The sequence below is a fragment of the Cynocephalus volans genome, chromosome 8, assembly GCF_027409185.1.
Source record: "Cynocephalus volans isolate mCynVol1 chromosome 8, mCynVol1.pri, whole genome shotgun sequence".
Taxonomy (NCBI): Eukaryota; Metazoa; Chordata; class Mammalia; order Dermoptera; family Cynocephalidae; genus Cynocephalus; species Cynocephalus volans.
This window is the reverse complement of record NC_084467.1, coordinates 143,670,034-143,742,122: the sequence shown is the minus strand read 5'-3', so window position 1 is coordinate 143,742,122 and position 72,089 is coordinate 143,670,034. Positions and strand designations below refer to the sequence as shown.

General features: G+C 40.4%; 2 protein-coding genes across 2 annotated transcripts; one reads left to right on the top strand and one right to left on the bottom strand.

Moving 5' to 3' along the window:
* Positions 1-21,362: 21,362 nt before the first annotated feature.
* LOC134383963 (tRNA-splicing endonuclease subunit Sen15) lies at positions 21,363-49,918 on the bottom strand. The gene is made up of 5 exons (XM_063105512.1): positions 49,774-49,918; positions 47,242-47,323; positions 46,802-46,937; positions 23,338-23,479; positions 21,363-22,793 (listed from the first exon to the last, which is right to left on the bottom strand). Exons 1-5 carry the CDS (start codon positions 49,897-49,899, stop codon positions 22,773-22,775), a joined length of 507 nt encoding a protein of 168 aa, XP_062961582.1. The 5' UTR covers positions 49,900-49,918; the 3' UTR covers positions 21,363-22,772.
* Positions 49,919-61,266: 11,348 nt separating this feature from the next.
* On the top strand, positions 61,267-64,669 carry LOC134383566 (liprin-alpha-1-like). Its single transcript, XM_063104745.1, is given in 3 exon segments — positions 61,267-62,187; positions 62,458-64,452; positions 64,454-64,669. Coding segments are annotated over 3 exon segments (3,132 nt in total).
* Positions 64,670-72,089: the final 7,420 nt, after the last annotated feature.

Sequence of the window (72,089 nt, the reverse complement as noted above, 5' to 3'; positions counted from 1 at the left end):
TTAACAGTATCCTATAACAAACAGCTAATCTTATCACCATCTAAATGATGGCATGCATTACTGTATTATTCATATTGATAACTTGTATATGTATATGTAAGTCAGTAAAGTAAGTGAAGAAATGAGTATTATTTCTTTGGTACTTACCAGGTTATCTTATTTATTATCCAAGTAATAAAATACATTATCAGTTTCAGTCCTGCAGTATCACTTCATGCAGCTCAATGACAATTTCTAGGTGGTAACAGCAGCTGTCAGTTCAAGCATTCTCTAACTCCAAGTACTTGCTCTTTCCAAGAGCAAGCCTAGACCCAGGCCACTTCAAGTAGCAGCATGTGCCCCATCTCAGTTTGTGCTCCCTGAAATCAGAATGTGAGAAAAGAATTTCAGTGCAAGTAGTTTATTTAGAAAGTGATTCCAGAAAGGACATCAAGAGAGTGGGAAAACAAAACAAGAAAGGGAGTAAAACCAATAAATTGTGAGTTAAAATAGGTTACCATTGTGGGTCATTGGGACTCAATACTTCTGGGGATATTCTAAGAAAACACACTTCAGACTCCCATTTACAGTAGCTAGCAAAGAAATAAAATATCTAGGAATAAAGTCAACCAAAGAGGTAAAACATCTCTACAGTAAAAACTACAAAATACTGAACCAACCTTGCATCCCTGGGATGAATCCCACTTGATCATGGTGAATAATTTGACGTATGTGTTGCTGTATTCTGTTTGCTAGTATTCTAGTGAGGATTTTTGTATCTATATTCATCAAGGATATCGGCCTGTAGTTTTCTTTTTTGGTTATATCTTTACCTGGTTTTGGTAACAGGATGATGTTTGCTTCATAGAAAGAGTTCGGAAGACTTGTGTCTGTTTCAATCTTTTGGAATAGTTTGTAAAGAATTGGTGTCAATTCCTCGTTGAATGTTTAGTAAAATTCTGCTGTGAATCCATCTGGTCCTGGGCTTTCCTTTGTTGGGAGCTTTCTGATAACAGCTTCAATCTCCTTTATTGTTATTGGTCTGTTCAGATTTTCTATATCTTCATGGCTCAGTTTTGGGAACTTGTGTGTCCAGAAATTTATCCATTTCCTCCAGATTTTCAAACTTGTTGGCGTATAGTTGTTTATAGCAGTCTCGAATGATTCCTTGTATTTCAGATGAATCAGTTGTAATATCAACTTTTTCATTTCTAATATTTGTTATTTGAATCTTCTCTCTTCTTCTTTTTTGTTAGCAATGCTAATGGTTTGTCAATTTTATTTATGTTTTCAAAAACCAACTTTTTGATTCATTGATCTTTTGTATTGTTTTTTGGGTTTCAATTTCATTTCATACACAAATCAATAAATGTGATACACCATATTAATAAAATCAAACACAAGGACCATATGATCATCTCTATAGATGCTGAAAAAGCATTTGATATAATTCAACACTCATTCATGACAAAGACCCTCTATAAGTTAGGTATAGAGGGAAAGTATCTCAACATAATTAAAGCCATATATGATAAACCCACCGCCAATATCATCCTGAATGGGGAAAAGCTGAAAGCTTTTCCTTTAAGAACAGGAACTAGACAAGGATGCCCACTCTCACCACTCCTATTCAACATAGTGTTGGAAATACTAGCCAGAGCAATCAGAGAAGAGAAGGAAATAAAGGGCATCCAGATTGGAAAAGATGAAGTCAAACTGTCCCTGTTTGCAGATGACATGATCCTATATATCGAACAGCCTAAAATCTCTACAAAAAAACTCTTGGAATTGATAAATGATTTCAGCACAGTAGCAGGATACAAAATCAACACACAAAAATCAGTAGCATTTCTTTTCTCCAACAGTGAACATGCAGAATGAGAAATCAAGAAAGCCTGCCCATTTACAATCACCACCAAAAAAATAAAATGCTTAGGAATTGAGTTAACCAAGGAGGTGAAAAATCTCTATAATGAGAACTACAAACCACTGCTGAGAGAAATTAGAGAGGATACAAGAAGATGGAAAGATATCCCATGCTCTTCGATTGGAAGAATCAACATAGTGCAAATGTCCATACTACCCAAAGTGATATACAAATTCAATGCAATCCTCATCAAAATTCCAAAGACATTTTTCTCAGAAATGGAAAAAACTATCCAGACATTTATATGGAACAATAAAAGACCACGCATAGTCAAAGCAATGCTGAGCAAAAAAAATAAAGCTGGAGGCATAACACTACCTGACTTTAAGCTATACTACAAAGCTATAATAACCAAAACAGTATGGTACTGGCATAAAAACAGACACACTGACCAATGGAATAGAATAGAGAATCCAGAAATCAACCCACACACTTACTGCCATCTGATCTTTGACAAAGGCACCAAGCCTATTCACTGGGGAAGGGACTGCCTCTTCAGCAAATGGTTCTGGGATAACTGGACATCCATATGCAGGAGAATGAAACTAGATCCATACCTCTCACCATATACTAAAATCAACACAAAATGGATTAAAGATTTAAATATATACCCTGAAACAATAAAACTTCTTAAAGAAAACATAGGAGAAACACTTCAGGAAATAGGACTGGACACAGACTTCATGAATACGACCCCAAAAGCACGGGCAACCAAAGGAAAAATAAACAAATGGGATTATATCAAACTAAAAAGCTTCTGCACAGCAAAAGAAACAATTAACAGAGTCAAAAGACAACCAACAGAGTGGGAGAAATTATTTGCAAAATATACATCTGACAAAGGATTAATATCCAGAATATATAAGGAACTCAAACAACTTTACAAGAAGAAAACAAGCAACCCAATTAAAAAATGGGCAAAAGAGCTAAGTAGGCATTTCTCTAAGGAAGATATACAAATGGCCAACAGACATATGAAAAAATGCTCAACATCACTCAGCATCCGGGAAATGCAAATCAAAACCACACTGAGATACCATCTAACCCCAGTTAGGATGGCTAAAATCCAAAAGACCCTGAACGATAAATGCTGGCGAGGTTGCAGAGAAAAAGGAACTCTCATACATTGTTGGTGGGACTGCAAAATGGTGCAGCCTCTATGGAAAATGGTATGGAGGTTCCTCAAACAATTGCAGATAGATCTGCCATATGACCCAGCTATCCCACTGCTGGGAATATACCCAGAGGAATGGAAATCATCAAGTCGAAGGTACACCTGTTCCCCAATGTTCATCGCAGCACTCTTTACAATAGCCAAGAGTTGGAACCAGCCCAAATGTCCATCATCGGATGAGTGGATACGCAAAATATGGTACATCTACACAATGGAATACTACTCAGCTATAAAAACGAATGAAATACTGCCATGAGGAGGGAGGTTTGGGTAATGGGCCACAATAATCAACCACATTGTATATCGACAAAATAAAATTAAGAAATAAATAAATAAATAAATAAAAATTTTTTAAAAAATAGTGATGAAAAAAATTAAAGAGGACACTAAATATTTGAAACATATTTCATGTTCATTGATTGGAAGAATTAATATTGTCAAAATGACCATACTACAGAAAGCATTCTACAGATTCAATGCTATTCTTATCAAAATACCAATGACATACTTCACAGAAATAGAAAACACAATACTAAAATTCATATGGAATCACAAAAGACCCTGAATAGCCAAAGTAATCCTGAGCAAAAAGAACAAAACTGGAGGCATTACACTCCCTGACTTCAAAATGTACTACACAGCTATTGTATCTATTGTAATCAAAACAGCATGCTACTGGCATAAAAACAGACACATATACCAGTGGAACAGAATAGAGAACTCAGAAGTAAACCCACACATCTACAGCCAACCAATCTTTGCAAAGGCACTAAGAATATACATTGGTGAAAGGACAGCCTTTTCAATAAACGGTGCTAGGAAAACTGGATGTCCATGAGTAGAAGAAAGAAATTAGACCTCTATCTCCCACCATTTTCCAAAATCAAATCAAAATGGATCAGAGACTTAAAAGTAGGATCGAACTATAAGACTTCTAGAAGGAAAAACTTGGGGAATGCTTCAGTACATAGGACTGGGCAAAGATTTTACCTCCAAAGCGCAGGCAACAAAAGAAAAAATAAACAAATGGGATTATGTCAAACTAAAAAGCTTCTGCATAGCAAAAGACAGAATCAACAGAATGACAACCAGCAGAATGGAGAAAACATCTGCAAACTATCCATCTGACAAGGGATTAATATCCAGAATATACAAGGAACACAAACAACTCAATAGTAAAAAAACCACATAATTCAATTAAGAAATGGGCAAATGAGCCAAATAGACATTTCTCAATAGAAGACACACAGATGGTCAACAAGTATATAAAAAAATGCTTAACATCACTAATCATCAGGGAAATGCAAATCAAAGCTGCAATGAGATACCATCTCACCCTAGTTAGAATGGCTATTATCAAAAATACAAAAAATAACAAAGGTAATGAAGGTGTGGAGAAAGGGGAATTCATACACTGTTGGTCAGAATATAAATTAGTACAGTTGTTATGGAAAACTGTATGAAGTTTCCTTGAAAAACTAAAAATATAACTACTATGTATGTGACCCAGAAATCCCACTACTCGTTATTTATCCAAAGGAAAAGAAATTAGCATCCCCAAGAGATCCCTGCATCTCCATGTCTACTGCAGCACATTCACAACAGTCAAGATATGGAATCAACCTAAAACAGTCCATAGTTATTTCATATCCTCTATAAAGGCTACTATGTTATCTACTAAACTGAGATTTTTAAGTGGGCCTATGTAACTCAAAGGCTTTTTTAGTCATCTCTTCTACAAGTTGAGGTCCATGAGTAGTTTACTTTTCCAATCCTATGAAGCATCATATTTGGGGACCCTATTGAGTCCCTTTCATTTCTGCACTCATACAAACCAATTTTTAAGAAATTTTTTATTTACTTTTTATTTTTTATTTTATTATACATACATGTGGGGTACAATGTTGATTTTCAATAATTGTGTAGAATGTGTGGTGGTTAGATCAGTACAGTTAGTTTATTCATCATTACAACACGCAATCATTCTTTGTGTCCTTGACCAATTCCTCATTAGCCCCGCTCCTTCCCCCTCCCCTTTTCCAACCTCTAGTTTTCTAAAAGTTCAATGTATTACTGTGATTGTTGTTTCTTTCTTTCTTTCTCTCTGTCTTTCTTTATTGTTCATTTGTTTATTTATGGATTCAGCTCTCAGTTATGAGTGAGAACATGCAATATTTCTCTTTCTGTTCCTGGGTTGTTCACTTAGGATAATTTTCTCCAGGCTCATCCATGTTGTTGCAAATGGTAGAATTTCATTCTTTTTTATGGCTGAGTAGTATTCCATTGTGCATATAAACCACAATTTCCTTATCTAGTCATCCATCGATGGACAGTTATGTTGGTTCCATTTCCTGGCTGTTGTAAATAGAGCTGCAGTAAACCTGGGAGTGCAGGTATCCCTTCGACCTGATGTTTTCCAGTCCTCTGGATATATCCCCAGGAGTGGGATTGCTGGGTCATATGGAAGTTCTATCTGTCGTTTACAAACCAATTCTTGCTTGAGCACATCTCTGCCTTGTAATAGCTCACTAAAAAAATAAGTAATAACCATCCTCTTCCCTGGAGATGAAGGCTTGCCAGGCACTTGGCCTGCCTTTTAAATGATCACCAGCAACACATTACCACATGCCTTTCCATCTCATCTACAGGTCTTCATCTCCCCAGCCTTCAATATCAGCGTCTGTGCCGCCCACCATCCAACTGCTAAGCCAATGTAACATATTTTAGGTTTTTCTTACATTAACCTCACTTCAAAATGCCAATTTCTAAATTTACCAGGGAAATTAACACAAGCTGCTATAATAAATAAACTCCAGAATTTCAGGGACCTAACCCAAAATAGGTTTGTTTCTTCCTTATGAAATAGTCAATGTGGGTGTTCCTGGGTGACAGCTGTCTTCCACGTGGTGATTCAAGGACTCCAGCCTCCGTACATCTCGTGGTCCCAGCATCTCCTGAGGCCTCTTTGTCTTCTGCTTCCAGCCAACAGAAAGAGAAAGAAAGAAACGGGGGAGAAGGCCATCCTCTTCTAAATCCTCAGCTCAGGAGTGACGCACAGCAACTGCATCCACGGCCTTATGTTCCGTGTCCACACCTAGATGCGAGGAAAGGCTGGTCGCTGTCCTGCCACTTGAGCCTAATAATAATCACAGCTGGAGCACGTGATGCATCTGCACTTCACAAACTGTGTAGGTTAACTATCTCATGTAATATATACAACAATCCTGAAAAGTAGGAATTAGAAATGAAAAAAATACATAAATATGTATATCAGTCTCTGAGCCTCAGTGACTATAAGCAGTATAATATACTATATATAAATACATATTCTGGGGCTCAGAAAGGATAAAAAAGTTGCTCAAAGTCACATACCCAGGAAGCAGCAGATGTGAGTCAGACATGCCTCATACTTAAGCCCCTTCCCTTCATTTGTCCCATGGAGCAATAGTTATTTTGATGCACTTTGAGGCTGGTTGATGGGAAGGATTAAGGATAATGACTCAAGCTGGATTTTGAAAAGTAAGCATCTGCCTGTCCAAAGAGCTATTGAGACTGGAGAATGACATTTCTGGTTGAAGAAATATGTGCAAAGGCACTGAGGCCTGAGTGAGTATGGTATGTCTATGGAAAACTTACCTTAGAAAGAATTATATTTAGACGATAGTAACCCAAGAGTCTTAGGAATACACATATCATGTCCTAAACTTCAGCCACCCCTTTCTAACATGTTCCTGAGAGAACTATATACCTATAGAACTATGGTAAAGGAAAGAAAGTCATGTGCCCCATTCTCAGATGAAGGTGGGCCCCTGCACCTAGTGCAGAGCCCTTGTAAGCTGGGCTGGAGCACTTGAGCAAGCTTGGAGGCTCAAAGAAGGAAAACCAGCTCTTCCACAAGCCCAAACCCAACTCCAAGACTTTAGTACACCTCATCTGCTATAAGTGAAGGTAGAAAACCAAACAGGGGAAATGCTTGATGACGCAAGATAAGATCATGTCCTGAGTGGCAAGCTCTTGGCTTTCTCTCTATTCAGTGCACATGGAAGCAGAAAGGAGAAGAAAGGAGAGCTGAGGCTACTGACTGCTCTGCTGCACAGGAGAAGGAGGCACAGGAGAGAATACATCTTAGTACATGACCTTTTTGTTGAAATCAACTCTACTGAGGTATAATTTACATAAAATAATATGCACCCATTTTAAGTGTAAGTTTGATGAGTTTTGAAACTACGACCACACATGTAACCACCACCACAATCAAGATACAGATCATTTCCATCATTGCCCTGCCAAACTCCTTCATGCCCTTTTGTATTCCATGTCCCCCACCCCAAGCCCCAAGCAGCCATTGATCTGTTTTGTCACTATAGTATAGTTTGCCTTTTCTAGAGTCTCTTATACATTCATATAGCATGAAGGCTTTGGACTCTGACTTCTCCAGTTCAGCAGAACGTTTAGTGATTCACCCATGTTGTGGTGTAGGTCAGCAGCTGCTTGTCTTTATTGCCGAGCAGTACTCCACTGGATGGATATGCTACTGTTTGTTTATCCATTCACCTGCTGAGAGACATTCAGGTGGCTTCCAGTTGCTGGTTATTATGAATAGAGTTGCTGTGAACTTCATATACAGGTCTTTGTGTGGACGTTGTGTGTGGTCTTTTAATGGGCAGTGACTCACCTACTGGAAAACATGGTCCAGTGTCCTAGAAGGCCACCAATCTCTAGGAACTGCCCCACAGGCTAGGAAAGAAGCAGGAGGAATAGGAGTATGAGGGGGAAGCTCTGCGTCTCTCCTACACATCTAAGACACAGAGCTCCATAGGATGCACAGAGGTACACACTGTGTCTCTTTCATTCCATGCGCCTCTCTCCTTTTCCCTCCCTAATATTCTTGTATTTTCTCTCTCACTTAGTTAATGTTTAATTTTGAGCACTGCAAAGAGTGACTATTTTTTCATCATGAGACCTAATACCCTCATGAATGGCTTTGATAGTTCATTCTGCCATTAAAAATGGGATCAGATCTACTTTAAAAAACCTGGCAGTTTATTAGTGGAGTCACCACCAAAACATGGACAATGGCATCACGGCCACTCCTCTCCAACCTCAACTGTGGCCTGGATCTGCCAGGGAAAATGCCATTTTCCATATGGTCTGGGGTTTTAGGTACCTAAAAGAGTAAAGGGTCTCAATGCCTCACATAGCTCTTCCCACCTTCCAGAAATGGGATTAGCTAACAAATAGGGCCTCACCCATGATATTTTCTCTTAGTGAATAAAAACAAACAAGAAAGCCAACAAACAGAAAACAACTCATATGCACACTGGAGGTTACAGGGGGAAACATAAGTAGAAAAACACAATTAAACATGACATATATACTGCCATAAATAAAGCATTCAGCCTGATGTCAAAAATGGTAGACTGTGGGCTGATGAGAGCCCACAGACATGTTTTGTTTGGTTTGCTGTGTTTAAGGGAAATTGATTTTTTTGTGAAGTTTTATTCTGACATACAGGTCAGAATATCTGGCAAGTCTGGCACAAGACCCTACTGCCCTAGCCTTGCTCCTGTGTTTTCTCTTCCTGGACCTGGTGAGCATTTTAGTTTGCAACCCCCACATTGAGGAGCCACCTCCAGTAATGAAAAGGGAGGGGTCAGACACACTTCACTGACAGGGACATGTACTATCTGAGATGGTAGAGAGCCATATTCCAGGACAGGAACTCTTAACTTTTTTTTTTTTTTTTTTAGCAGCAAAGAATTCAGCTTTTTGTTGAACATGTTACAAACGAGGTTTAGTCAAAAAGACCAAAGCCCATGTCACTGTCAGACTCCTCAGACTCTGACACCTTATCCAGATACTTCTTCTTTCTCCTGTTCCCCTTCAGTGGGGCAGCACAATGTTCTCTGGCCTTCCCAGCCAGTCCAAGGAGCCCCTGTCTCTCTCGAAGATGACCCCTCAGTGTGATTCCAACAGCATCTCCCCCCTCCTAAGTCACCAGGTCATTCTGGGCCGGGACAGCCAGCCTCCTGGACTCGTGTGCAGTGCTCAGAGGCCCGCACCTGAGGTGGCTCCGTCTTTCTTCCTCAGCTAATTCTGCCCTACAACAACCAACTGAGAAGACTGGAACTTTCCACGGCACCCGTTTCATAGCAATAAAAGAAAAGAGCTTTGTGGTAGTTCTACCAGGAGCTCAGGACTCTCCCCTGAGCCCCAGACTTGCCCACCCAACTGTCCAGTAGATATCTTCACCTTGATCCCCCACAGGGATCTAAACCAAAACTTTTCCAAATCCACAGTTGTACCCTTACCTTGTCATCCTCTCCAAGCAAAATATGCTTCATCTCCTGGATTTCCTTTCTGTGTCTTCTCAGAACCCAAGCAAGATGCCTCGGAATTGTTCTAAGTTTCTCTAGCTCTGACCATCTCCTTTCCCACATCCAAGCAGCCACTGGGCCGAGTACAAACCACCTCCTTACTGTCTCTCTTACGTCCCCTCCTCTCCATATGTAGTGTAACCAACACCGTTCACGCTCTTACATGAAATATTCCAACAGCTTCTTGATTATGTGTATACATCTAGTCTCACCCATTTCATCTCTCCACATCCTAAACACAGTACAGAATAAATTCTCAAACAGTCTGATGACGTTACTCTTCAGCTTAAACCCTTTACTGGGCCCACAATCTGCCTGATGGATAACAGACCATGGTTCTCAGTGATGTGTTCTTAACTCCTGGCCTAGATCTCTGGACTGCACTGCCCAATAAAATGACCACGAGCCACATGATGAAGCACTTAAAATGGTGCTATTCCAAATTGAGGGGTGCTACAAGTATATATATACCCGATTTCAAAGAAGTAGTACAAAGAAGAAAGAATGTAAAATATTTTATTAATAATTTTTATATTGATTACATGTTGAAATGAAAATATTTTGCATACATTGAGCTAAAAAATTATTAAAACTACATATTTTTTTCTTTTTACATATTTTAATCTAGCTACTAGAAAATTTTTAATTGCATATGTGGCTTGCATTATGTTCAAGATATTTTCCTCATTCCCTTCCAACCTTCCATCTTCCCACTCTGCATCTTCCTCACCCTGTATCCTGCTGAACACCAGGCATGCTAAATGACTGACAGTTTCCTAAAGCAAGCCATGGTATTTTATAATCTTATTTATATAGTCCCCTTTAAATGAAAATTAAAATAGCCTTCAACTATCACATCCCATCTTACCTGTGATGGTTTTAGAAAAATATCCACAAATCCTTTGATGCTCCTCCTTTCAAAAGCTAGATTCTAATTGTGCTCCCCTTGAGTATGCACAGGACTTAGTGACTTGCTTCTAAGGAATAGAATAAAGCAGAAGTGTTACTGTATAGCTTCCAAGACCAGGTCATAAAGCACTTGAGCTTCTTACTCTGAGTGACAGCAACTGTCATATCATGAGGAGACTCAAGCAGCCCTGCAGAGAGGCCCATGTGACAAGGAACTGAGTTCTCCTGCCAACAGCCATGTGTCAGCTGTCTTGGAAGTAGATTCTCCAGCCCCAGTCAAGCCTTCAGCTGGTGGCAGCCCCAGCTGACGTCTTCACTGCAACCTCATGAGAGAAGCTGAGCCAGAACCACTCAGCTAAGCTGCTCCCAAATTTCTGAACCACAGAAACTGTGAGATAATAAGTGTTATTTTAAGCAGCTGAGTCCTAAGATAATTTGTTCCACAGCAATAGACAACTAGTACCCCAGCCATGCCCTACATCCTCTCCCCACTTCCACCTGAAGACAGGAAAAGAAGAGAGGAGAAGCTGCTAAGAGCTCAAACTTATGTTTTGCTACTTAGATATTACGTTTGGCTTCAAAATCAGCCCCTTTATGAAGTCTTCCCTAACAAACCCCAACCAATTCCCATATGTTTATAGAATTTTTTTTTAATTTAGAAATGTTTTAATACATTTTGAATTCAGTGTCTTAGTTAAAACATATTTCCTGTTTTTAACATAACTTCCAAAGAATTTTTTTCTGAATATAAAAGTGATAAATATACATGGTAGAAATTTTGGAACAGTCTAAAAAGAAAACTTAAATAGCCTGAAATGTAACATCAATGGAGAAAACACTATTGATATTTTAAATATCCCTTTTTGCATACATTTTTATATACATAAGATTATTCTGCGTATGCAGTTTTGCACTTTGCATCCTTGTTTTCTCATGCGATGACCTCACCTCTTAGTTTCTTGGCCACCTCACTTCAGCTGCTGACTCCCTGGTCAAACTCTAGTCGAAACCCTTGCTACTCAAAATGTGGCCCACGAACCAACTGCACTGGCATCACCTGAACATGTGTAAAAACGAAGAATCTCAGATTCTGCCACACTCTCACCTCAGGACATTTGCACTTGCCTTTCCCTTTGTCTGCAAGGCCAGTCCTCCAGGTATTTGCATGACTCACTCCCTCACTGAATTCTGATCTCTGCTCAAATGTCACCTGCAGGGAAAAGCTACTTCTGACCACCCTAACTAAAGCTGCAGTCCTGTCATGCTCTATCCCCTTACCTGCTGCACTTTCTTCATAACATTTACCACCACTCAGTGTTATTTTATATGCATTCACTTGTTTATCTCCTTCCGCAAATGCTTATGGAACATTCACTTTGTGTCAGTCACTGTTCTAAGCTCTGGGGATACACAGGGGAACAAAATAATGTCCTTACATCCCCCACTCTAATGTAGGTGTGCTATACAAATACGAGTTTCCAGTTATTATTTCATGTTTTTTTCTTATTCATTCCTTCAAGCAGAGGTCCAATCCCCACCATCAACATAAGGCTCCATGCCAGGTCCTATGACTAAAACCCACCCTGAACATTCCATCTCCTCTTTTAGAAAGAAATTTTCAAATGTGCTTTTGTGCTGTGCTGAGCTAAGTTTAACTTGGTTGTTTTCAGTCCCAATGAATGGCTGCAGTATAGTTTCCCTGCAGTGGAAATTTCCCTTACTTGATGTAAATCTCCAACTACATAGCTAGGTGTTATCTCACTCCTGTGTAATTTATCTGAATACAAAGTGTTCCTCAAAAAGGGATCAAAGAAGTTTCACCATCACCATCACCAGCAATAGCAGCAGCAGCAGCAGCAGCAGCAGCAGCAGCAGCAGCAGCAGCAGCAGCAGCAGCAGCAGCAGCAGCAGCAGCAGCAGCAGCAGCAGCAGCAGCGGCAATGCTGGTTCTGAGAAAATTTTCAAGGGGCAAAGTTTGTCTTTGGTGTCTTTCTACCTCCTCTTCCTGCACCGTTGCTATGGCTTAAATGTTTGTCCCCTCCAAGCTCATGTTGAAATTTCATTGCCATTGTAACAGTATTAAGAGGCGATAAGTCAGGCACAGAAAGAGAAATACTGGGTGTTCTCACTTATAAGTGGAAGCTAAGCAAGGAAAGAAGGAATGAACCAACGAAGGGTAAGTTAGATTTTCAGAAGGAGAAGGCAGAAGCGTGGCTACTAGAGGTGGGGGAGGGGGAGGGGGAGGGAGAAGAGTGACTGGTCGGTTAATGGACACATAAGAGCCAGATAAGAAAAATGAGTTCTCTGGGTGTACCGTGGAGCCAGGCATCTATCACAGAACTGAGGCTACCAGAAGTGGGAAAGGGGGACGGGGAGAGGGAGGGGGTAGCAAAAAATTGGCAAAGGGCTGCAGAAAATGATTACAGCGTGTAATGTTGAATATGCTAATGATCCTGATTTGAGCATCACATATTGCATACAGGTATTGATATTCAACTCTGTACCCCAGAGATATGTACAATCAATTACGTTTCAATACAAAAATAAAATTGAAAAAACCCAATAATTTATTGCATGTTATCAAATGGCTAGAATAGAGGAGATTGAATGACCTCATCACAAAGAAATGATAAAGCTTTTAATGATGAATTTGCTAATTACCCTGATTTGATCACTACACAGTGTATACGTGTATTGATATTCAACTCTGTACCCCACAAATATGTATAATCCATACATTTCAATAAAAAAGGAAAAGAGGCAACACCTTTAAGAAGTGGTTAGGCCGTCAGGGCCGCACACTCACCGATGAGACAAACAGGCCAGTGTGGCCCTCGAGTGCTCTCTCTTGCCCCTCCCCCATCTGCCATGGGATGATGGAGAAAGAAGGCCCTCGCCGGACGCTGGCCCCTTGATCTTGAACTCCTAGACTCCAGAACTGTGAGACAGTAGATTTCTCTTCATTATAAGTTACCCAGTCTGTGGTAATCTTTTATAGCAGCATAAAACGGACAAAGGCAACCTTCTCCCACCTTACTACACACGGGATCCCATTCCTTGGAGACCCGACTCTCAGCTAGTTACTTTGTATTCTCCCTAAGGTGGCCACTGGCACATCTAAGGGAAGCGCTTGGAGGCTGCAACAGGAAGGGTGCATGATGGCTTGTTGTGTGCCGAGCTTCATTCATCCTCACATAATCACTTCATTATGTGAGGAAAACACAACCCTGGAAGGACACATTTTATCCTTCCTTTTACAGATGAGAAACTGAGGCTCTGGGACATTACATAATTAAATAATACATAATTAAATAATTAAATATAAACATAATTACCCTGGGTAGTCTGAAGTCAATGGTCTGCCTTCCAAATCTCCTGAGACCCCCAAATTCAAAGGAGCACAATTTTAATGGTGGGTTATCAAAATCTGTGATGGGAAGAACTTCATTTTCTTTTAAACAGGGGTAAAGGTGGGAAGAGGGTGACGAGAGTGATGGTGAGGAGGAAAAATCCATGTCACACTCGCTTTCAATCACAGGCTTACCAACATCATACCTACAAGCTGCACCAGCCCCGTCACTCCACAGAAGTGAAACAGTAAGGCCCAAATTGGATGGATTATATTCACTTATATCTAAAGGTTTAAAAACCTACAATCCAGAAAAAGCACACCTACATGATTATGTTAACAGAAAGGACATTTTCTAATGGCCTTACTTGATATGGGAGAAGACATGACCAATTTTTCACCCAGTTTTCAAAACCAGTGTCCCCATCTCTGGTGGTCAACAGAAGTACAGCTACTATAATTTTATAATTATGTAGAGGGAATTACCATTTCCAAGAGGAATTTCCAAACTTAGCATGTTCACATGTCTTCATTACCCTCCAAAATTGTTAGATAAATAAATGCACAGGTTTAGCATAGGAAAGAATGTGTATTCAAATACTAAGCTTATCAGGCAGATATACTTTGTTTAGAAGTTCCTGTCTTGATTTCTCAAAACAACTAAGGCAAGGACAAAAATATAATGGATCTCATAGTATAAGCATGTTTACAAGAGCATATAGCCTAGGCGATGACCTCTCTCATGGCCCAAGGAATATGGGGCTCTGCTTTACATACAAGGTAGACAGGGCAGGACGGCAGCTGGTCTTTGCCGTCTTTGGAATGGCAGGGATAAAACTGTATGAGAAGTAGTCCACTTATAAACATTTGAATGCAATCAAATAAAACAGTTATTAAGCTTCTTCTCTGTGTCAAGCACTATATTACCGTTATGTAGGATGCACTCTGATAGATAAGATAAAATGTACACTCAGAAAGTTAAATAGTTCTCGTGAGTATAAATATGCATGTTAATGATAATTAACACCTTCTGTTTGCAAATGTAGCAGGATAATATTTTGATATGTCAACTGATATGTTTTCCCTTCTCAGGAACTCTTGTTACCTGTGAGCTTTTTCCCATACGGTCATTCTTGGCGTACTGCCTCACGGATGGGTTTATACTACAGAACAAAAGAAGCAAAGTCTTGGCTTTTGAATTTTAAACCTGAAATCTTGGAAAAAACAGTATATTTGGAAGGAAAATAGATCTGGAAATAGTCAGACTCAGTTTTTTCTACCCCTGTGACAAGATAAAACTAGGAAAAAAATGGGAGGAGAGGAGGTAGCAAAAGCAGTGGTAGTCACACCCTTGAATGGGTCATGGGGCAGACACCCATGTTCTGTCCCCTCCACCCCGACCCCATGTGACTGCATTCCCGGTGCACAGGAGGCGTGATAGAAGCTCCAGGGGAAATAGAAGGCATATGAAGGGGATCTGTAGCCAGCATCCACCCCCACCCCACACACCTCCCACTGCTGCCTCCAGCTCAGGTAAAGTCTTCAAAGATCCTCAGCTTTTAGGGTCTTTTACCCCGTGTGCTGTGGAGCAGCAGAACATCTGCCTGGGAAAGCATATCTGGATGGAGGGCGCCCCAAACAGCCTTGAAGTTCCCCACACGCCCATGGAGATCAGGCACAGTCAAAATATTTTACAAGTGCCCAAGAGAAATAGCTGAGAGAGACCCAGATCTGAAGTATCTTGCAGGCAGGGATTAGGAAGACACGGAGTGACTTATGTGGCTAGGGCAAAGCAGGATGATACTCAAGTCAGTTGATGCCAGCGTGACTGATAAGAAACCCTAAGGATTGATCTCTACCCCCAACTCTCTCTCTCCACCCTATGCTAACGCACCCTGCAAACCCCTTAGATGTATACAGATACTCCAGGTTCATGATCCCACAGGTAATTATCCATGCCAGAAGACAAGCTACCAGGCTCCTCATAAAACCAGTCCCATCCATACATCCGTGTTTAACCAGCCTCCTTCAGAAATATTCTCTCAGAGCTCAACTAAACTCCCTGTGCTGTAGACACAAGTCCTTTCTTTTTCCACTCTTAGGAAGTAAAGAGCAGGACAACACAGTCTGTGTACATGATGCTTCAGAAGAAGAGAGAGAAAAAGTCTCCAGTGACTCTAGGTTCCTGATACATAAAAGATTACCCTTCTGAGATCTGATACTAAATCCAGAACCTGAGCAGGAAAGTGGGAAAAAATTTGTCATCCAAACTCTCCTGTCCTCCCCAGCCCCATCAGTCGGCCCTTTTTCCACCTTGGTGGTGCTGAATATCCTTTCCTTCCTGCAGTGTCCTCTCGCTACTTTCCCATTGCAACCTGAAACTCACATGAAAGTAACTCAGACTAGTTTGACCTTTAACTCCAACTCCTCTGTTCTCACAGCTAATCAGCTGTGAAATCTAAGTCTCTGCTACCTCTCCTCTCCTTTCCTTTACCCAGAAGTGCTGTTCTCTGAATGCTCCTCTGGTCTGACCAGGAACATGGCAGAATTGTACTTCCCTCCTTCTTGAAGTTCATCTTGGCCAGCCATGTGACTTGCTTCAGCCAGTGAAATGTGGATGGGAGTGACAGTATGTTGCTTCTGGGTGAAGAATTTAATTGCAGTAGGCAACACTGAGGCGCTCTCTTCTTCCTGCCATGGCACCAACAACATTCCAGATGGTGGAGGCTCTGTAAGCCTGACTTCCAGAATACAGAGCTCCAGTCGATATGCAGTGGACATGTAATGTGAGCAAGAAATAAACATTCATTAAACTAATTTGCTAGTCATTACTGCATCATAATCGAACCCATCCTGACTAATATACCTGGGCAACTATTGGAGTTCATTACTTCTCATCTGAGCTCATAACACATGCTACTCCAAAAGTGGTCTGCACACAGGTTATCAACCCACGAACTCGCTGGTCTGCAATGAGGTAAGTACGGAAATTGAGAATAAACATTTAAAATTCTTATAACTGATACACTGATTAATTTCATGTGTTGAGTCTAGTAGTAAAATATTGGGACATGTATTCCCCAAAATCTTAGCTTTGTGCCTTCCCTTGGGGGTGCTACAAAAATGTTTGTCAAATTGAGTTGAATCATAGCTTCACGATTAAGAAGTTGAATATGGTAGGATTTCAAGCAATAGGAAGCAAATCTGGGTGATACTGGGGGGTAAGACCCATCGAAGTGAAATCATTATTTATGTTTCCAGAGACTACTCTTTGCACCAGCACAAAATTTAGCTCCAACGAGCAGGGAAATTTTCTGAGCTCTTCCTCATTTACTATTAAATATTGCTTTACGTTTGCCTACATAAGAGCATGGACATGAATGTACTTGTCCTCTGGGGTAAAACTCTGTAAATATATTGCCTGTGAATATGGTTTTCAGAATGATGCACAAATAGCCTGACATTTTGATACATTTTTTTAAATATAAGAGGGTAACATAACTGATCTCTAAATCACTTCCTAACTCCCTCCAGGACTAAACAATTTTATTTTCCTCCCAAAGGAAAAAAATCGACACATAGTATATTTCTCTGCACCATACAAGAGAGAGGCAGCATGGTAATCTGAAAAGAACAGTGGACTAGGTGCCAGGAGACCTGGCTCTAATCCTTATTACCCCCTCCACTCACTTGCGGCTACACAAAGCCATTACTCAGCCACTTGGTGCCCTGATTTCTCTATTAAATAAGTTTATAATAACAAGCAAATAACATCAGCTCTGTTGTGAGAATCAAGATAAAGGGTATTAAAGCACTAGTTATGAATAAAGTGCAACACAATTATAATTTAGCATTTGTATGTAATACTGCCTTATGCTCTCAAATTATTTTGCACATAGATTATCTCCTCTCTAGCCAGACAATAAGAGCCTTGAAATGTGCATTGTACAATTTTTCTTTGTATTGAATCAACTGTTAAGTCCTTTGGGACAAATCATACACATATGATTGTTTAAAAACTGTTTCTCAAATGTTGTTGAACCCCTTCACCCTTAAGTAAACTGCATAAACTACGTGAACTCCATACAACACATGACAAGTATTCCTCAGCTCACACTGATAACACGCTTTTAGAGTTATGGCCAAGGAGAGTGGTAATTGGCAGAGTTCCTTGAGGACAGAGATCATGTTTCATTAATCTTTGCATCCCCAGCACTTACCACAATGTCTAAGCAAAGAAGGAGCCCAGTTGCTATGGATTGCATTATGTGCCCCCCAAATTTATGTTGAAGCTCTAACACCCAATGTGACTGGATTTGGAGATAGGGCCTTTAGGGAGGCAATTAAGGTTAAATGAGGCCATAGGGTTGGGCTATAATCTCATTGGGCTGGTGTCCTTATAAGAAGTGAGGCTCCAGAGGTCTCTCTCTCCCTCTCCCCTCTCCCTTTCTCTCCTTTCTCTCTTATCTCTCCATGCACCACAGGAAAGGCTATGTGAAGACACAGCCAGAAGGCAGCCATCTGCAAGCCAGGAAAAGAGCCCTTGAACGGAATCAGTCAACACCTTGATCTGGGACTTCCAGCCTCCAGAACAATGAGAAAATAAGTTTTTGTTCTTTGAGACACCCAGTCTGTTGTATTTTGTTACGGCAGCCTGAGCTAAGATACCAGTTGATGTCTAAAGAGAAATTAATAAACAAATAAAGTGAATTTTAATAAAGTACTTCTTAGTATTACCTCTACTCAGTACTCTGAAGCCTAAAAAAAATTTGAATTTGCTACAATTGGTTTTGGGGAAATTTTCCAGAATCTTCTAAACATCATAATAGCACACCCACCCAATAGACATGTGATTCTTCCATCCTCTTTCCTTAGTGAGCACAAGCAGTTCTTAAAGATCATTAAGAGGATTAGGCTGCAGGAATGGGGCCGTAAGGAACAGAACAGTTATTGCTAGAATGAAGGGAAAACTGAGCTATTAATTGTTTACAGGATAGCACATTATTCTGCACATGTAAACAGTCAAGGTAAAATACTGCAGATGAATAAAGAGCTTCTGTATAGAACTATAAATTTTGGCAGAAACCACTGTGCTGCAGTTGAGAAGAAGCCTCCTGCTGGGGGCTGCAATGGAAAAAGTGACCTCAGAGAGGAATTCAGAACAGAAATGCTCAGAAAGAGATGAAACACCATGAAGTTTTGGTTATTTGGTTCCAGGCTTATAAAAGCATAAAGCTGTTCCAGCCAAGAAAATACAAATTACATGAACTTTGTAGGAATTACTCTTCTATTCTAATTGTAACTTAGAATTTATAAAGTTCCTCTGCCCTCACGTTCTTTACAAGAGACCTATGGCATTTAGAAATGCATTCTTCTAAAGAGGCCCAGGCAGGAGAAGCAAAATAAGTTAGTCTGGAGCCACTGAGCCATGCCAGCACAGAGGGCACTCTGATCGGGGACTGCGGGAGAGAAAGGCAAAGACACCACCAGAGACAAATCTTCGCATGTCCTTTCCCTCTTTCCTGCCCCCAGCCAGCGAGGGCGCCCCTTTCACAGAAAAGTTTATATGTATTATAGCAGCAATTTATGTATTTCACCACCAGTATTTAGCTAGTACGGTGAGTTTCAGAGCTGGGGTTTCCTGCTGTGTGATCTGATCCTGAAATTCATAATGAATTAGGCTTTTACAAGGAAAAAATAAAAAAATAAAATAAATAAAATTTTATTTATATTTTTATTTATGCTATTTCCCATAGATTGAAAATAAATTTTCAGGAGCACCACTTTTCAAGCTAATCTGCTCCTGGAGTCCAAAATATGCTTATCTAGCAGTGCCCTCTGGTGTCCAAATGAATCATTTTCGTTTGCCTTGAGGGACAAAGCCACTGTATAATCAGACAAGTGAATAATCAGCATTCATTCATTCATTAAATATTTACTGAGAGTCTGCTATATGCCAGTTATTGTGGAAAGCAGCAAGATACAGAGATGTATTTTTAAAAAGACATGGTTTCTTTTTCTGTTCTTAAGGAGCCCATAATCTAACAAGAAAGTCAAAAGTAAACTCAAATTACAACATTACCTAAATCACTGTACCTAGTTTTTCACTAAAATGAGAGTCACAGCTGGATTGCTGCTCTTTCCAATCTGTTCTGGGTCATTATTCACATTAGTAGGTATCTGGCTGGCTTTGGACAGAACATTTTTGGTCAAGTACACAAGGAACATTCTGAGATAGAATAAACATCCCAGGACATGGTGGGATTGAGTTCTAGTTTTAAAGATTTGAGAAAGCGCCTTTCACAGTCAACCCCAAAAGACACTTCTGGTCTTGTAGTTAACAAGGGGCCCTCTGGTCACCAAGTCTGACACACAAATCTGACATTCATTAAGGCTTATACTTCTTTCTGAAATTGAAGGCTTTTTCTAACACTGTGCTGAAAGGTCTCAAAATGAATCAAATGAGATCCTAAGAAATCAAGAGACCTTAAGAATTTATCATAAACTGTTTTAGGATTCTTATATCTGCAAATTGCCCACTAGAGTCACAGAAACATGTATTATTCTGGACAGGTGAACCTTCAGGCCTTCTGGGGAAGCAGAGGGAGCCTGAAGGATTGTTGAGACCTTCCATCAAGAATAAAAGTGAAATTCAAATACTATCACAGGAGAGGAGTCAGGAATGACCACAGACCGGGAGTGATGCTTTACGTCATTTTGTAATGTTCCTACTTTTTGTCATTTTTCCATTCTTGTTATTCTCATTTCCTAGATCATCCATGAAACGCTGCTGTGAAGGAGGGACCTCTGACTTGCTTCTAACCCACAGAATATGGCGCAGGATGCACATGATTACATTACATACAATTTTAAGGTTCATCTTGCTGAGACTTCCTCCTTTGATGGCTTTGAGAAAGCAACCAGTTGTGTTGGGAAGGCCTATGTGAAAAAGAGCTAAGGGTGGTGTATTAGTCCATTTCTTTTGCTTATAACAAAATACCTGGAACTGGGTAATTTAGAAAGAAAACAAAATTTATCGCTTATAGTTTCAAAGGCTAGGAAGTCCAAAGTCTAAGGAACACATCGGGTGAAGACTTTTCTTTGGTGGTGACCAGTGATGGCAGGGTATCACATTGCGAAATGGTGGAGCAGAGAGAGAGTGAGAGAATAACCTCATTCATTCTTTTTAAAGCCCACCAAACCACACCCATGGCCACCATTTTTAAGCCATTCACTATGGCACAGTCCTACAATCTAATCACCTCTTCAAGACCCCACCTTTCAATTATCATAATGGAATTTCCCACCCTCAACAGTTACAGTGAGAATTAAGCTTCTGATATATGGACTTTGGGAGACAATTCAATCAGTCCACAGCAGGTGGCCTCCTGCCAACAGCCCAATAGGAATGGAGGTCCCCACAAGGAACTGGAGGCTGCCAACAACCACACAAGTGAAACAGCAGATCCTTCCCCAGTCAAGCCTCAGAGGAGGTGCCCCGACTGCAGCCTTACAGAGACCCGAACTAACCTGTGCCCAGACTCCTTACTCACAAAAATTACGAGATAATAAATGTAACCTATTTTAAGTCATTAAGCTTGTGATATTATTATGCAACGATAGGTAACTAATACAGACTTCAAAACATTTTTTTATTTTAAAATGTTTTTATTATAAAAGTAATACAAATAAAGAAAAACTGAAATACTGAGGAGAGGACATGTCATCCATTTACTGCCCTGCCATCCCACTATAACCACAGTTAGTGATTTGATCTACTTTGCCATCTTATTATACTTGGGGTGTTATGATCACACCCACTCATATACTTTGGTATCTTGCATTTTTTTACTTACTATCACATTTTCTCATGTTTTTCATAATATTCATTACTAATTTTTAATGAGTACAAAATGTACTATTCATATATATCTATTTATTGACTATTCCCCATACCAGGGGATGGCAAACTATGGCCCTGCATTTGTAAAGTCTTATTAAAACGCAGCTATGAGCACTTGTTTCCATATTGTCTATGGCTGCTTTTGTGCTACCAATAGCAGTGCTGAGAAGTTGTTACAGAGACAGTATGGTCTGCAAAGGCTAAAATATTTACTTTCTGACCCTTTACAGAAAAAGTTTGCTGACCCCTCTCTTGAACTTTTAAGTAATTTATAATTTAGGCTATTATAAAGTAATACCAGCTGGAACATCTTTGTGTGTATAATTTTTCACTTTGGACAATTGGTAGATATTAATATAAATGGAATAACTGGGTTTAATTAATAAAAAATGTTATTAAGGTTGATACTGTCCCATACTGTACCTCTCTTGCAATATTTCGACATATCCTAAGACATAATAAGAAGAGTGGTGACAAGAGTGGAAAGGAAGCCCCAGTACTTTCGTAGGTAGCACTGGCCTGGTCCCTACTAATCTAGACATGAATGTTTATACACCAGATAAGCATATTTTTAGTTTTGATTTAAAGTCAACCAAAGAGGGAAGTAACAGTAACCGCAATAGGAAAACCAACTGAAAGAAATCTTTTACTTCCTACTAGGGATAAAAAGGCAAATAGAAGTAATCTCTCAGGTGTCAAGGCATATATGAAACGCCATTCCAAGCTATCTGTAATGGCCAAAAAGCACTGGGAGAGTTGAGTAAATGAAAGAGGTGGCAGTCACAACATGGAGCTAGCAATGAACAAAAGTGCAGCTATGAGTGTGGGATGACAGAAGCAGCACATGGGTTCCACCTCTCTGAGTACATCCTAGGCATAAAACTGTACACAACTGTAATTAAACTGTCTCCAGATAAGAGAGTTCTAGACTGACTATATTCTTGAACAGCAACAAAAAAATCTTCTATCTGGGGAAGTTTTATTCTTTCTGAAGAAAATTTATGGGATGGGAAAGTCAATCCTGACTACCTAAGTCAACCCTGACTAGTCAACCTAAGTCAACCCTGACTACCTCTGAGATAAAAGATGAAGCAGGCTGACAGGTCTCAAATTCAATCTTGAACGAATAAAATAAGCATCAGGAAGCACAGATGTCATCTTCTAAGGGAAATATTCTGAAACATACATAAAAAAAAATGATCAGGATGGACCATTTCCCCAATAAATAATATAACTTAAAAGTAACATTAAAAAAGATATTTAATGTGATTATCCCAATTATGCCAATGAAGTATGTAAAGAAATCATATATAGCACATTTATTTTTTTAAAATGTTCCTGTCAGAATGTCAACCAATTTGACATTTCCTAAATAAATGTTCTTTTGGTTAAAACTATTATTAGCCTTTCCCTTCCACCTCACCTCAGTTATTTACTAAATAAATGCATGATGACCTCATGAAATACTCTGGGAAGCTATGAAATTTTCCATAGAGTAAGGGAATCAAATTATTCCTGCAAAAAATAGCTAGGAACATGTTATTTGAACAAAATATAGCCAGCCAGTTTTCTGAGATACGAAAATCAAGTCATTTTTTTCTTAAATTTTTCATATGGCAAAGGAAGCAGTAGTTCTATGAATAACTTGATTCACACTTAAAATCACGTCATAATTTTTCTCTTTTTTCACTGTTTACTATCAGTTACCTCAAAACTGACCTGAGGGTCTGGCAGCATAAATCCATCCGTAAGTTTATAATAGACTATTGTAGAATCAGATTCCACGATGGCCAAAGTAAAAGACATTGGCAAATCTGGATCACCTTGCAATTTTCGAGATGCCTTCAAGATCTCCCTTATCCTAAAAATAAAGTCACAATATATTTAGGAGTCATAGTCACTCAATAGTGATAAGATCAAATACTATAAAATCTTGGGGAAAAGGTAGGCAATTACATTATATCCATAATGCTTATAAGGGAAATGTCTGAAAGCTCAAATATAAAAAAACATTTAAAGCTGTCTTTTCATGTAGAAAATCCTGCAAATAAGGGCTATCCATTGATGTTCAGTCCTTCTCAAAACCATTCACCCATTCACCCATCTCTCCTCATCATCTTACCTGAGAGAATCAAACTGCATTCAGGAACCTACGAAATGGGACACTAACAATGTTTAGTGCCATCTAAATTGGCTACAGACCCTGGGTGTTAATTTTCCAATTTTCCAACTTGGTATCTTATAGTGAAACTCTTTGGTATTTCAGTTTGGTATTCCAGTTTGTTATTTTAAAAATAGACTATAATAAACATTTTCCCCAGGATTTTACTTGGGGTTAATAATTGCTACCTTTAAATGGCTACGTAATATTGCATTAACCCAGAATTTACCCAATTGTTCCCCTATCGTTGTAAAGTTCTTTCAGGTTTTGGGGGGAGGAGGGGACAGAGAAGTGTGATGCTAATAAAGATGAGCTGTGATTGTCATCCTTCTGCATGCAGTTGTTTCTTTTGGAATATTTTTGTGAGGTCTTTCCATGTATCGGAACTATTAGAACTAAGCAGAAATACTTTTATGATTCTCAATACGTATTCTGACACTTAATAAAAGGTAGAAGAAAAATATAGAGAGAAATAAAACTTTTCTTTCTTTTTTTTTTTTTTCCTTAATTTTGGTAATGTTAGGATTTCAGTTGGCTTGCTGTGGAAAATAATCTACTAAATCCAGTATCCAGGTCTTCAAACCACTATTAGCACTTCTTTACCACAAACTAATAATCCTTATTACCTACTCGATAAAGTCTGTGTTCAATAATTCAGTTAAATGTAACCTCCCCAGGAGCTTTCTTAAAAAGGTAAATTAAAAACGATTAGGTTTTTTTTTTTCATTAAGCCAATCAATTCTCCAGAAATTGGAAAAATGATTTACTTACATATGAACATTCTATATTACTGAATACATAAATAATTCACCACTACATTCTTTTAGCAAAAGTTTAATTTGTGCCATTAAGTTCTACTTCCCAACCCTAGGTAAAAACTATTATGGCCACACTTTACCTATCCTATTAGCTATTAAATCTATAAAGAATCTTGAAAAAAAAAACTCTGCATTGAAATATTCTTACTACAATAACTATAATGCTTTTTTATCTGTAGTACAGACTAGAGATTTTAAGAGTAATTTAAAACAGCAATAAACTTCTGGAAAAGCTGAAGCAAATTGTTCTTGTTAAAATACCATTGATGACTACACAGTGTATTCTAGAATGACAATTGGTTTGCTTAAACATCAGTCACAAAGACTGCTTACCTACCACCTATCATTTAAGGTTACACAGGAATGTAATGATTTGAGAAGAGAATGAGTTTCTGTTTCTTCACATTCAAACCAATTCTAAAATGACTTCCAAAGAGTTAAGTCAACAATATGGTGATACTCTATTTTCAGGCATAACTGTCAAGCAACAGTTACTAAACAAATAAAATCTGTCTATCTGGCAATTCTTAATTCTTTTTCAAGAGTCAGCAAAGCATCATCTTCTCTCTTAAGTCTTCTTGATCGATCACCTTTCCCCAACCTCTAGGCAAAGTTATATATCTTACCCTATAGCAGCACCTTGTGCAAAGCTACATTACTGTAATCACTGTGTTGTATTTATATCTGTCTATTTTCCACTGGATTATAAGCATTTTGAGAGTAAAAACTTTTTTTTCTTTTTTATAAACAATGGAAATTTATTTCTCACAATTCTGGAGGCTGGGAAGTCCAGGATTAAGGTGTCATCAGATCTGGTGTCTGGTGAGGGCCTGTTTCCTCCTTCATAGATGGTGTCTTTATGTTGTGTTTTCACAAGGTGGAAGGGGCAAGGGCTTCCTCTTGGGCTTCTTTTATTTTATTTCATTTTTAAAAAATGTTTGGCCATAAAACAAGTCAATACATTTAAAAAGACTAAGATCATAGAAAATATGTTCTCTTACGACAATAACAGAAGGTAATTTAGAAAATTCACAAATGTGCGGAAATTAAACAACACTCTACTAAATAAACAATGGGTAAAAAGAAAAATCACAGGGAAATTAGAAAGTACTCTGAAATAAAATTCAAAGCGCAACTATCAAAATTTATAGGATGCAGGTCTCATGCAGTGCTTAGAGGAAAATTTATACTTGTAAACACCTATATTAAAAGCAAGAAAAATCTGAAATCAGTAATGTAAACTTCTACCTTAAGAAAATAGAATAAAAAGAGCAAACTAAACCAAAAGCAAATATAAGTAGGAAATAACAAAGATCACAACAGAAATATATGAAATAGGGAATTAAAAAACAATAGAGAAAATCAACAAAACCAAAAGCTGATTCTTTAAAAAGATCAACGAAATTTGCAAGCCTTTATCTAGATTGATGAAAAAAAGAAGAGAGAAGACTGAAATTACTAAAAGCAGAAATAGAGCAAGGGCATTATTACACTGTCATTATGGTTTTTTTGTGGTAGTAAGATTTAGTTTCTTTCTCTTCTCATTTACACTTTTGTTCTACCAGTGGGTTTTGTTCTTTCTTGTGTATTCGTACTAGACGTCATTGTGTTTCAGATTCCAGATGCAGGACTTCCTTGAGGATTTCTTGTAGGGCTGGTCACGTGGTGGTGAACTCTTTTTGTTTGTCTGGAAAATACACTATTTTTCCCTCATTTCTGAAGATAGTTTTGCTGGGTATAGTATTCATGGCTGGCAGTTTTTTTCTTTTGGTATTTTGAATATATCATCCCATTTTCTTCTGGCCTGTAGAGTTTCTGTTCAGAAGTCTGCTGTTAGTCTGATAAGGGCTCCCTTACAGGTGACTTGACACTTTTCTCTTGCTTCTTTCAAGATTTTCTTTTTGACTTTGAGCTTTACCAGTTTTAATATAATGAGACTTGGAGAGGATCTTTTTGGGTTGAATCTGTTTGGGTATCTTTGAGCCTCCTGGATCTGAAGGTCCATGTCTCACCCTATACCTGGGAAATTTTCCACTATTATTTCACTGAATAGGTTTTCCATGCCTTTTCCTTTCTCTTCCCTTTCTGGAACACCCATGATTTGAATGTTTGTGTGCTTAACGTTGTCTGCTAGCTCTCTTAGACTTTCTTCATTTTTTAAAATTCTTTTTTTCCATGAAAACTTAAAAAAATTCATTGATGTCCAACATGTAGTAGATGACCTGGGCAGAATGAATGAGGCTCTCTTAATAAAGGTGTCCATATGGCTATACTAATTTTTTTACGTATGTAAACTTTAGAATATGTTTCTGACAATATTTTTCTAAAACTTATTACACAATTCTATGATACTAAACAAAAGTTCAACTGTCTTGACAGCTGAGGACCATCATTTTTGGTACTTATTATTGTAGAAACAGTGGTAGACGGTGTGGCACTTGGGCCCAAAGTAGATCCAAGAACTTAATTTCTTAAAAGTATCTAATATTTGTTTGCTTTTTATTCAATTGTTTTATCAACTCTCTCTATACCAAGACTTGGTAAACTATGGTTGCCTGGTTTTTTATGGTCCATGAGTCAAGAATGGTCTTTAGATCTTCAAATATACATTTTTAATGGTTATATAAGTACCTACATAATAGCCCCGATTTTTCCACTCAGTCCACAAAGCCTAAAATATTTACTATCTGGTTTGATGACTCCTACTCCATACCATGAAAAAGGTTAAGAATAAGAATTATAAGGTATGAACCCAGGGCAATGTACGTTTTTAAAAACATATCGATTCAAAAGTCAAAGGAGGAGGAGGTTCCACTTCTAATTAGGATGTAGAAGATCTCCAAAGACCACCACTCCTACCATGACAGACAGCAAACACCTGGCTTACTTAAGGATATCACATTTTTCTTTAAAGCCATAAAGGAAATGTGAACACGAAGAACTTTAAGGAAACTAAATTCCAATGAGAGACCAACAGACAGCCACTTCCATCCCTGAGAGTAATTGCTAAGTCTGGGCACAGGCAGCTGGAAGAGTGAGGTGTAAGAGGCAAGCAACTTCACTGGGACAAAGAGAAACCAGTGACACAAGGAGAAACAGCTGTGTATGGACTGGCATGGTGAACTGGAATCCAGGAGGACACCAATCCATCCAGGACACCAATCTTCCCCCATGGGACTTCTGCTGCATTTAAGCAACAGCAAGAAAAGCTGGGGAAGGGGTTAGAAAATGGCAAGCAAGCTCTAATCACAAAGCCCTGAGAAGGAGAGGGGGCCTTATTTCATTCTCAAGTCATCTGAAACCAGGAGGAAACTTAGATAACTAAAGTTGCAACTCATTCCTAACTCCCCTTGACTTCTTATTAGATTTACTAAATCAGGTCCTTCCCCTACTTGCTAGATAAAAGAACGACGAACCCTCAGGGCAGGGAGTAATATCAACATCAATCTCTTATGTACACAATGCCCAGTACACAGTGAAAAACTCTAAGCAACGTGAAGAAGCAGGAAAACATATTTAAAAATCAAAAAGTCAGTATAAGAGGACCTTCAAAAAACCAACATTGAAAAACTCAGATGTTGCAATTAATAGATAACAGTTTAAAAATAACTATGTAAATGTTATAGTATTGAGGAAAAAGCAAACAAAATGAGTAACAAGATGAAAAATTTCAGCAGAAAAATGGAAATTCTTAAGAAAGTGGACATCTAATACATGTACATTTAAAGTACCAAATACGCTTAATGGCAGACTAGATGTGGCAGAAGAAAACACTAGCAAACTCGAAAACAAGCCAAAAAAAAATAAAGTACAAAGAGAAAAAAGAACTTTAAAAAATAGCAAAACATCAGAGGCCTGTGGTATAAGATCAAATAAGTTTAATATATGAGTAATTGGAATCACAGAAGGAAAGGAGAGAATGGTGCAAAAGAAATGGTTGAGAATTTTCTAAAACTGGTGTTTCTGAACCTCAAGTGTGCCTTTTATCTGTGGGGTTTTGGTTTTTTTTTTTTTTTTTTTTTTTTTGGTGGCTGACTGGAAAAGGGATCTGAACCCTTTGACCTTGGTGTTATAACACTGTGCTCTAACCAACTGAGCCAACTGGCCAGCCCTAAAGTGTGTCTTTTTTAGACAGCATATAGTTGGATCTTGTTTTTTATATCTCATCGACAATCTCTACCCTTTGATTGGAGTGTTTAATCCATTCACATTTAAAATTAGCATTGAAATGGTTGGATTTATGTTTGCCACTGAGTTATTTGTTTTCTATATATGATGTCTTTTTGTTCCTCTGATCCTCCTTTATTACCTTCTTTGCTATTAAATAGATATTTTCTAGTGCACCATTTTAATGTCTGTCTTGTTTTTTTACTATAGCTTTTGAGTTTCTTAGTGGTGGCTCTAGAGATTGTTACTGCATCTTAATTTATCACAATTTACCTCAGATTAATTCTATTAAAATATAAAAACTGCTCCAATATAGCTTTATTCCTTTCTCCCTCCTTTATGCTATTACTGTGTGCTATTATTGTCATATATCACTATATATTATAAATCCAATAATACAGTGTTATAAATATTGCTTTATACAATCTATGTCTTTTTAAAAAGTTAAGAGGAGAAGGAAGAAAAACATATTAGAGTCTTTTATATTAACATACTTAACATTTCTGGTACTCATTTCTTCACAATACTCTCTGGTATCATTTCCTTGCTCCTATACAGCTCCATTCCCTCCCTGATCCTTTGTGTTAATATTGTCATGTATTTTACTTCTTAATATGCTGTAAGTCTGGTCAGTTGATTTTTTACAAAGGTGCAAAGGCAATTCACTGAAGAAAGTCTTTTCAACAAATGGTGCTATAAAATGAAGATAGTATACCTCTATATTTACACATAGGATTATTGTAAGGATCAATGAAATGTCATATATAAACTGTTAGGTAGTCATCAAATACAAGTAGTATTACACGGTACCTACACCAGCTTTGCTACTTTGCAAACTGGGACATAATATTTGTATCTGCCTCCATGGCTACTGCTAAAAAGATATACCAACCTAAACATACTAAGGCACACCATGCCATTAGCTGAAATATAGGAAATGTTCATTTTCTGAACAGACTGCCTGAATCCTAGAAATTGACTTAATCCTTAAAAAATGATTTCCACCTATGTTGAACTGAATGACAATTAGCTAGTTTCCTGTTCATATCAGTTTACTTCAGTTTAGGTCAGATAAACCAACCACAGATACTGATCAGAAACTTCATTACTCAGCACTGGTGCAAGAAGTGACAGCCTGATAAAAGAGAGTATACTCCAGTTACTTTATCAATGCAAATATTTTAGTGAAACTACATGTTTTCCTTCTTCAAAAGTGGCAAACTAATAGCTAAATTAATATTCATAGAAAAAGATCAATGACTGCCCGTTTTGAATTAATTTTTTTCTTCAAAGATGACAGGTTAACTAAGATTATAATTTATCCAAGTCTTCTGCTGTTAGTATATATTTCAGGTACTCCCCAGTATGCAATATACATAAAACCCGTATATAGGTCACATAAAGTTACTGCAGTGCCACAAGTTAGAAATAAATTTCTCTAAACATTCCTAATTGGCAGACAATGATGAGAATGGGACACAGACAAGAGGAAATAAGAACCTATGAAGACAACTTCCACTCATTTTCCATTTCTCAAAACAGATACTGCTTAAATCAGAAGGTGCATGTGTGTGTGTGTACGTGTGTGTATGCAATGTTTTTTTCCTAAGGTAAACTGCATGGGAATTCTAGCCCATATACTGAAATTCGGGATAGAAATTTCCACCTCATTCACTGCTGCTTTTTCATTCTCAATTGACATTTGTTTCCAGAGTTCTTTGATATAAACAGCAGAACATTTTTAGACTTACCCAAAATACCCATGTGGGAAACCCTAATGCTTGAAAATTAGTTCGGAGTTGTAAAGGGGGTTTTGTTTTCTGAGTTGAGGGAAATCAGTCAAAAATGAAATGGAAGTTCCCATCTCTGAGCTCTTGTTTATTCTACTTGGTGGTGTGCAGGGGGAAAATTACCAATGAATCTTCTCAGTAATAACAGAATAAAACAGTTTATCTGCCTCTGTTACTCAAAGTACACTCAGGTGGCCTTACAAAGTTTCTGGTTCACATCTCTTCTGGTCTATTTTTAACATATGCTTAAAGTTATAGCATTACCTTTCCCTATTGGAGACTTTTCTTATTTCTTTTACAGGATACTGCATAAACTCCTAAAAATGTTTACTTTGCCTTTAGGTCAACAGATTGTGCTTTCTCAGTCTATTAATAAGAATATTAGCAACAACAAAAGGTTCTAAAGTTCTACTAAACAAACCACACATGATTGTAAAGATGTCTAGAACAGTGAAACATCACCAGGATACTATAATGTCTCTTAATTTCTAACAAGATTATAGTTTGAAGTCTTAATTTAGAAATCACAGAACAAAGTTTCCTTATATGTATAATTTTTAATAGCTCAGTTCTTCAGAAAAATATCATGGATATGTTTCATCACACAAATCTAAAACAAGGTAGATAATAAAATTCTTTATAGTTCATATTTGGTAGAAATCTACATATGAAAAAGATCACCCACGTATTCATAATAAGAATTTCAAGTGTTCAAGTGAGTTATACCTTGAGGGAAAGAAATCCCACCTAAAGAAAAAGATTTGTCAGTAATAATCATAGCTATTGATCAACAGTAACAAAATTTGATGTTCATAACAGCTTTTTCTCTCATAACTGTTCATGGAGGAGTTGTGCATACTGAAAAAAAGGGGAATTCTAAAGCTTAATATAGCTAACATAAAAACAAGAAAGAAAAACACACAGTTAACACTATTTGTTAATGCTTTTAGTCCAAGCTCTTTAAATCTTTTCCATAAATTTGAGCATTTATTTTTCTACAATGATCCTGAAAGAGAAACTACGAAAGTTCTGAAGATTTACACAGAGGACAAGTTGAAGACAACATTACTTTTAATTTCAAATGTTGATGAAATAGAATGTGTTATGGGTTAAACTTAGTATTAATTTCAATCCACAGAAAATATTTCCTTCTCTCCTCTTCAGTATGGACAAAACAAAAAGCCTTATTCATCCACATATTAAGTCCAAAAGAAAAATTTCAAAGATAACAGAATACCTCCTTGGGAATCAGGCCAATGCCTTCCTAGTAAAAAGTCAAGGCAGCTAAAATCCCAGGGGCTTTACTGAACAATCAAGTGCCTGTGTGGCTATTCACCACAGTGGGAAGTCATTCTGCTAAAATAAACCACAAACTTTTTTTCTTTTTTTTTTTTTTTTTTTGAGGGTAAGAGGAAAAAAGAGCTGTATCAATTAAAACAAGCTGCAAGAATTGGGGGTTTCACCAGCAACAGATTTCCAATAGAGGTAGAGTGAGGACACACACTCTTGATATGCAGCAAAACCAAATGACAGAAGACATTTTACCAGTTCTTAGACTTCAGGCCTCAAATAAAATAATGGTCATTAAATGCATCTGTAGAGGCAGTCTCTTCCCCAGTGAAACAATGCTCAACATCACTCAGCATCCGGGAAATGCAAATCAAAACCACACTGAGATACCATCTCACTCCAGTTAAGATGGCTAATATCCAAAAGACTGAGGATGATAAATGCTGGCGAGGTTGCAGAGAAAAAGGAACTCTCATACATTGTTGGTGGGACTGCAAAATGGTGCAGCCTCTATGGAAAATGGTATGGAGGTTCCTCAAACAATTGCAGATAGATCTACCATATGACCCAGCTATCCCACTGCTGGGAATATACCGATAGGAATGGAAATCAGCAAGTTGAAGGTATACCTGTTCTCCAATGTTCATCGCAGCACTCTTTACACTAGCTAAGAGTTGCAACCAGCCCAAATGTCCATCATCAGATGAGTGGATACAGAAAATGTGGTATATCTACACAATGGAATACTACTCTGCTATAAAAAAGAATGAAATACGGCCATTTGCAATGACATGGATGGACCTAGAGAGAATTATATTAGGTGAAATGAGTCAGGCACAGAAAGAGAAATATCACATGCTTTCACTTATTTATGGGAGCTAAAAATAAATAAAAACACAAATAAACTGTGGGGGGGGGGAGAAGAAGACACAACAGTTACAATTCCTTGAAGTTGATACGACAAGCAAATAGATATAAGGTTGTTTGGAGGCAGGAGGTGTGGGGGGGAGATTTCGGTAATGGGCCACAATAATCAGCCACATTGTATATTGACAAAATAAAATAAAATAACTAAACTAAAATAAAATAAATGCATCTGTAATAAAAACTACACTTTTGGAAAGTGGAAATATTTTTTAATTACACGGAAATAATAAAGGAATGTCATTTAAGGAAAGTAAGGATTAAATCTCATAACTAAAAATGTGTTTAGAAATGTTCTAAAGAAGGAACTCAGCTCTAGTAACCATTTACTCCATTGTTTGTATACCAAGACTTGATAAACTATGGTTGCCTGTTTTTTTTTATGGTCCATGAGTCAAGAATGGTCTTTACATCTTCAAATGTACATTTTTAGTGGTTATATAAGTACCTACATAATAGCCCCAATTTTTCCATTCAGTCCACAAAACCTGAAATATTTACTATCTGGTTTGATGACTCCTATTCTATACCATGAAAAAGGGTAAGAATAAGAATTATAAGTATGAACCCAGGGCAATGTACTCTTTAAAAAGACACTAGGGAAAAAGAAGGGGTGAAAGGGCAGGGAAACACGGATGAAAAATAATTTAACTAAAAGGTAAGGAAGCTATTCATAGCATTGGCAGATCACCTCTTCAGACTTGTGATTTGTACTTTGTCCTCACGACACACGTTATAGTTAAAGTGTAAAGTGTGGAAAATGGTGATAAACCTTGTAAGCAGATGAATTTTGTAGACATTCTAATTTTTTGGAAACTCTTGAAAAGTTGCTTGCTCGTATGTTCTTTAAGGTATCATTTAGCAAGTTTCTGCTGCAGGAACTTAGTAGCCTAAAAGAGTTCATTCAACAAATACTTATTTAGTACTATGTACCAGGTACCAGGTTACGTACTGGGGAAATAGCAATGAACAATCAAAGAATACCAAATACACAATATTTTGAGTAGCAATGTGGCAAGTGTTATAAAGGAGGACCACTCTTAGTTGGTCCAGGAGGCTTAAGAGTGGTAACAGAGTGGTAACGCTTGCCGTGGAAGTGGTGAGAAATGGACAGATTCCATAGGATTTGTTGATAAATAAATTGTGGCATATAAGAAATGGGAAGAATATAAACTAAGAAATTATAGCAAGGTTACAGGATTCAAGGGTAATATACAAAAGTCCATTGTATTCCTACATACCAGCACTGCTGAATTCTGCCAAACGTTTAAAGAAGAATTAATACAATTCTTCTCAAACTATTCCAGATAATCAAAGCAGAGGGCATTTTCCTAAACTCATTCTATGAGGCCATCATTGCCTTAATACCAAAAGCAGACAAGGACACAACAAAAAAAGAAAATACAGGCCAACATCCCTAATGAACACAGATGCAGAAATTCTCAACAAAATACCACCAAACCAAATTCAACAACACATCAAAAAGATTACATACCATGATCAAGTGGGATATACATCCTAGGGATATAAGAATAGTTCAACATATGCAAATCAATAAATATGATAAATACATCAACAAAATGAAGAAAAAAAATATATGATCATCTCAATAGATGTAGAAAAAGCATGTGACAAAATTCAACATCCCTCTGTGATAAAAACTTTCAACAAATTAGGTAAAGAAGGAAAGTATGTCAACACAATAAAGGCCATATATGATAAACTCACAACTAACATCATACTGAATGGGGAAAAGTTGAAAGCTTTTCCTCTAGGAATTAGAACAAGACAAGGATGCCCACTCTCATTGCTATGATTTAACATACTATTGGAAATTCAAGTCAAAGCAATTAGGCAAGAGAAAGAAATAAGGGGCATCCAAACTGGAAAACAGGAAGTAAAATTGTCCCTGTGTGTAGATAAAATAATTTAACATACAGAAAAATCTAAAGAATCTGTCAAAAAAAACCTCTTACATCTGATAAATGAATTCAGTAAAGTCGCAGGATAAAATATTTACGAAAATCATTGGTGTTTCTATATACTAACAATGAACTAGCTGAAAGTGAAATCAAGAAAGCAATCCCATTTACAATAACTACCAAAAAAACTCCAAAAAAACAAATAAATTTAACTGAGGAGGTGAAAGATCTCTACAATGAAAACTACACAACACTGATGAAAGAAATTAAAGAGGACACAAAAAAATTGAAAAATATTCCATGTTTATGGACTAGAAGAATTAATATTATCAAAATGACCATACCACCCAAAGCATCCTACAAATTCAATGTAACCTCTATCAAAATACCAATGACATTCTTCACAGAAACAGAAAAAACAATCCTAACGTACAAATGGAAACACAAAAGACCCCAAATAGCTAAAGCAATTTTGAGGAAAAAGAATAAAGTGGGAGGCATTATACTACCTGACTTCAAATTATACTACAAAGCTATAGTAATCCAAACAGCATGGTACTGGCATAAATACAGACACATGGATCAATGGAACAGAAAAGAGAACCCATAAATAAATCCACATAACTATGGCCAAATTATCTTTGATAAAGATGCCAAGAACTCACACTGTTAAAAAGACAGCCTCTTCAATAAACAGTGCTTGGAAAACTGGATATCCATATTCAGATGAAAGAAACTATAACCCAATCTCTCACCAGATTCCAAAATCAGCTCAAAATGGATTAAAGACTTAAATGGAAGACCTGGTATCACAAAACTACTAGAAGAAAACACAGGGGAATCACTCTAAGACATCAGTCTGGGCAAAAATTTCATGGAGAAAGCTTCTAAAGCAGAGGCAACAAAAGCAAAAATAAACAAATGGGATTATATCAAAGTAAAAAGATTCTGCACAGCAAAAGAAACAGCAACAGAGCAAAGGGGCAACTGGCAGAATGGGAGAAAATATTTGCAAACTATTCACCTTATAGGTATTAATATCCAGAATATACAAGGAACTTAAACAACTCAACAGCAAAAAACAACCTGATTACAAAATGGGCAAATGACTTGAATAGACATTTTTCAATAGAAGACATACAAATGGACAACAGGTATATAAAAAAATGCTCAACATCACCAATCATCAGGGAAATACAAATCAAAACCACAATGAGATATCATCTCACCCCAGTTAGGCTATTTTCAAAAAGTCAAAAAATAACAAATGTTGGTGAGGGTGGGGAAAAAAGGGAACTGTTGTGGGAATGTAAATTAGTACAGCCATTATGGAAAACTGTATGGAGATTCTCAAAAAACTATAAATAGAACTACCATATGATCCAGCAATCCCACTGCTGGATATTTATCCAAAGGAAAGGAAATCAGCATACCAAAGAGAGATGTGCACTCCTACGTTTATTGCGGCACTATCCACAACGGCCAAGATATGAAATAAACCAAGGTGTCCATTGATAGTTGAAAGGATAAAAAAAAATGTGGTATATATACACAATAGAATACTACTCAGACATGAAAAAGAATAAAATCCTGTAATTTGTAGCAACATGGATGAACCTAGAAGACATTATAATAAGGTGAAATAAATCAGATACAGAAAGATAAATATCACATGTTCACACTCACATGTGGGAGCAAAAAGAAAAATTTAATGCATTTTTAGAAGCAGAGAGCAGAACTGTGGTTACTAGAGGCTGGGGAGGGGAGATAGGGAAAGGTTGGTTAAAGGATGCTAAATTACAGCTAGATCAGAAAAATAAGTTCTAGTGGTAGTGCTAGGCATCTATAATTAACAATAATTTATTGTATGCTCTCAAATGGCTAGAAGAAAGGAACTCAAATGTTCTCATCACAAAGAATGGATAAATTTTTGTAATGATGAATATGAAAACTACCCTGTTTTCACCATCACACACACATTGTACACATGTATTGAAATAAAATCTGTACCTCATATATATGTATAATCAGTACATTTCAATTAAAAATAAATTCCTTTTAAAAAATTAGCAACAACAACAAAAGTAACTTTACTTCAATAAAGAAAACAAAAACAAAAATCAGAAAATCATTAACCATTTTCCCCCTCATAATTTAGATCCTTCTGAAAGTCACTTAAAGTATTTTCCCATTTACAACTACCTGTAATACTAATACTATTACAGAAACCTGTAATAGTTGTGGCAGAATATAGTCTGGTGTAATATACTTCTTTTCTTTTAAGGCAGTCAGCAAACATCAATGGCAAGGTGGTACAAACAGAAGGTAATCAAGCTATCCAAACACAAATTTGACTTCATTTGCAACCTCAGCACTGAAAAAGATAGGTCCCTAGCTTTTAGTTAGGATTCCTGTGGTCATCTCATCTTTAAATCCATCAGATCTCTTTGACCTTTCTAAATCTATGAATATAATTTTACACTATTGTTGTGTCTGGGGAAACTGTACTCATATTTCTAGTCATTTACCAAAGTTGCTACATGGATTCCTTAAATTCACCTTAGCAAGAAACGTCTAGAGTATTCTCCATATGGATACACCATTCATACACATAAATTAATATGGTATTTTATAATGCAAACTAAAAATTATTTTACTTTAGTTTTAGGAAGTATTTTTAGATGGGAGAAAAAGGAGAGGTGTCCTTCCCTTCAAGAAACACTAGCAATTAATCACCGTACACTCCATCAGCATAATTTCCCCACCAGATCAGAAATGGGAACTTTACCAATTTTATTCTCCCACTGGAGATCAGCAATTAGCATTAAATTGGTATTTTCAGAAGGACTAGTATACACAAGACTTTCTAATACCTGAAAATATGACAGTGTTTTAACTATGTTCATATATTACATATAACTGCTTTACAGAAAACACTAGTCACAAACTGTACTTGTGCTCAAAGTAATGCATTCACTTAAAGGCCATTTAAATGCACATTTACCCTGCAATGAGAACTGTTTCCACTCTTGCCAGAAACTATATAAACAAAATCACCAGGCCCAAAGCCTGGGAAAATAAGTGGGAAATGGATAGAAAAACCGTTTAGGCATTCTCAGAAATGCACACAGATATAACATTAAATGTTGCCTAGAATTGTTATCTTTTATGGGGTCAGCAAATACATATATAATATAAAATAAATAATGGAAAGAATAAATCATGTAAATGTATATGCCACTCTGCCACTCAACAGTCAACTGGCAAGACAGCTATTAAAATGGTTGTAACTGATATAGTGGGATTGTTTGTCATCACTAAGGAAATGTCTTATAACTAAGTTGTAGTTAGTAATATAAATGACAGAGTTTGGTCCAGTTTACAAACAACAGATTCCAAAACTTGAAAACTTCAACTATCTCAACAGGAGATAGTTATCAGGCCTGGTATGCTATATGCTCTTTGTATTATTTACACTCTAAGTTAACATTTTTTTAGACCTTTAAATAGGAAATATTTCTTAAGCTAGACACAAAGGTATTTATTATAAAAGAAAAGATGGATTTATATGATTATATTCAAAGTTATATTCACATTAATAACTATTAAAAAAACAAATTAACAACTGTTATTCATTAAAGGATACCGTAAAGATAGTGAAAGATGGATTTAAAAATTGCAAAACCTAACCATCTAAGGATTATTATCAAGATATATAAAGAACTCATACAAGTCAATGACAAACTACAGGCAACCCAATAGGTAAAGGATATGAACAGGCATTTCTTAAGAGAGGAAATAATAAATACGCAAAGAAATGTTCAATATTTTTAGTGATCAGAGAAATGCAAATTAAGACCACAATGAGATAACTCATTCAACTGGCAAAAATTTGAAAGTCTGACACTACCAAATGTTGGAGACGATACAGTTCCAATGGATCCTGTTTACACTGCTGCTGCAACCACTTTGGAAATAGTTTGAAATTATCTCCTACAGTTGGATATTTTTAGTAACACTCCATCATCAGGAGAGTGGGTGTGAAAACTGAGGTACAATGAAACTATGGAATATACAGCAGCCTAAATAATGCACAATAGCGAATTAATTTTAGCAATATAATTTGCAGTACAGAGGTGAGCCTCAAAAAGACTGCATATCTTTTTAAAAAGATAAAAACCTCTAAAATAAAACAATTCCCAGTGAATATGGGATTCAGGATGACAGTTACCATAGGTCAGTGGAAGCAGGGAAAGGAGGGGTCCCATAAGATTAGATCCCAGTAATTGTTAAGTATCTAGTTTGCTTTGGGTGGTGGGTTCAGAGATACTTGCCACATTATTAAAAATAACCAACCAACTAAATAAATAAAAGCCAGGCATGGACTAAGAATGAGAGTAAGTCATGAAACAAAGATATGTTTAATCCAATTTTGTGCACCTAAGATTTATAAAAAAGCCACCTCCCCCTACCAAAAAAAAGAAATGCATTAGTTAAAAATCTTAAAAGTTTTTTTCCCTCTAAGATGGCTGCCTAGAGAGGTATGGCGCTAGCCCCCTTCCCATAAAAAGAGATCAAAACAACAGACAAGTATATTTTGACTGGAACCGGAGGAAACACAGTGCAGAGCACCAGGAGAGTAAGGAGATTCTTGTGAAACACAGAAGAAGGGAATGGCGCGTAGAGGGCAGAGAAGAGCAGGGCATCCAGCCTTAGCCCTGCTATGGGGACCCACCCAGAACCAGGCAGAGAGAAAGGAGAGTGGAAAAGAACCCGGCTATTCCTCCCACCGTCACAAACGCCAGTGATCCCTGCCTTGGGGGGATCCCCAGTCTTTTTGGGACCCACACCTGAACTCACTCAGTACCTACTCCCCCCCAAGCTGGCAAGCAGACCTACTGAGCGGGAAATCAACTAAAAAGTAGCGAGTCCCCACATTCATCACCTGCCCTGCATGGCCTGTGGAAGCTAAACCTACAACAAACTACTTGGTCCGCAACTAACCCAGCGGCAGCCCTGACTCCCACTGGGACCCTCCACAGGCACGCACAGGTGCCGACAGGGCCACAATCCCAAGTACCTGAAGACTAGACCCGTGTGCTGAACCCAGCCAGCCTGGGTCCCTTTGTCTAGAGGCACTGCCTGCATTTTGTGGTGCTCACTTGGGCACTGGCAGGGTCAGAGCACAGGCTGCCTGGAGCCTCTGAAAGAGTGACTTAGACCCCAGTGTCTGGATTAACACAACACCCTCCTCCTCCTCCCCAAGGGAGGATGCTTCTGGGCTCAGCTGCACCCTTGCAGGCTCACATGGGGCTCAACAGCGATTGGGTAGCAGCTTTCTCTTCCTACAGCACACCTTCAGAGAGCCACTGGGTCCCGCATCATTCTCACAGGCTTGCTCCAGGCTCAACAGCTGAGCCAGTGGCCCTGTACAGACCTCCCAGGAACTGCTGTAACAGTATACATCTACCCACTGGCTGACAGCGGACCACCCACCCTGACAACAAACCCACCCCAACAAGAAACTGCCAAAGGCCCTTCCACCTAGGCCATGGCACTTACAGACAACTCTAAGATTGAAAACAGTAGAAGAAGTTGCAATGAAGGCTGCACTACCACACTGACCCAGATCCAAACTTAAAGTGCCCAACTAACTGTCAATATAGAATACTTCTATAAGAAACAGTCTCCCCCTTCAAAAGCCACTCCCAGAATTGAAAAAAGTGACTATACAACCAGATGCCCAGATGAGAAACATGAAAAAACAAGGAAGCTTGACTCTCACAAAAGAAGACTAAAATTCTCCAATACCAGACTCCAAACAACAGGAAATTGACAAATTGCCTAAGGAGGAATCCCAAAGGACAATACTAAGGAAACTCAAAATGATGGATGAAAAAATAAATAGAAATCACAATGAAGTCAAAAAGAAATTTGAGGACATTTACGGAAAATTCAACAAAGAGATACAAGCAATAAAAAAAAAAAATCAGCGGAAATCCTGGAACTGAAGAATTTATTCAAAGAAATAAAAAATAATCTGAGAGCCTAAGCAGCAGGCTAGAACAAGAAGAAGAAAGAATCTTCAAACTAGAAGACAGGCTTTTTGAACTAACACAGTTGGACCAAAAAAAAGAAAAAAGAAAAAAGAATTTTAAAAAATGAAGAAAAACTGCAAAATCTTTCTGATAACCTGAAGTATAAAACATCTGTATTATAGGTATGCAGGAAGGGGAAGAGAAAGGAAAAGATATTAAAAACCTATTTAATGAACTAACAGCTGAAAACTTCCCAAATTTTGGGAGAAAGATGGTCTTTCAGATTCAAGAAGCTCAAAGATCCTCAAACAGATTCAATCCAAAAAGCACCTCCCCAAGACACACTGTAGTCAAATTATCAAAAGTCAAAGACAAAGAAAGGATTCTAAAACAGCAAGAGAAAAGAGTCAAATTACCTATGAGGGAATCCCCATCAGGCTAACGGCAGACTTCTCAACAAAATCCTTACTCTCTCCAGGAGAGACTGGGATGACATATTCAAAGCACTGAAGGAAAAAAAACTGGCAACCAAGAATACCATATCCAGCAAAGCTTTCTTTCAGAAATTAAGGAGAAATAGCATCTTTCCCAGATACACAAAAACTGTGGGAATTCATCATGACAAGACTGGCCCTTCAACAATCCTCAAAGGGGCCCTACATCTGGAATCAAAAGAGAGATATATGTCACCATAAACACACGAGAAAGAATAAAAACCACTAGCAGAACAGATACACAAATGAGAAAGAGGAAGAAAATGTACTTTATCACTACAAAAAAACACCCAACAGCAAAGATAAACAATGAAAGGGAAAGAAAGGAACATAAGAAATATAAAATTATAGAGAAATTAATAAAATGGCAGGAATAAAGTAATACCTTTCAGTAACAACTCTGAATATAGATGGAATAAAATCATCACTTAAAACATATAGACTGGCTGAATGGATTAAAAAACTAAAATATATAGACTGGCTGAATGGATAAAAAACTAGACCCGACTATATGCTGCCTACAAAAACACACTTCACCAATGAAGACACACAGACTAATAGTGAAGGAATGGAAAAAGACATTCCATGCAAGCAGAAACCAAAAACAAAAAGGGGTTGTCATACCTGTAACAGATAAAATAGAGTTCAAAACAAGAACTATAAAGAGAGAAGAAGGACATTACATAATGATAAAAGGATCAATGAAGCAAGAAGATATATCAATCATAAATATATATGCACCCAACATCACAGCACCTAGATATATTACTGGATCTAAGGGGAAAGGTAGACCCCAACATAGTATCAGTTGGAGATTTGAGCATGCCACTCTCAGCACTGGACAGATCATTTAGACAAAGAATCAGCAGAGAAATATTGGATTTAAACAGCACCTTAGATCAAATGGACTTGACAGACATATAGACAACATTTCATCCAATAACGACAGAACATACAATCTTCTCATCAGCAAATGGATTATTCTCCAGGACAGACCACATGTTAGGTCTCAAATTAAGTCTCAACAAATTTTAAAATACTGAAATCATATCAAGTATATTTTCAGACTACAATGGAATAAAATTAGAAATTAACAACAAATGAAACTGGAGAAATGATACAAATTCACCGAAATCAAACAACATGCTCTTGAACAACCAGTGGGTTAAAGAAGAAATAAAGCAGGAAATCAAAAAATTCCTTGAAGTGAATGAAAATACAAGCACAACTTTCCAAAACCTATGAGATACTGCAAAAGCAGTACTGTATTAGTCTGTTTTGTGTTGCTATAACAGAAATACCTGAGACTGGGTAATTTATAAAGAACAGAGGTTTATTTTGCTTACAATTCTGCGACAGCTGCATCAGGCACGGGCCTCAGGCTGCTTCTACTCATGGTGGAAAGTGGCAGGCAGCTGGCAGGTACAAGCAGATCACATGGCAAGAGGAAGCAAGAGAGGGGGGGAAGTGCCAGAGTCTTTTAAACAACCAGCTCTCATGGGAACTAATGGAGTGAGAACTCACTCATTAATCCCCCCTCCCCCAGGGAGAGCACTAATCCATGCATGAGGGATCTGCCCCCATGACTCAATCAGTTTCCAACATTGCCACATTGGGAATCAAATTTCCACATGAGTTTTGGTGCGGACAACACATCCAAACTCCATCAAGTACCAAGAGGGAAGTTTATTGCAATAAGTGCTTACATCAAAAGAACAGAAAGACTTCAAATAAACAACCTAATGTTAAATCTCAAAGAACTTCAAATTAACAACCTAACATTAAATCTCAAGCTAACCTAATGTTAAATCTCAAACTGACCTAATTTTAAATTTCAAAGAAAAAGAAGAACAATCTAATCCCAAAACTAGCAGACAGAAAGAAATAATTAAGATCAGAGCAAACTAAATGAATAGAAACCAAAAGAATGATACAAAAAAATCTATGAAACGAAAAGTTGTTTTTTTGAGAGGGCAAAGCAAATAGACAAGCCGTTGACCAAACTAACTAAAAAAAGAGAGAAGACCCAAATAACAAAAATCAGAAATGAAAAAGAAGCCATCACAACCAATACCCAGAAATACAAAGAATCAATAGAGACTATTATGAACAACCTTATGCCAATAAATTTAAAAACGTGGAGGAAATGGATAAATTCCTGGCACATACGAACTACCAAGACTGAACCAAGAAGTAATAGAAAACCTGAACAGACCAACAACAAGCAATAAGATTGATGCAGTAATCAGCAGTCTCCCAACAAAGAAAAGCCCAGGATCAGATGGCTTCACTGCTGTATTCTACCAAACGTTTAAAGAAGAATTAACACCTATCCTTTTCAAAGTATTCAAAAAAATCGAAACACAGGCCATTCTTCCAAATTCACTCTATGAGGCCAACATCACCCTGATACCAAAATCAGACAAAGACAAAACAAAAAAAGAAAGCTACAGGCCAATATCCTTGATGAACATACACACAACAGTCCTCAATAAGATATTAGCAAACAGAATACAACAGCACATCAAAAAGATTATACACCATGATCAAGTGGGATTCATCCCAGAGTTGTAAGCATGGTTCAACATATGCAAATCAATAAATGTGATACACCACATTAACAGAAGCAAGGACAAAAACCATATGATTATCTCAATTGATGTTTGACAAAATTCAGCATCCCTTCATGATAAAGACCCTCAACAAATTAGGTATGGAAGGAAAGTATCTTAACACAATAAAAACTATATATGACAAACCCACTGCCAAAATCATCCTGAATGGGGAAAAACTGAAAGCTTTTCCTTTGAAAACAGGAATAAGACAAGGATGCCCACTCTCACCACTCTTGTTCAACACAGTATTGGAAGTATTAGCCAGAACGATCAGGCAGGAGAAAGAAATAATGGGCATCCAAATTGGAACACACAAAGTTAAACTGTCACTGTTCGCAGAAGACACAATTCCACATATGGAAAAACCCATAACCTCTACAAAAAACTTCTAGAGCTCATAAATAAATTCAGTAAAATTGCAGATACAAAAAAAATCAGTAGTGTTCTCATACACCAAAAACAAACAAGCAGAAAAAGAAATCAAAAAAGCAAGCCCATTTACAATTGCTACCAAAAGAATAAAAGACCTAGGAATAAATTTAACCAAAGAGGAGAAAGATCTCTACAATGAGAACTACACAACCCTGTTGAAAGAAATTAAACAGGACACCAAAAGATGGAAAGACATTCCAAGAGCATGGATTGGAAGAAATAATGTTGTGAAAATATCCATACTACCCAAAGCAATCTACAGATTCAATGCAATCTCCTTCAAAATACCAATGACATTCTTCACAGAAATAGAAAAACAATCCTAAAATTAATATGGAAAAACAAAAGAGCCTCAATAGCCAAAGCAATCCTGAGCAAAAAAGAATTAAACCAGAGGCATTACACTACCTGACTTCAAACTATACTACAAAGCTATAGTAACCAAAACAGCATGGTACTGGCATAAAAACAGACACTCCAACCAACGGAATAGAATAGAGAACCCAGAAATCAACCAAGGTACTTACAGACAACTGATCTTAGAGAAGGCACCAAGAACATACATTGGGGAAAGGACAGCCTCTTCAGTAAATGGTTCTGGGAAAAGTGGATATCCATGTGCAGGAGAATGAAACTAGACCCATGCCTCTTACCATCTATCAAAATCAACTCAAAATGGAATAAAGACTTAAGTATAAGACCTGAAACTATAAAACTCCTAGAAGAAAACATTTCAGGATGTAGGACTGGGCAAAGACTTTATGAATATGACCCCCAAAGCACAAGCAACGAAAGAAAAAACAAACATATGGGATTATATCAAACTAAAAAGCTTCTTCACAGCAAAGGACACAATCAACAGAGTAAAAACATAACCTACAGAATGGGAGAAAATATCTGCAAACTATACATCCAATAGGGAATTAATATACAGAATATATAAGGAACTCCAACAACTTCACAGTCAAAAAACCCCCAAATAATCCAATTAAAAAATAGGCAAAGCAGTTGAATAGATATTTTTCAAAGGAAGAATAGAAATTTTTCAAAGGAAGATACATGAAAAAATGCTCAACGTCACTAAGCATTAGGGAAATGCAAATTAAAAACACACTGAGATAATAACTGCATTTAGATAACCACATTGAGTCACCCCAGGTAGACTGACTATGATCAAAAAGACAATAATGGGGCCGAGCCCATGGCGCACTCGGGAGAGTGTGGCGCTGGGAGCGCGGCGACACTCCCGCCGCGGGTTCGGATCCTATATAGGAATGGCCGGTGCACTCACTGGCTGAGTACCGGTCACGAAAAAGACAAAAAAAAAAAAAAAAAAAGACAATACTGAATACTGGCAAAGATGTAGAGAAAAGGGAACTGTTCTACATTGTTGGTGAGACTGTAAATTAGTACAGTCATTATGGAAAACAGTACGGAGGGTTCTCAAACAACAACAGATTGAACTACCACACAATCCATCAATCCCACTTCTGAATATATACACAAAGGAATGGAAATCATCGCGTTGAAGGGATATCTGCACTCCCATGTTCATCCCAGCTCTATATACAACAGCCAAGATATGGAATAAGCCTAAATGTGCATCGATGGACAATTGGATAAGGAAAATGTAGTATACATACACAATGGAATACTACTCAGCCATAAAAAAGAATGAAAATCTGCTATTCTCAGCAACACAGGTGAGCCTGGAGAAAATTGTTAAGTGAAATAAGCGAGGCAAAGAAAGAGAAATACCACATGTCCTCACTCATAAGTAGGTAGGTAGGTGGGTGGGTGGGTGGGTGGAATGAAGGGAGGGAGGGATGAAGAAGGAAGAAGGACAGAAAAAAACAATAAAATGTCAAATTTTTAGTAGAGAAGAGACCTATAGTTACTAGAAGTGAAAAAGGGGGAGAGGGATGGGTGTTAGCAAGTAATTGGGTAAGGGACACAAAGAATTATTACTATTTGTAATGATGAACATAGTAATAATATTGATTTGATCATCACATACTGTCTACAAATACTGATAAGTCAACTTTGTACCCCATAAATATGTATAATCAGTTATGTTTCAATTAAAAAAATAATTCATTTAAATCTTAAAAATATATTAAAGAACAAAAAATTTTAAAAAGTCCCACAGCTGCATGAAGCTTTCTTTGACTTCAATTTGCATGTTAATCATGCTCTTCATCAATTCCTATAGCAGGTATGATTGGTATCACATTGTATATCTTATAATATATGTTGTTTCAAATGTAATGGCTTGCCTCCTTACCAAGAATATAAATATTTTCTGTTTCCTTAAGGATAGAATTTCTACCATTTATTCTTTCTCTAAGTGTTAAATAAATACTTGTTGAACTCTCATACTTACTTCCTCAAATGACCAAGAGTAAAGCTATGATCCCTGTACCCCAAATTCCTTTAAAAATGTTATATTACTACCTTTAATTTAATGATTCCTAGTGCTTTACTCAGAAAAGGAACTAATCTGTTAAACAAAGACCAAAATCACCAGTTCACCTGTTATGGCTGAGGGAAGCAGTGATGGGTACAGGCACCACAGTCTGTAACCCTTCCTCTTCTAGCTCTGTACCAACAAGGCAGATGAGCTGGAGTTCTGGTAATCCCACACAGCTTACTTCATGCCAACTTTTACCTGAAAGAGCATCATTGAATGGACAATAATGTTCATCAAAAGCAAAAGATAAAAATACCAAACTTCTACCTAATACTCAGTTGAGCAAACACCACTTATAATGCCACTGCCTCTCTTTACTTTTCTAGTATTTTCTGTTACAAAGTAATTCCCATTATAAATGAAGAAATTACAAAATTGACAAAATTAATAGCAAATGCATAAATGATTGCTTAATATAATGCCAACGATGCTATACCCCAACTCAATCCCCCAAACCCATACCACAGCCCCAATAACAAAACAATATAAACAAACGACTTACTCTCCATGAGGTCCAGGTAAACCAAGAATGCTATATAGACTTGGGTGGCATCTCCTATATCTAATTCCATCATTTCTAAGTACTGAAAATCAAAATGCAATTGTCAAATAGAGAAGGAAGAATCTTTTAATCATTTCCTTCAATCAACAAGGATACATTAAATATCTCTTCTAGGTAATAGCGGTAGTTAAAAAGCAATATAAGATCTGACCTCTACCTCTAAAGAATTTGCAATTGTTAGGATAAACACATGCATACTTACAATTATTAGGCAAATAACAATAGATGACATTAAGTGATTAAAAACCATGTGAGTGGAATAAAAACACAGAACCCAACAGGTCAGAGGAGCTTTACTCAGGGAGATTGGTTGCTGAATGCTTCATGGCAGAAGTGGGATGCAAATTGAGCCCTGAAGGACATGATTTGAGTAAATGGAGAAGTAGAATAATAGTGTGGGTAATCACACAAAGGTGGGAATAAACCACACATATTTAAGGGCCTATAAAGAAACCTATCTGCCAGGAGTAGAGACATTTTTTAATAGGATTTTCATTGGGACATGTTGGTGGGGAGCTTCTATTTCCCTGGTCTCTTATTTGCATAGAAGAGAAAGTCTGCTAGAATACCATTCCTAGCCTCTCTCCTCACCCTTTTTCACTCAAAAGTAGGGAGTTATTTAATTGTTGGATTTTAAAGAAGGAACTAAGCAAGGTGCTCCTTCTTTCAGACTTGCTGGTCAGCATAAGGGAACATTTTTCAGCAGCTCACTCCTGCAGGGAAAGCCTGAGACTGTCTAGCTACATCACTGACTAGGTGGATAAGCAAGGCTAATGCAGAGATGAGGTTTTGGCAGACTTGCATGGGGGCAGATCTGAAGTCACATTCCCCGATCCGTTTCACCGTTAAGTGTACAGGTGCAGGAGAATAGGGGTGTTATTAGTTGTCTACCTGAAGCCTCAAATGTGTTTGAAAATGACACAAAACGTAATTTCAGGCCAGGTTATAAGGTCTTGGTGGCCAAACTAAAAGTCTGAGTTTTGTCCATAAGGAAACACTGAGGATTTCTAAGCAGTAGAATAATATAAGTGCTGTGTGAGAATGACAAATCTGATACCATTTTACTGGATGAAACTAAGTAATTTCCAAATTGAGTAACAAAAAAATTGGACTGGAAAAACACTCACTATTATTTCTTTTCTTGTTTTTAAAAATCAATTCAGGAAGAATAATCAAAAGGGAAGATTTGGTGGTCATGATCTACACAGCCATTAACTTCAAAGAGAAAAAAAATCTACAAGCATGAAAACTGAATAGCAACACCAAATCTCGATGAGGCTTTAAAAATGTGTTATTTGTGTTTCATTTATTAAATACTTACATAGTGCTTTCTATATGTCAAAAATATTAACTGATTTAATCCTGTAATAACCCTACAAGGCAAATACTATTATTATCCCTGTTATTCAGGTGAGGAAACTAGGTGTAATGAGATGGAGCCACTTGGCCCAAATCACAAAGCTGGTAAGTGACAGAACCAGGATTCAAACTCAGTGAGTCTGACTTTGAGTTAATGCTCCTAACCACTATGCTACCCTGCCATGTTGTTTTCTTTTTATGGTACTAAATAATACTTCCATGCTATTGTTTCTTTTTCTCACTTGTTCGGGGAAGATGAAGGGGACAGAGCAGGAGGATAAAATCAAGTGAGAAGACGAAGAAGGCTTAATTCTTTTCAGACTTATATCTATAAAATTTTACCTTTCTTGACTGTTTTCAGATCATTATGAATTGTTGTTCTCAAATAGAAGAGTGCAATTCTACTAAAGTACCAGACCAGTCCCAGAGATTCTTACAAAATCCACATCTCTGCTCACTGTCCATTCACTGTTTGGGACATTACTGGTACAAGGCAGCAATTTCCCAAGCAGAAGCAAGCAAGGGACTAATCATCTTTACCTCCCTTGATGTGAATACAGAAAAATATACTCACAATGTGAGTAGCTCTGCTTTAGGCAAGAACCTATTCAAACTTTCCAAGAAATCCCATAAATTAGGAATCTGCACCTGTGCAAAATCATGATGCACACTCTGGGTCCAAGGCTAAGGTAAACGTGACTGTACCTAAACCTCTACCATGACGGACTCCTAGTTCATTATGGCCCACAAACTGTCTTGTATGGTTAATGTGAGAATTAAAGAAATTCACCCCCCAAACGACCTCTATCTAAACAACAAAACTCAGGTATTGGTGGAGTGCTCATTGGGGGTCTCCAGCTTGAGGAGAGTTTAATGTTTTGCCTTCAGTCTAAGGATGGCTTTAGTGAGGGGCTGGGGAAGGTGTCAGAGCGATCGTTCAACACATCTAAACAAACAGAAACGATACTGCCTGAGGCTGGCAGTAGTGCACAGCGGCCCCCGCCACCCACCGCACCCTCGGCTGCCCGGCCGGTCGGAAGGGGAGCGCGGCCCGGGAGCTCCGCCTGCGGCCGGGGGCTGGACCGCCGCCCGGCTCCTCTTGCGCCTCCTCACCTTAGGGTGGGTGCCCATCCAGGCGTCCTCAGGGGCCCACGACGGAGCGCCGCCGCCGCTGCGAACGCCGCCCGGGCCCAGACTGCTGCAGCCGGCGGTCGGCTCGGCATCGCCGCGCTCCTCCATGCCGGCCCGCAGGGCGCACGCGTGGTGCACCACGACTTGCGCCCGGCCAGAAGCAGGGGCGCCCGGGTCTGGGTTCCGCTTCCCGCCATCTGCAGCGTCTGCTCTGTAGGGCTCAGGTACTGGGAGGAAAGTGAAATCAGCCCCTCCCTCTGACAGTGGTAGCTAGAACCTGTGCAAAAGCAGGTTCTAGTTTTACTCTGCGTTTGTTATTAAAATCTGGGCAGATTCGAGTGCGAGGAAGGTTCAAGCGAGCCCCGAGCCCAAAGCCCTTAACCCTCCTTAAGTCAGTGCTGCCTGCAGCTTTCTTGAAAAGTAGGGGTTAAGTCCTCTTTGCCTTTAGCATTGGGTCCTGGTCTCCTATTCCTGGGAATTTAAACCCTTATCCAATGCCCTGTTGTAGAAGTTTAACATCGAACCATATTTTTAGGGTGGACCTACCTTTCCGGATTAGAGGAAACATGAGTCGTTGAATGAGTGGTCAGAAAGGGAGGATAGAAACCAGCATAAGTGTGTGACCAGGAAGCCAAGGAAAGGCAGAGTAGGACATAGCATTTCTGGTTTTACTCTATGTAAAACAGGGAAACATTAGAGGCTCCTGTTATGTTTTCATAGGGTCACTCTGACTGACTGAGGTGTTGACAGTAGGTGGTAGGGGACAGGGACTGATTAGGAGCCTAGTGTATTAACCAGGGCAGGAACTGACTCTCAAAATTCAAAGTCCCAGATACGTAGGGCAGAACTTCCACTTTCAGACATGATAGACTAAAACTCTAGTGGCTGATCCTCCAGCGGAAAACAACTATAGAACTTGGACATGACACAAAAAGCGACTGCCTGAATATACTGGAATGCAACACAATCAGAAATTACAGAGGAAAAAGTGAACTTGATGGTAGAAATCATCCAAAGTGAACAGCAAAGAGAAAAATAATTTTAAAAAATGAGCAGAGCCTCAGAGACTTGCTATATGATTAAAAAAAAAAAAATCCCACATACATGTAAATGGGATAACAGGGAGAGAAAAGAAAAAGAATGGAGCAGGAAAAAATTTAGAGAAACAGTGGCCAAGATTTCTCCAAATTTGATGAAAGGTAGATATTTGCTGATACAAAATGATAAACTAACACCAACTAAAATAAATACAAAAATGTCCGCACTATAGTCAAACTTGAAAGTCAAAGATAAAGAGAAAAGTCTGAATGCATCAAAGGAAACACAATACATTACACTCAGAGAGAAGTGTAGTTATTCTTGAATATGATATACAGCCACATACAAAGATTCATAAATTGCCCTAGAATACATTTCATTTGAAAGAAGTCATTAACCTTTACTTCCCCAAAGCATCTGCTAAGCCCCAAAGAAGCAAACAGCACTGAAATCAGTAGGCTCACTGAAGCACTGAACACTGACACTAATTCAAGTAATTGGAAGTTAATAAATCTTTCTCTCTGGCCCCTAGTGATACTAATCGGTTCACATCTGGTATTTATAGAAGCATTTTGTTGCTAATATGAGTAGAGGGGAAATTTTATAAATTGGTAAGAAGATCCAGTGGGATTAAATACCGTGTGAACAAGGCTCAAATATCTCCAGGCAAAGATTTTCAGTTTCTGCTTAAGATTTTAAAAGGAGGGGGGGCGGGGAAGGAAACCTAGAATGCTGAAGAAAGAACTGTAAACTGAAAAAGCAACAGACAAATGCTATTCTTTGGCAAATAGATTAAGTACTGTTGCTCAGAGAAAGCATAATACATTTAAGCATGAATATTGAATGCTTCCGACTTTTAACATCCATGTCTATTTAAGCCAGTGGAAGAATGAAAATAAAGCGTCTCTTGGATTCCACATTAAGCAATGAAAACTTTTAAATAGGACTTGGTGATTGGGAATGCCTAAGAATGAACACGGAAGGATTTGGGAACACTTAGACAAGTATAGAATCAAAATGGCTTTTTGGCAATCTAGAGAACAGGGTAGAGTTTCAGCTTCTGATAGACTGGAAGATTTCTCCTTTTGTCAGTGCTTCAGTAGTTCCCCTCTCACCGGTTCCCCAATTAGGCACAGAGCCAGGGGCAGCCCCAATGAGGAGAGCTGGACTCCAACACAGCGTTTTCCACTCCAGCGCAAAGCCAGGCGTGCAGGCCCCGAAGGGAGCTGAGGCCCGCAGCTGGAGGTGTGCCCCTGGTATTCAGACATTCCCGGCAGACGAAGTCATCTGAGATACACAGTATCTGGCAGTCTGCTTGTAACGATGCAACTGTGATCATTCATATGACACAATAACAGTCAATAAGAACGTCAGCCTAACAATGAGTCAAACAACCTAATGACCCCTCAGCGTTTCCCAACATAAAAGAACACCCAGAGAGAAACACAAAATTATAGACAGAAACCAATGACACTAATACACCATTTACTCCTTCACTGCTCATAATTATTCATTTTAAAATGATAAAACTCATTATTTATTGCAAAAAGAGTAAATCTTACAAATGAACATAAACTAAAAAAGCAAAATATCTACTCCTCCTTCATTCTAATCTCGTCCCGTGACCTTTTTTCAACAGATTGGAGTATGTTCTTCTAGACCTTTCTGTGGATGTGTGTACATATTTAAACACACCTGCCATGTACATACAAGTCAGCATGGGTTTGTCACTGAACGGTGTGTTACAGACACCTCTCTGTGCACAAAACAGGAAAGGAGGCTTGCAGGAGGAAAACCTGACTTCTCATCCTAGCTGTGCCACCTGTGAACTGCGGGAACCGGGACAGGTCCGCTAACGCCACTGACCCCTATCGGGAGAAGAGATATAAAAACACCTGCCTTCATCCACCTGACTGATTAGCTGTGATTTCAAATGACACAATGACAATAAGGACATTTTGAGGCACCTGGAGAGAGAGACAATTGTTAAGTCTGCAACTACCTGCCAAAAGTCACAAAAGGAAGAGACTGAAAGAGGTAAGATGGTTTGGTGAAAATCAATCAGCACTCATGGAAATCAACTCAAAGAATTTGCTACCTATCATAGGAAAAATGACATAGAATACAAAGTGTGCTGCAACGCATACGGCTCCAGGCCCGCTGGAAGATGATAATCGCCGTGAACAAATGCTGAGTGCACATGTATGGCACCCACGCATGCACATATGCACACGTGTGGGCACACACATGCATACGCATGCACAGATCATGCACACATGTGGGCACATATGCACACACACCCTGAGGCATCCTCCCTGGGACAGATCAATGCAAAGACATCAAATTATACTATTAACTCCAAGAGGCTCTTCCAGTGTCCGGCCGCAGGCCCGCCTTAGTGACTGGGGCCGAAGGGACGCGCTCTCGGGGCCACGTGCCGCCCATCCCCCGGCCCCACGAGCCAGGACCCACCGTGGGTTCTAGAACCCCAGCTGGCTCAGGCTCCTTGGAAACGGTTGTCAGTGCCTCGTCAGTGCCGTGGTGGCCGCAGCTTCTGCAGCACCTGATTCGGGCACAGACAGCGGGACGCGGCTGGGCCGGGGGTCAGCCTCACCGTGAGGGGCGCCGGGGGGTCCGCCGTGCCCGGACTGAGGCCAGGACCCTCGGGAGCGGCCCCCTTGCCCTCGCCCCATCTGTGTGTTGGTGACACTTCATCGCCTCTCATTGACTCACCTATCACTTTTCCTTCCCTCCTAGACATCCCCGGCTGTCCGGACCTGCTGGCTCTATTTCCATCGTGGAATTTGACTTTGGGCTGGAAACTGAGGTAAGTTAGGTTGACCGACCAACCATTGGAGAAACCTCTCCCAACCCTTCACGAGTCCCGTTCCTTTCGTGCTCACCAAATCCAGCCCAAGAATTCAGGGAGCCATCAGTCCTTCCCAGGAGCTGACTGCACACATTCCTATAAGATGCCTGATGGGTTCTGTACCTGTCAGTGCTGCTGGCTCTGTGCTCCTTCTATGCTTTTCCTGAAAAGTGACTGGGTGGTGTGTGTTTTTGACTTGCTCTCCCCCCACCGGGAAGTTGGAAAAATAGGTACCTGAAGCACACTTGTTCTCAACATCTAAAAAGTACAGCTTTGTGAACAAAATACTGCTGGGTTTGCTCTTTATGTGAGGGGCAGTCTGAAAGGATGAGTCGACACCAGTTGCCGATCCACCGGAGAGAGCCCGTTTATTACGCAGCACACACACATATATAGGGCTTTAAGGGGAAAGGTGATTGGCTTAAAATACAATCCCTACTTAGCATACCGCATGGGGTTTGGGGGGAGCTGATTGGTGTGTAATTCGCGCCGGCGGGAAGGAGAATACGGAAGAGAAGGGCAACCAGCGCCATGATGGGGTGTGGCCGAGAAGGGCTTACGTGATCCAGGTGTGATCCCTTGTGGCATTTGGGTTCTTACATTCCTCGCTGTGACCCCTTGGGGCATTTGGGTCCCTACCTTCCTCCCTTTTTCTTGTTTTAGGAAAGGGGACGTTGAAGTCATCGAGCTACTTCCTGCTGAACTGGGGCGTTGTGGGGGGGCAAAGGGAGGAAGGTACATAAATACCGATTATGAAACCCCAAAGGAGGGTGGAGAAACAAGTCATTTCAAAAGGGGAAAAGTCCATAAACGTTCCTTGAAGCCACAAGTCGCACATGCACCGGTTCCATTGTTCGTAGTTGGAGACTGGAGGGAGCAGCCAGGCGTCGGTGGCGAGGGCGTGTAGGACGCGTTCCCTCTGGAAGGTGGTGTCTCTTCAGCATCGGCTGAGGCGCTCACGAGATGAGGCGGGGGGTTCATCGGTACCTAGAAGCTGGTAGTTTCTAAGCAAAAGCTGGTTAAAGGCCTGATTAGAGATTTTTCCCACTTGGGCTTGAAGAAACCTAATGATACAGGGCAAGAAAAGGCAGGTTATGAGGATAATGATTAGAGGTCCCAAAATGGGCCAAATCCAAGTTAGGACAGGGCTTAAGATAAAGGAGGAAAAGGGGTTAGAACTGGATGTGGTTCGTAGGCTGGAAGCCGAGTCGGTGAGTCTGATGATGTTTGTTTCCACCAGACCGGATTCATTGATATAGTAACAGCATTCTTCCCCAAGGAAGATGCAAGTACCTCCTTTTTCTGCAGTGAGGAGGTCTAGTGCTCTGCGGTCTTGGAGGGTGACCTGAGCTAAAGAGGTGATCTGTCTCTGTAGAGAGGAAAGAGATTCGGCAGTGGAGGTCAGAGCCCCTTCAAGTTTAGCATTGATGTCTTCGACCGCCCATAATCTGTGCCCTAAGGCTCCTCCCGACAGGCCGGCTCCGACCGCTGATGTTGTTAAGGAAACACCGACCATGATTGGAGGGAAGGTGGCCCTTTTTTTGCCTTGAGGGGGGATGAAGAAGATGGAACAATTCTGAATTGAGTACAGAGTGAGTTGAGGGACAATGGTGACAAGAAGGCATGGGACAGTAAGATTAGGCAGGATGGAGGTAGAGAGGGTTCCATTGCACCAGAAGAAAGAGCCTGGTGGGGCGACGGTGTGGGTATGAATGGTTGTGTTAAGATCACAATAAGACGGGGGAGAAGTTAGGGAGGAAGAGCTTCCGATGAGACAGTGACGGGGCAACAGAGTATTGTCTTTGTCGTCGGGCTCCCAGAGAGGGACGCCCGGAAGGTTAAGGTGTTCTGGTGGTGGGGAGGAGGTAGCATTGAGAGGAAGGGGAGCATTTAAGGGGTCGACCGCCAGGAGCGGTCGCATGAGAGAGGCGCAAAGAAAACAATTTTCAGGAGAGAGAGCCGGCGAGGTGTGGGTGAGAAAGATGAGTGTTTCAGAAATGATTCGTTGCCAGGTGGAAATGGATTACCTGGCAGGGCAAGTTTAGCAGTGGTCAGAGTGCAAAGGATGACAGAACGTGGGCCTTCCCACTTAGGGGTTAGGGGGGTTTTGGGTTCTGGGGAAGTGTAGAATACTAATTGGCCTGGGCTGAGTGAAAGGTTATTTGTGGAAAGTGACGGATCTGGAAGTAGCCAGTCCTGGTGCTTCCATAATTCGGTGCGGAGGTGGGAGAGCGAGGGTAAGGCCATGGCGGGTCGTATGGGTCCTTCAGTTGCTGTGATCCCCAGGGGTAGGAGGGGCCTACCATACATGACTTCAAAAGGGGAAAGGTTGGAGGGCCTCTTTGGGAGAGCTCTGGCCTTGAGTAGAGCGAGAGGTAGGAGACGGACCCAATCAAGGTGTAATTCCAGAGATAATTTAGTTAGTATGTCTTTTAAGGTTCTGTTGGTTCTTTCTACCTTAAGATGCCTGAGGTCGGTAAGGGCAATGTAGGTGCCAGGGGAGAGAGAGTGACTGGGAGAGTTTTTGTACTATCTGGGCGGTAAACTCAGGTCCATTGTCAGATTGAATGGAAGTGGGCATCCCAAATCGTGGGATGATTTGGGAAAGGAGAGTCTGGGCTACGGTGGAGGCCTTTTTATTGGATCTTAGGAATGCCTCTACCCATCCTGAAAAGGTATCAACAAACACCAAGAGGTATTTGAGGCACCGGACGGAAGGCATGTGTGTAAAATCAACTTGCCAGTCGGCTGTGGGTGTGAGACCTCTGGCCTGGTGGGAGGGGTATGGCCCAGGTTTGAGAGGGGTGTTAGGATTGGTACGCTGGCAGATTGTGCATGAGGAGGAGATTTTTTGCAAGAGGGCTTTGTCAGATGGGGTGATTGAGAAGAAGGCTTGTAAAAACTGGGATAAAGCTTGGGGGCTAGAGTGAAACAGGTCATGGAGCAAGCGAGAGAGGACTTATTATCATTAGGCAGTTAGGGCTGAGAGGGTGTCTGTGAACCCTTGGGGCCTTAAGGAAGAATGGGAAGTTCGTTTTGTGTCTGTGGGTGCCGTGCCGCAGTGCGTGCAGCAAGGTCAGCCTTACAATTCCCGCGAGTGATTGGGGAATCGTCCCTCTGGTGGATCTGCAATGAATGACTCCTAATTTACAAGGTAAATGGGATGCCTCGATTAAGGTGGAGATTAAAGCTGAATTGGTGATTGTGTAACCCTTAGTGTTAAGCAGACCGCGTTCTTTCCATATGGCGGCATGAGAGAGAAGTATATGAAAGACATATTTGGAGTCAGTGTATAAGTTAAGAGTTTTTCCTTCAGCTAGAACACAGGCTCACGTGGCAGCAATAAGTTCAGCCTGCTAGTTGGTAGTACCCCTGGGTAAAGCTTCTATAACCGAATCAAGGGAGACTATGGCATAACCTGCGTAATGAGTGTTTCCTTCCTTGAATGAGGATCCATCCGTGAACCATGCAAGATCAGCGTGAGACAGGGTCCTCTCAGTGATGGAAGAGCAGTAAGGTATGAAATTCTGAAGGCTTTCTACGCAGCTGTGCAAAGGCGTGTTGGGGGAATCTGGTATAGGCAGTAGAGTAGCCCGGTTTAGGGGTGGGCAGGTATTGAAGGATAGGGCAGGATTTTCCAGAAACGAGGACAGGAGGGTTAGAATTCTGGAAAGTGGGAGGGAGTGGAGAGCCTTATAGGTAAGGAGGTCTTTAAGGTGATGTGGTGAGAGAATGGTAAGAGGTGCCCCAAATGTTAATTTGGATGCCTCCTTATGCAGCAACTGCCCCACTGCTAGGGCTCTTAGACAGGGTGCCCAGCCTTGTACAGTGGGGTCTAACTGTTTTGATAGGTATGCTACAGGGGCAAAGGAGGGGCCAAAATTCTGTCCTAGGACGCCTAGAGCTTGTCCCACATTTTCATGAACATAGAGGAAAAAGGGTTTAGTTAGATCAGGGAGATGAAGTGCAGGGGCTGTTAGAAGGGCCTGTAGTGACGGGAGTGGGGGTCAGTCCATGTGAAGGCAAAAATGTCTTGAGTATCAGTTTCCAGGGGTATGGAAAAGAAGGCATCTTTTAAGTCCAGAACCGAGAAATGAGTACAGCGAGTATGGGAGTGTTGAAAGGGGAGCGAGTGGGACGGAGATACCCCTTTTTTAACAGGTCCTGAATGATGGGGCTTAACCCTAGGAGGGCTGCTGTGGTTAATGGATACTGAGCCTGGCAAATATATTTGGAGGGGTTTTTTAGTTTTATGTGTACAGGGGAACACTGGGCCAGAGCGGGGCTGGCAGTGTCCCAAACTGTGGGGTTAACAGGGTGCGTCAGGATGGGTAAGGACTTTTTTGGAGGGGTGGAATTAGTAGGATCTTGGGCTTGAACTAGCGCTAGGAGGAAGGAAACGGGGGAAGAGGAAGAGGACAGAGGCAAGGTAATGGAGACTTGAAGCCGTGATAGAATGTCCTGACCCAACAAGGGGACGGGGCATTGTGGCATGACTAGGAAGGAATGGGAGAAAACGGATTGAGAGCCTTGAAGGCAGCAGGTTAAAAGAGGGGTTTTGGGGGGAAAGATTTGTTTACCTCCTACCCCGACTATAGGAGAGCTGCTGGAGGTGGTGGGGCCTTTATATTCCCTTAAGACCGAAAAGGTGACTCCAGTGTCCAGGAGGAAAGATATTGGGTGGCCGTCCACAACCATGGATACCCTGGGCTCCTGCTTTGTTATAGAGATGGTCGGGAAGGGCCCAAGGCTCCATCAGTTCTCCCCAGCAAGGCCCACCATAGGTGGTGTCCACAGTTTGGGGGACTGTGGGGCAGTTGGTCCCTTACCCCTTCGGGAACGGGGGCAATCAGATTCCCAATGTCCCTTCTTTTTGCATTTTGGACAAGGAGTGGTGGGTGGCCTGGGGGTGGGGCAAGCCTTGGCCCAATGCCCTTCCTTTCCACATTTAAAGCAGGCCCCAGGTGGAGGCTTAGAGGTGGAGGCTGTGGGAGGGCGCCCAGGGGGTTTGATAAGCCGGGCCAACATCTGGAATTTGGCGTGGTCGGCCTTTTGTTTTCGACGTTCTTTTTCCTCCTCCCGATTATGAAAAACCTTGAAGGCCACTGACAGGATTTCGGTCTGAGGGGTTGCAGGACCCTGCTCTAATTTTTTAAGTTTAGCTTTAATGTCGGGGTAGGATTGGGCCAGAAAATAGGTCATAAGGACATGCCGGCCGTCTTCTGAATTGGGGTCTAAGTTAGTGTATTGTTGAAAGGCCTGAGTTAATCTATTGAGGAACTCAGAGGGAGTTTCCTCCTTTTTTTGGACAATTTCTTTAATTTTTTTGGAAATTGACGACCTTGCGAGCTGATTTTTTGAGGCCAGTTATTAAGCAAGAGGCAAAACGGTCTCGAGCCTGGATTCCCTGGGCTGTGTTATAATCCCAATTAGGTTCCTGTTCTGGGACTGCTCGGGGGCCTAGCGGGTGATCTGGATTGGCACGATGGGTGTCAGTGGCATGGGTTTGGGCTGTATCCCAGACCCTGTGGCGTTCCTCAGGGAGGAGGGTATTGGCTAGGAGCATGAAGATGTCATGATGTGTGAGGCTGTAGGCCTGCAGGATCCATTGGAATTCTTTAATGTAGGTGGTAGGGTCGGTAGAGAAAGAGCCTAGTCTTTTTTCTAATTCTGTAAGGTCAGCTAGGGAAAAGGGAACATGGACCCTAACTACTCCTTCAGCCCCAGCTACCTCACGTAGTGGGGCGATTGTTAGAGGGGCAGGGGGAGGACATCGGGAACGGGTGAAAGGGGGACTTAGTGGGTCAGGGGTAGGTGAGGGTAAAGATGGGGGAGTGGATGGCTCTGGAGGTGCAGAAGGTGACGTGGATAATGGGGGAGGAGGAGTGGATGCCGGAGGCACTGGGGGAGGATGAGATCGGTAGGGTGGGGGTTCATCAGCAGGGTCGAAGGTGCAAGGATCGAGGGGTGACTGTGAAGATGGTTTACAGGCTAAAAGGACTTGAGTGGGAGCACAGGAGGAGCAGAGGGCGGGGTTCTGAGCCAAGAGGCGAAAAGCCTCGATGTAGGGGATCTCCTTCCATTTTTTTAGGCGCTGGCAGTAGTTAAAGAGGTCTCGTAGAATGTTAGGATCTAGTGTGCCCTCAGGGGGCCATGTGTTTAGATTATCTAAAGGATAATAAGGCCAATCTTGTGTACAGAATTTGGTGAGGAGTTTGGGCTCAATATCCGGCCTGAGGGAAAGGTTGGTGAGGTTTTTCAGAAGGCATTGAAGTGGAGAGTCCCCTAGGGAGGAGGAGGAAGTGCCCATTCTGGTCTCTTAATGGGAATTTAGACAGAAATCGGACAGAGATTAGTGATAAGACAGATCCTTCGGCCGGTTGGGAAAGACGGGATCCTAGAGGGCATCCCCAGTAGGTCTCGTCAGTCCTGGTAGGTTCAGATATGAACCAGGAGGAGAGAAGGGAGGTGTGGGTCATCACTCAGACCTCCACTTCTCTAGGGCAAAAGCCCGGTGCCTGAAGGAACCTAGTGCCAGGATTTTCTGGTCAGGTCCCGGACCTGGGAAGTGGAGAGAGACAGAAATCGGACAGAGATTAGAAGAGAGTGGTGGACAAGAGGGTGAAAGAGGGAAGGAGAGAACAGAATGGGGCTTTTAACCTCCAAAAATGAAAGTAAAAGTTTACCGGGGCTTTGGAACCTGTTATAGTGGTCGTGAAGACCATGGTGGGGTGGGTATGGGTGTTAGGGGCTACCGGATGATCTAGACTCCCTGTGGTAGCCTGAAAATGGCTGGTGCTCTTTAGAAAAGGGGGCTTACCTAATGATGAGCCGGTGGTGAGTGGAAGAAGCCAGCGCCGAAAACAATGGACGAGGGTGGACCGTCAATGGTGAGCGGTGGAAGGGAGGCCAGTCCTGGCGGGACGGAGTGTTACAGCTCAAGGGAGCCCTGAGGGGCGACTCGGAAGGTGCTGTCACTGCGCTCTGAAAAGTGTCACCGCTCGAGAGAAACTCCGTCCCGGGTTTCGGCACCAAATGAAAGGATGAGTCGACACCAGTTGACGATCCACCGGAGAGAGCCCGTTTATTAGGCAGCACACACACACACATATATAGGGCTTTAAGGGGAAAGCTGATTGGCTTAAAATACAATCCCTACTTAGCATACCGCATGGGGTTTGGGGGGAGCTGATTGGTGTGTAATTCGCGCCGGCGGGAAGGAGAATAGGGAAGAGAAGGGCAACCAGCGCCATGATGGGGTGTGGCCGAGAAGGGCTTATCTGATCGGGGTGTGATCCCTTGGGGCATTTGGGTCCCTACACAGTCCCCTGGTCTTGACCCCTTCACAGGGTTATTGTCCCTGTAAGTATCTTCATGGTGTGTGTTCCTGCACTTAATATTTGCCGGTGTATGCTTTCCCAACTTATTTGCATACAAAGTGTAACACATCTGAGAATAAAGAGGCTGTGAACCTTTCATGTATTAGCTGCAGATACTTATGTAATTGCAGATTTACGGGAACCTGTATTCTGCTCTTAATGATTCTAGTCTGGGTCTTTCATTTGCAGATGATGCGTGAGGTGATGCCAACCATCAGTGAAGCCGAAGGCTCCCCAGGAGGAAGTGGGAGCCATGCATCCAGCTCCCCTTCACTGGCAGACGCAGATTCACATATAGAACAGTTGATCGTCTCCATGCTAGAAGAAAGGGACCGACTTCTTGACACTCTTAGAGAGACTCAAGAAATGCTGGCATTAACCCAGGGGAAATTACACGAAGTTGGTCATGAAAGAGATTCCTTGCAGAGACAGCTCAAAACTGCACTTCCACAGGAGTTTGCTGCACTTATGAAGGAACGGAATGTATACAGGGAGGAGCTCCTTGAAAGAGAAAGAGAAATTGCTGAACTGAAAGCAGAAAGGAACAACACCAGGCTGCTTTTAGAACATCTGGAATGCCTTGTCTCTAGGCACGAGAGGTCTCTCAGGATGACCGTGGTGAAGAGGCAGGCACAGTCCCCAGCAGGTGTGTCCAGCGAAGTCGAAGTGCTCAAAGCACTGAAGTCGTTGTTTGAGCACCACAAAACTCTGGATGAAAAGCTGAGAGAGAGATTACGAGTAGCACTTGAAAGGTGTGGTTTGTTAGAAGAAGAATTAGGTGCCACACACGAAGAGCTAAAGATTCTTAAAGAACAGAATAAGCAGAAAAAAACACTAACAGATGGAGCACTTGACATGAACCATGAACAAGAAAATACCCCGAGCACGAATGGAAAGAGATCTTCTGATGGTTCGTTAAGCCACGAGGAGGACCTTGCTAAAGTTATAGAGCTCCAGGAAGTCATAGACAAGCAATTGAGGGAGCAGAGCCAAATGAAAGAGCAACTGGCCGCCCTCTCCAGTCACGTGGCAGAGCTGGAGGAAGATCTCTACACAGCCAGGGAAGACTTGATCAAATCTGAGGAGATGAACTCGAAATTGCAACAGGACATCCGTGAAGCCATGGTCCAAAACAAAGACATGGAAGAGAGAATCAGTCACATGACAGAGCTGGAGGAAGATCTCTTCACAGCCAGGGAAGACTTGATCAAATCTGAGGAGATGAACACGAAATTGCAACGGGACATGCGTGAAGCCATGGCCCTAATGGAAGACATGGCAGAGAGAATCAGTCACGTGGCAGAGCTGGAGGAAGATCTCTACACGGCCAGGGAAGACTTGAACAAATCTGAGGAGATGAACACGAAATTGCAATGGGACATTCGAGAAGCCATGGTCCAAAAGGAAGACATGGAAGAGAGAATCACTACTCTTGAAAAATGCTCCCTCGCTGCACAGCGTGAAGCCATGTCTGTGCATGACCTCAATGATAAACTTGAAAATGAAATTGCAAACAAAGACTCTATGCATCGCCAGACTGAGGATAAAAACCGCCAGTTACAGGAACGGCTGGAATTAGTGGAGCAAAAGCTGCAGCAGACCATGAGGAAAGCCGAGACACTCCCAGAGGTGGAGGCGGAGCTGGCCCAGAGGGTGGCAGCGCTCTCGAAGGCTGAAGAGAGACAGGGCAACACTGAAGAAAGGTTAAGACAGATGGAGGCACAGCTGGAGGAAAAGAACCAAGAACTGCAGCGGGCAAGGCAGAGAGAAAAAATGAATGAAGAGCATAATAGACGTTTATCAGACACTGTTGACAAGCTTCTTTCAGAATCTAATGAGAGGCTCCAGCTTCATCTGAAAGAGAGAATGGCTGCTCTAGAAGATAAGAATTCTCTGTTAGGAGAACTTGAAAATGCAAAAAAGCAATTGGAAGATACACAACATGATAAGGATCAGCTCGTCTTAATCATTGAAGCATTGAGGGCTGAACTAGACCAAATGAGACTAAGAGGTGCTTCACTTCATCATGGCCGACCCCACTTGGGCAGTGTCCCAGATTTCAGGTGCCCTGTGGCAGACAGTCACACAGATTCCTACAGCACCAGTGCAGTGTTGCGGCGCCCCCTGAAAGGCCGCCTAGCTGCTCTACGGGATGAGCCTTCCAAGGTACAAACTCTTAATGAACAGGATTGGGAACGTGCCCAACAGGCTAGTGTCTTAGCAAATGCAGCACAAGCTTTTGAGAGCGATGTCGATGTGTCTGATGGTGAAGATGAGGACGCCATGGACGTGAGAAACTCCACAGGCTCCCAGGACGGTCCCGTGAGCAATCCCAGCAGTAGTAACAGCAGCCAGGACTCGCGCCACAAAGCCCCAAAGAAGAAGGGCATCAAGTCCTCTATCGGCCGCTTGTTTGGCAAGAAAGAAAAGGGCCGACCTGGTCAAGCTGGCAAAGAATCATTACGACATGCTGGTGTTTCAGAGACAGATGATGCATCTCAGGATGCCTTGTCACTGAGCAAATTGGGAGGACAGGCTGAAAAAAATCGTAAACTTCCAAAAAAGCATGAATTGCTCGATGAAGCCCGAAGACAAGGTTTGCCTTTTGCCCAGTGGGATGGGCCGACCGTAGTTGTGTGGTTGGAGCTCTGGGTGGGGATGCCCGCCTGGTATGTGGCTGCCTGCCGAGCCAACGTGAAGAGCGGGGCCATCATGTCAACCCTGTCGGACACCGAGATGAAGCGTGAGATCGGCATCAGCAACCCCCTGCATAGGCTGAAGCTGAGGCTGGCCATCCAAGAGATCATGTCTCTTACCAGCCCGTCCGCCCCTCCCACGTCGCGAACGACACTCGCATATGGGGACATGAACCACGAGTGGATTGGGAACGAGTGGCTGCCCAGCCTGGGCCTCCCTCAGTACTGCAGCTACTTCATGCAGTGCCTGGTGGACGCCAGGATGCTGGACCACCTGACCAAGAAGGACCTCCGCGGGCAGCTGAAAATGGTCGACGGTTTCCACAGAAACAGTTTCCAGTGTGGAATGATGTGCCTGAGAAGATTAAACTATGACCGAAAAGAACTGGAAAGAAAAAGAGAAGAAAGTCAGAATGAAGTAAAAGATGTGCTTGTTTGGAGCAATGATCGAGTCATTCGCTGGATCCTGTCAATTGGCCTTAAAGCATATGCAAAGAATCTTTTAGGGAGTGGCGTTCACGGTGCCCTTCTGGCCTTAGATGAAACCTTTGACTTCAACGCACTGGCGCTATTGTTACGGATCCCAACGCGGAATACACAGGCTCGTGCTGTCTTACAAAGAGAATTTAACAAGCTTTTGGTCATGGGGACTGACAGAAGATTTGATGAAGACGATGATAAAAGCATTTAGGAGAGGACCTTCATGGAGAAAAAAATTTAGACCAAAGAACATTCATGGCTTAGCTGCTGCATCAGCAGGGACTCTGTCTGCAAACTTGCAAATTACTTCTTCTATGTCTTCACCCTCCACGCAGCCAAAGAAGATGCAGATGGACGGCAGTGTGTCAGGAACACAGAGGTTGGATTCTCCCACAGTCAGGATTTACTCCTGCTAAAGCCTCCTGCTGTTTACCCACACTACTTCTACAGATGATTACGCAGCATTTTGAATCCAGCAAAGACTACATTTTAGAATGCAACGGAATCTTTAATCTCTTAATACTTGTTATATGGACCCTAAGATATTTTATTACAGAGTTTTTAATTAGTGAAAAATTCAGGAATACCATAGAGAAAATATTTTAGAATTTAATGCTTCTTATATTTATGTAAACTTATGACTCTTCATTTATATAGTTACTTACTTTTTCATGGATATCCAGGCTATAAATATCCTTTCAAATCAATTCATGTTCTTATACCTAATTTTAGTTTTTCAAATGAATGTACTGTAATGCTTATATGTATAAACCCTATGGACAAATATAGGGCTTTTGTAAATTATACATTTATTGTAATTATTATTGTTTAATTTTTTAATGATAAACCATTACAGAGAAGAAAAAATAAATAAAAATAATAAAAGTATTAACTCCAAGAGATGATTCTTGAATGTGAAGACTAAAAAAGTAATTTCAGAAACCAAATGGAAAGATTAAGATTGTGACATAATCTAAACTCAGGAAGGAGAAAAGCCAGGACAGGACCTCCTCTTACAGTCATCTTTGGTGGGTTACAGAGCAAAACTTCTATCTCAAGGGGAGGTATAAATCTTGTAAGCACAGAGAGTAGGTGGCCAGGGGCAGAAGCCCAAACCAGGCAGCCGAGGGGACAACTAGAACTGTGTTGTCCACCTCAGGCACCCTTGGCAATATGTTAGAACCACAGGGCATGAGCCTTTTCCAACCCACTGCAGTGGCCCGTAGAGGAAGGAAGACATGCTCAGATGGCAACGTGTGCAACCTACTAACGCAGCTTCTAAGGTTTTTCCTTCTAAGAAAACAGACTCCTGGGCAGAATTAATTCACTAATTAAACTGATATTTATTGAGTACCCTTTATTTATATTTACAAAAAACTAATTATTTATGTGATGACTGTCAGAATAGGGAAGTTGAGCCCCACGGAAGCATTTAACTTCAGAGGGAGCTAACCTGGCCAAGGCTTCAGGGAGAGCTTCCCAGAGGAAATAAAGCTAAAGCTGGGATCATAAGGGTTAGGAGGAGTCAGCAGGGGGAAGACTCTGGGGCGACAGCGGAGGCAAAGGTCATGAGGTGGCAGAGAGCCAAGCACGAATTTTTAAGAGACTTGAAGAACTGTGTAACTGAAGAATAGAAAGAGAGGGTAGGAACGGAGCACAATGGGAACTGCTGTACTCGTTGATTTCCCAGCCAACGAGAATCACACTTAATAACACTGGTAGAAGATTTTGTGGGATTTTAGTAATGGAAAAATATAGCTCTAACCGGCACAATTTGGTAGTATAGCTTTAACCTGTGCAATTCACTTCTGCAAATGCTTGCTAATATGGGGAAACATATCTAAAGGCATTTTATGTATAGCAGCTTCTAAGGGGCTGTTGAAATATAAAGCAGCTTCTAAGGGGCTATTAAGCAGCAGGGGGCCCAAGTACACTAAACATTCCAAGAAGGGCATGCCCCCCCCATGGTCCCCCGGACAGTCTGGTTCCTTATCTAAAAGCCTCCTTGCCAGGTGCCAAGGAAGATATATGATTGAAAGAAGCACTGTTATCAGGGTTACCAGCCTACTAAAGGCCACCTGTAAATCTAAAGGCACCACAGATCTACCGGGGTACCAGCCTGCTAGAGTCTGCCCATAAATCCAAGGGTGCCACTGATAACCCACAGCTCATCCTGTCATAAAGATCTCTTCAAGAAAAACTGTATAAAAAGTGCTTGTGTTGTAAACTGGGGGGGCTTTTCCAAAAGACAAAGCACCCCAGCATGATGGAAAAATTTAATCCCTCTTGCTGATTGCAGCGGTCGGTCCTGTTCTTGTGGTCTTTGTGAGGCGAGCCACTCCACCATGTAAGATTTATGCTTGATGCATGGGTCTTACATTTTGGGGGGCTCGTCAGGGATGGGCTCGCTCTCCCTGGGACCAAAGACTAGAGAATGGAGGATTGCTCGAGCTGGTACCGCGGTTGTCTGTCTGACTCTGTCTGTTTCTTTTGTTGTTAGCTGTAAGCTGTCTGTTATAATCTGGTTTCAGTGGCTCCAGGACGGAATCACCGGTCTGATTTTAGATTTTCTGAGGCTCCAAAGCGGAGCCATCTGTAGTGGTCAAGCGGTGGGGCAGACGTGCCAGCACGCCGCAGCCACAGGAGTCCTGGAGGACGCTCCAGATTCCTCTGCAGGAGACGAACATGTTCGGCTCCAAGGGAGATCTCTAGGAAAGAGACCCCTCCCGAGTTCTCTGATAATCTGGTTGTGGTGCTCGTGGCAGGGGCACATCGGTGTTTTGTTTTTTGTCTGTCTGGTTGTGTGTGTGTGGGGACTGATGATTTTCTGTGGCAGACTGTCTCAACCCCTTTGAGCCTGACTCTGAAATACTGGAATGACGTGAAGGAAAGAGCTAGTGATTTGTCTGTGCCGGTTAGAAAGAATAAATGGGTAACACTTTGTTCTCTGGAGTGGCCAGCTTTCCAGCTCGGATGGCCTGCTGAAGGTCCCTTCTCTCTGCCATTGATCAAAGCGGTAAAAAGAAAAATTTTCAATTCTGAAAATCTCCTAGGCCATACATGTTATATCATTGTCTGGGAAGATTTAGTCAAGGATCCTCCTCCGTGGGTCCGTCCCTTTGTTCCCTCAACAGGTCCAATGGCTGTGTTTGCTCTCCAAGAAGTAAAAAAGAAAGCGGAGGTCCTGCCGTCCACCGGCCCGGACTGGCTTCTTATTGACCCCCCTCTCCCTCCCAATCCTTCTTTCCAATCACAGGCAGCCCGGCCGTCCGCTCCACCAGAGGAGGACCCACCAGAAAATGAATCCGAGGGAGGGCCTGCTCAGGGGACACGCAGTAAATGAGTGGCCCATCCAGATGCTCTTCCTATCTCCCCCCTGCGGGCTTACGGCCCCCTGATGAAGAGGGCAACCAGCCCTTACAGTACTGGCCTTTCTCTTCCTCCGATCTTTACAACTGGAAATCTCAGAATCCCCCTTTCTCTGAAAACCCCCAGGGTCTCACTAACCTTGTAGAATCTCTCCTATTTACTCATCAGCCCACCTGGGATGACTGCCAGCAGCTTCTACAGGTCCTGTTCACTACCAAGGAGAGACAACGAATCCTCCTGGAAGCTCAAAAAACTGTGCCAGGAGACAATGGGGGACCTACCCTCCTCCCTGATGTTATAGATGCAGGGTTCCCGTTAATCAGACCAAACTGGGACTTCAACTCGGCAGAAGGAAGGGCGCACCTGAAGGTCTACCGCCAGGCTCTCATGGCAGGTCTCAGAGGGGCAGCAAAACGCCCCACCAATTTGACTAAGGTAAGAGAGATAACTCAGGGGCCCGATGAGTCTCCATCAACATTCCTGGAGAGACTCATGGAGGCATTCCTTCGGTTCACCCCGTATGATCCTGGTAGTGAAGAGCATAAGGCTACAGTGACAGTCGCTTTTATTGACCAGTCTAGTAGGGACATCAGGAAGAAACTGCAGAGACTGGAAGGGTTGCAAGATAAGTCATTAAGAGAATTAGTGCAGGTGGCTGAAAAGGTTTATCATAACAGAGAGTCAGAAGAAGCAAAGGAAATAAAAAGAGAAAAGCGCCAAGAAAAAAATTTTCACAAACTTCTGGCCACTGCAGTTAGGGAGACTAGGGAGCCCAATAAAATGGTGCCAGGCAATAAAAAGGAACCCCTGGCGAAGGATCAATGTGTGTACTGTAAGGAGAGAGGACACTGGGTTCGAAACTGCCCCAGGAAAAAGAAAGAGCCTCAAGCCCCCAAAGTCTTGGCCTTGCAGGAAGACAGTGATTAGGGGGGTTGGGGTTCGGGTCCCCTCCCCGAACCCAGGGTAACTCTCAAAGTGGAGACCCAAAGTGGCTAGGGAAAAAGCTAGGAAAGTAACAGCAAATAAAATCCCCCCTAAGTATACTGTATTTAATCAGATTCATTGAAGTCTGGCACTTGCTGTACTGATTACCCAACTTGACATCCTGAGTGAAACCATTTTATTCCTACAAAACAATCTGTAGTGTCTAGGCAGAGACATACTAACTCAGTTAGAGCCTCAAAAGGAGAATCAAACATTGAATTGTGATGTGAATCTTCAGTGTGTTTCGAAAAAAAGAAAAGAAAGAAAGAAAAAGAAAAAAGCTGTTACACAGTATTGTATAAGACAGTGATCCCAAGCTGAAAAATGTAGGCTACCATTCTGGATCAGCTTTTCATTCACTGATTGTAGGAATGTTCATGTATATCTTGTGTTTGTACACAAAGCATACAAATATCTGTTCTCTGTGTTTCAAGAATAGATGAGATATTAATACATTTAGTTAGATGTTAATACTTTTAGTAAAGTATTTAGAAAACTATATTTTATTATTCATATGAATGAACATATATGAGGGATCTCCATCATACAAAAAAGAATTTAGAATGAACCAGATGATGTTCCCTCAGCTTTTTCCATAAATTTAAGAGTGTGATATAAATTATCCATTTACAAAATCAGGATATAGTATATTCACTTTAAAGCTTACATGCAGAACAAAACAACAAAAATAAGATACCTAAGACAAATACAAGCAAGACCTTTATGGAGAACATTATGAATGTCACTGAAGGTCATAAGAGAAGACCTAAATATGTAGAGAGACAATGTTTCCAGAGAGAAAGATTCAATATTGTAAGTGTGGCAATTTCATCCATCTATAAATTGATCTATAGATTCAAGCAATCCCAAACAAAATCCCACTAATACCTGATAAGCTGATTCTGAAATGTGGGCATAAAGGACCCCAAATAACCAATACCCATCTGATGGACAAATGTAGGGAACTTCTTATAAAGGTCTGTGATTAAGCGTATGTGACATTGGTATAGGTATAGGTAAATAAACTAGTGGAACAAAATAGCCAGCCAAGGAATAGACCTATACAAGTATGGACAGAGGTGACATTGCAGATGTGGGAAGGGAAGAAAAGAAAGGATGATTCAATACATGGTGTGGAGGCAAATACTCTTAACCTTTTAGCAGAAAATGTCAAAGAATATTTTACAACACCAAGATAGAGATGGATTTCTTAAACAAAACTAACCAACCACAGGGAAAAGGTTGATAAACTTGACTATATGTCATTTAAAAATTTCTGATCCAAAGAAAGTGGCGGGGAAAAAAGCTATAGTCTTGGAGAAGTCATCTGCAAAACATAATTGAAAGAAAAGACACCCAGACTATGTACAGAACTCCTAAAAGTCAATTAGAAAACAAAAGAAAACAAAATACCCCCTAGGAAAAAAAATGGGAATAAACAGAAAAAAAGACAAATAGCCAGCAAACATGAATTGGGGCTCAATCACATTGGTTGAGTGAGAAAATGCAAACTGAGGCAAAAAGATACTGTAACATACCCATCAGATTAGCAACAAAACCCAGGAGTCTGCTGAAAAGTAGAGCAAAGAAAGGATGCACAAATCCTATGATCCTGTGATTCTATCCCTGATACATACTCTAGAGCAGTATTTTTAAAATGGAGTGTGAGGTACTGTTTAGTGGTTGTGGAATAAAATGAGTGGTTTTGGTGCAGTTTTATAAAAGGAATTATTTTCAAAAATAGTTTCAATCAGCAACTTGAATGAATCTCAAAAAACCTTAATGTATGGTCAAAAATGTTAGTCACAGAAGAATATTCTAAGTATGATTTATATTATATAAAATTCGAAAATAGCAGAATTATTCATAATAGCCCCAAAGTGGAAATAACCCAAATGTCCATCAACTGGTGAATGTATAAATCAAATGTGCTATGTCCACACAGTGGAATATTATTTAGCAATAAAAGGGAATAAAGCACTGACATGCTACAACATGGACGCTACATCATTCTAAGTGAAAGAAGCAGGTCACAAAGAATCACATAATGTATAATTCCATTTTATTGTTTGTTTGTTTGTTTGTTTGTTTGTTTGTTTGTTTGTTTGTTTATTTGTTTGTTTGTTTGTTTGTTTGTTTGTTTGTTTGTTTGTTTATTTATTTATTTATTTTTCGTCTTTTTCGTGACCGGCACTCAGCCAGTGAGTGCACTGGCCATTCCTATATAGGATCCGAACCTACAGCGGGATCGTCGCCGCGCTCCCAGCGCCGCACTCTCCCGAGTGCGCCATGGGCTGGGCCTGTATAATTCCATTTATATGAAATGTCTAAAACAGAGAATTATAGAGACAGAAAGTAGATCAGTGTTTTGCTAGGGCTGGGAGAGTTGGAGGAAATGGGATTGACTGCAAATGAGGACAGGTTTCTTTCGGGGGTGATAAAAATGCACTAAAATTGATTGTGGTGATTTTGCATAACTACCAAGAACCATTGAATTGTATACTTTAAATGGGGGAATTGTATGTATGCAAAAAAGTCAAATGCAGGCAAAACTAGTACATATTTAGGAGGTTTATTAGTCAGGGCTTTTCAGAGAAACAGAAACAATAGGATATATATATATAGAGAGAGAGAGAGAGAAAGATTTTAAGGAACTGGCTCATGCAATTGTAGGGGCTGGAAAGTCCAAAATCTGCTGGGCAGGCTGGCAGGCTGGAGACAAAGGAAACAGTTGCTGTTGCAGTCTTGCATCCAACAGCAGTCTGGAGGCAGAATTCCTTCCTTCTCAGGGATCGCATTCTTTTCTCCTAAGGCTTTCAACAGATCAGATGAGGTCCACCCACATTATGAAAGGTAACCTTCTTTATTCAAAATTACTGATTTAAATATTTATCGCATCTGAAATATACCTCACAGCAACATCTAGACTGGTTTGACCAAACAACTGGGCATCCTAGCCTAGCCAAGTTGATGCATAAAATTAATCACCACAGGAGGTAAAGTTCTAAGCAAAATTAAGAGACCGATTAACACAAAATTCAGTCTAGTGCTTATCTCTGGGGAGTAGAGCAAAGCATTGAGAAGAGAAGGGACACACAGAGGGCCTTAAGCCTCAAAGTTAATGGTCAAGTTCTGTTTCTCAAGGTGGGTGCTGGGTATATGGGCACTCATTTTATTAGTAATATTTAAACTAATATATTAGTTTGTGGATTATATACCATATACATTAGCTTATAAGATATATTCCAGTTTATTAAATATTTTATATTAAATTTTTTCTAAAATCTAGAGTATAAAGGGATAGTAAGTTAGCAATTTATGTCAATAAACAGCTGCAGATATGCAGCCTTAAATAATACCTGGCTTTGTACATGAAATCTATGAAAAGGCATCAAAAGCAATTCATGGTCCAAAAAATATCCCATCTCTGTCTCTGGATATTTATTCAACATCTGCTGTCAACATGGATATTGAGTCTCACGG

Bases quoted from the DNA above. Each gene is read 5' to 3' on its own strand.
- LOC134383963 (XM_063105512.1), bottom strand. From the start codon at position 49,899: ATGGAGGAGCGCGGCGATGCCGAGCCGACCGCCGGCTGCAGCAGTCTG. The intron at 46,938-47,241 runs GTAAGTCGTTTG...ATGCTCTTTCAG, and splicing joins TTACCTGGACCTCATGGAGA to GTAAAAGTTGGCATGAAGTA. The intron at 22,794-23,337 runs GTCAGTTTTGAG...TGTATGTTTCAG, and splicing joins TTATGCTGCCAGACCCTCAG to AATATTTCCCTTAGAAGATG.